At 40.9% G+C, this 71138-nt stretch overlaps 3 protein-coding genes and 3 non-coding genes across 13 annotated transcripts in view; all 6 read right to left on the bottom strand.

Moving 5' to 3' along the window:
- Window positions 1-2691: 2691 nt before the first annotated feature.
- LOC144984063 (uncharacterized) lies at window positions 2692-10855 on the bottom strand. Of its 2 annotated transcripts, XM_078931442.1 has the most exons (7): window positions 9782-10855; window positions 9472-9555; window positions 9081-9182; window positions 7444-7562; window positions 7236-7303; window positions 4386-4455; window positions 2692-3711 (listed from the first exon to the last, which is right to left on the bottom strand). In XM_078931442.1, the coding sequence occupies exons 1-6, from the start codon at window positions 9854-9856 to the stop codon at window positions 4424-4426; spliced, it is 480 nt and encodes a 159-aa protein (XP_078787568.1). In that variant the 5' UTR covers window positions 9857-10855; the 3' UTR covers window positions 2692-3711; window positions 4386-4423. The 2 variants fall into 2 exon arrangements, 1 of the variants encoding a protein (XP_078787568.1); XR_013647690.1 differs by lacking the exon at window positions 7444-7562 and having other exon boundaries at window positions 9782-10841.
- Window positions 10856-33299: 22444 nt separating this feature from the next.
- Window positions 33300-55073, bottom strand: LOC101160259 (TBC1 domain family member 12). Of its 4 annotated transcripts, none has more exons than XR_013647781.1 (14): window positions 53560-55073; window positions 44315-44450; window positions 39281-39393; window positions 39086-39168; window positions 38882-38999; window positions 38344-38450; window positions 37552-37635; window positions 37160-37254; window positions 37016-37087; window positions 36751-36879; window positions 36469-36578; window positions 35394-35652; window positions 35169-35309; window positions 33300-35052 (listed from the first exon to the last, which is right to left on the bottom strand). XR_013647781.1 is itself a non-coding variant. In XM_011484156.4 (13 exons), exons 1-13 carry the CDS (start codon window positions 54720-54722, stop codon window positions 35238-35240), a joined length of 2541 nt encoding a protein of 846 aa, XP_011482458.1. In that variant the 5' UTR covers window positions 54723-55073; the 3' UTR covers window positions 33300-35237. The 4 variants fall into 4 exon arrangements, 2 of the variants coding, with proteins under 2 accessions (XP_011482458.1, XP_011482457.1); XR_910095.4 differs by having other exon boundaries at window positions 39281-39396; XM_011484156.4 differs by having other exon boundaries at window positions 33300-35309.
- A 2579-nt stretch (window positions 55074-57652) lies between these two features.
- On the bottom strand, window positions 57653-57726 carry trnat-agu (transfer RNA threonine (anticodon AGU)). The gene has a single exon. It is a non-coding gene; the product is annotated as a tRNA-Thr (tRNA).
- A 430-nt stretch (window positions 57727-58156) lies between these two features.
- Window positions 58157-58230, bottom strand: trnat-cgu (transfer RNA threonine (anticodon CGU)). Its single transcript has one exon. It is a non-coding gene; the product is annotated as a tRNA-Thr (tRNA).
- Window positions 58231-58475: 245 nt separating this feature from the next.
- Window positions 58476-58549, bottom strand: trnat-cgu (transfer RNA threonine (anticodon CGU)). Its single transcript has one exon. It is a non-coding gene; the product is annotated as a tRNA-Thr (tRNA).
- An 812-nt stretch (window positions 58550-59361) lies between these two features.
- slc22a15 (solute carrier family 22 member 15) overlaps window positions 59362-71138 on the bottom strand; it is a 22983-nt gene continuing 11206 nt past the window's right edge. For 2 of the 4 annotated variants that reach the window (XM_011484160.3, XM_078931742.1), the window contains exons 7-13: window positions 65753-65919; window positions 64833-64973; window positions 64374-64459; window positions 63978-64086; window positions 63835-63907; window positions 62102-62260; window positions 59362-60558 (exon numbers count right to left, since the gene is read on the bottom strand). In XM_011484160.3, coding sequence (XP_011482462.1) covers window positions 60523-60558; window positions 62102-62260; window positions 63835-63907; window positions 63978-64086; window positions 64374-64459; window positions 64833-64973; window positions 65753-65919 — 771 coding nt within the window. In that variant the 3' untranslated portion in view covers window positions 59362-60522. Of the gene's footprint in view, window positions 60559-62101; window positions 62261-63834; window positions 63908-63977; window positions 64087-64343; window positions 64460-64832; window positions 64974-65752; window positions 65920-71138 lie in introns of all 4 variants that reach the window. The other 2 variants (XM_023963156.2, XM_023963157.2) reach the window with 1 other exon arrangement.

Below are 71138 nucleotides of genomic sequence, written 5' to 3' on the forward strand. Positions count from 1 at the left end.
CCTTGCCTTATGAATGTAGCATTAGACTATTTTAGGCCAACCTGTAAATTCTAATAAAACAGTAAATGTGATGTTACACAGAGTTACTTAAAAGGCCTGTCTCATGCTATTCTTAAACTATATCCATATTTATGAAAATATATTACCTTTGGCACACTAATAACCAAGGAAATATTAGTTATTTTCGCAGCTCAATTTCCTCCTGGAAGTAAGACGACTCATTTCCTGACATCAACCTAGAGTCGGCCTCGGCAGCGTGTCTGCATTTTGCCCACAAAATCCAACAACCTCCGATCTTTGACAAAGATGGATGTGCAGATTGTGGAGCCTTCCAAAAGCATTTGGCCGATCACCGCTAGCTCTTCAGAGAAAGTGTGTTTGCGTGTTAGCCTGGGGGCGGTGCTGGCACCGCAGACTCTTCCTGGAAGGGGCTGTTCTCACCGGTCTTCCTCACAATGTGAGAACCTGCTTCTTTTGGTGGATTGGGAGGGGCTGGTGCTCAGAGTGCAGGTTTTAGAGGAATACTCAGAATTGCATGAACAGATCGAAATACTGCTTTTGGTGTGTTTTTGTTGTTGTAAAGAATTAACATTATAATACACTTAAAAGCAGAAGAAAAGTTGATTTTGCATGATAAGGCCCTTTTATAATGTTTGTTTTTGTATCCAGATTACTATGCCCCCATCCCACCCCCCCCCCACACACACACACACACACACACACACACACTCACACACACTCACACACACACCAAAGTCCCCAGTACAGTTTCTTGTGCAGGAGCAAGTTCCTTTCCAGGTTCCAGATATTTTGTGGGAAGTGTTGAAGCTCTCATCCATTTGCTAGTGTTAGATCTTTTTTTTTTTTTTTACCCCCACTACCCCGTCGCTGCTGATGTTTTCTCCACCCCTCTCCTGTTTGTGGGCTCTCTGGTGGGGAGGGTGGATGTGAACTCCTGGCTGATTAGGCCATGTCCTGCTGCTGTCAATAGGACACAGTGGAGACACTCAGCTTAATGGGGGAGACACATCGGAGCTAATTGCCTCAATTTGGATGAAGCCCTGTGACAGCTCACTGGTGAGGAAGGGCACACACAAGGTCAATTGTCCTGCGCCTGAATGCTAAACTCATTTCTGATGTGCTTATGATTGACCGAGTAGACACTAATGAACAAGGAATGGTCATTATTTTAGGGTTCAGTGAGGACAGGAGCACACGGAGACCCTTTTCCACCTGAGTGCGCCGAGCCCAGCGGCCGAAATCATATCATTTCAACTTTCGTCATTCCGACGTCAGCCCTGGTCATTTGGAGAATGACGAGATTCCCAAGCCTCCCTCTCTGTGACTCTTTAGTGAATCAATCAGGAGGAGACGGAGCGGCTGCAGGATTCAAACCTGCACTCCGAAAACGAAACATATGTCAATATTTAATAAGAAAAATGTTCAAAACATTATTATAATGTTAACATGACAAACTGTAACTGAAATGTGTGTGAGTCAGTCAGCATAGTCAATGGAATATGTCTAAGTGTTTGATAGGTAATTAAGTTACTTACATATACTTTAATAATAAAAGAACAATTGATGACGGATGTTTTTTTAATGAAACCTATCCCTAATAACATTGTCACTAATATAGTCTTACTATAAAAATAAAAACAAATTTACTTTAAAAAACATGAATTTAATAACAAAAATAAAATTTTAGCATATTTTCACTAATAGTATCAATGTATCTTTATTTTTTAAAAATGATCAAGCTCATTTTATGTTTACAGATATATTTATAATTAAACATTTTTAATATGTTGTGGCTTTTTAAAATCTATCCAAATGAAAATTATCTCCTAAAAAAAGCTAAAACCAATTAATTTTATGTTCATTGGTTGCCGCAAAGTAAAAATATTTTCGATCTAAATGTCTTAAAGAAAAAAATAATAATATTTATGAAAATATTCAACATTTATTACAATCGTTTTACGTTTGATAGAAAATTAAACACTGACATTTTCACTTTGAAATCTTTTATTTTCATATTACAATTTGAAAAAGTAAATCATGTCACGGAGGTTTTTGATTCAATGTTTCACATTTATAGCAGGATTTATTTTACAGTACAATTTTTAAACATATTTTAAATAAAGAGAAGGGTGAATTGGAATATCCCATTCAGTTTAGTTTTAAAATGTCAACTTAATTTTTTGCATGAAAAAAAATCACCTGATATTGAATAGAAATACACACACACACCCACGCACCCACCCACCCACCCACCCACCCACCCACCCACCCACACACACACACACACACACACACACACACACACACATACCCGTATTTCTTACCCCGTGAGGTCCCATGACTAGGACCCTCCTGGTGGGATCCACCTTTTCTACAAGGTTTTCTGAGATGGTTTTAACTGCTAAAATAATGTAATTTTTTTTCAAGGAGTGTTGTCATTTCAAATACTGAAAACACTAACATGAAAAATAAACCTGAATTTTGGTTTCCCATGGGGACCACCCATACAACAGTAGTTACTCTAACTTTGGTTAACAGCTCTGTAACTAAGGCAATTGGGATTGTAGTACTCATTTCACACTTCCTGACTAATAAAGTCATTTACCAAACATGCAAGGCATCATTCACTGTCAAAATATGTTTGTTATGAAGGAAACTGCGAACAGCAAATAAGAGACATGGGCAATTTATTTATAGTTACCAATCTATAAAACTAAATATACTGCTGTTGGACAGAACAAGGTTCCCTTTGACCCGTTAAACGTTCTATCACACACTTACTGCAGGGCTGTTGAACTCCAGGTTTGGAGTGTTGACATCCTGCTTGTTTTCCAGATTTTCTTCTTCTACTTCCTGTTGATCTACTGGGCCAGGTGAGCTCAGTCAATCAAAAGCAGGAGTTGGTGGAAAACAAAAATTAGGGCTCCCCCTCGTTTTCCCTTTCCTACTTTTAACTGACTGGAATCACCGGGGCAGCGGATCGGAAGGGGGTAGAGCAAAAAGATCTGGAAAACTAAGACGACATCAGCCCTAAAGGCCTGGAGTTCCACAACGTAAACACAGATTTAACCAGAAAACAAAGACCTGTTGAACTCAAATTAAGTGCTTTATAAAAACAAAGTGACATTTGACCTGTCAAAAAATTACAAAATGAAATCAAGTGCTTCAGGAAAAAAAAGTCACCTTTGACCTATACAATTGTTTCAAATACAAATAAAATGCTTCAGAAATTAAAGGTCACCTTTGACCTATACATATGTTTTAAATACAAATTAAGTGCTTCAGAAATTAAAAGGTCACCTTTGACCGATACACGTGCTTCAAATGAAAATTAAGTGCTTCCGGAAAAAAAGGTCACTAAGATAAATAAGTGCATGTGTCTGAAGCTTAAATTTGGAACTTAGATCTACAAGCACTGGTTTAAATTAAAGAAAACAAAATAAAGTTGAATCACATCTTTCTAACTAACAAAAACCAACGTCTTTTTGAACTATACCACCTCAGTGCTGTGATTTTGTTCCTAACAAAAAACTTGACGTCCTGCCATGTTCGTCCTTCCAGCTCCCTCGGCGAAGCTTCTATGCAGGAAAGACATTTTTTCCTGGTACCCTCCCACCTTCAATGCAGGTTCCTAAAATTTTTTCCAATGCTCGGCACTCTGCTGAAGACCAGGTCCTTTTTTTTAAGCTCCTTAGAAAAAGAAAGGAAAAAATGTTATAAGTCACCAACGTACAAAACGTGATTAGACCAGATTCAAGGTAATGAGCATTTCTTATTTACAAAAACTAAGGAGATGCTACGATATATATCAAAAGCTCAGCAAAACGTCTGACTACTTGTAACAGTGTTAACTAAATGTCAGATGTTCATTAGAAAAGAAAGCCCACAGAAATAGATTTTCTTATCTTGTGTTGAAAGAAGGAAATAAAGTATCAGAGCCACGTTGCTGGTGTAGTTAGAAATGATTCTGTATTGTGCAAAGGTACCCGTCTCAGCAGTATCGATGCCTTAGTCTCTCTGCTGTGTAGAAACCATGGGCTCCATTTATGAAAACATTTTAATTAAAAACCCAACAAGAACCACACAACCTCACATTTTCATTGAAAGCTGACATAAGACAATTTCATGAAACTCAAGTCTTTCAATGTTGGCAGTGAGATGTTTCAAAGTCTGATTTAGACAGTTTTGATGACATGTACCTCTTGTGCACAATTATTAGTAACATTTTATCTTTGAACTACATATGCTATAAGCAAGAAATGTAATAATAAATAATACCCCCCTCCCTTAAAAATGGTTGTTAGAAAACATAGTTTGTGCCATTTTTAAGAAACTTTTAAAAGTGTAACATGTAGGAAGCATACCTGTTTGTAAGGGTCGCTTCTTAGACTTTTAGACTTTTTCACTGCCGTGTCCGTTCTTCAGTCTTGAGTCCTGTTAATTGTATGAACAATATGGTTATTTTAAAATGACAATCATACACTTTTTGTCTTCCCTGAATTGAGAAAATGTCAATATTAAAGACCCATGCCCTAATGGCACATACACAACAGCCATGGAAGCACTGTGAAGCAGCTCTTCAAGTCCAGCTTCAACTACAGTCAGGACCACAAATATTTGGACAGAGACACATTCTTTCTAATTTAGTTTCTGTCAATTACCACAGTGAATTTTAAATAAAACAACTCAGATGCCATGGAAGTGCAGACTTTCAGCTTTTATTCCATAGATTGAACAAAAAGATTGCATGAAAATGTGAAAAACGAAAGCATTTTTTAAACACAATCTCTTCCAGGTGAATGCAGCCAAACTGATTGGGCGGCGTTTCATAATACAGATGCACAATGACCTAAAACATACAGCCAAAGCAACTCAGGAGTTTATTAAAGCAAAGAAGTGGAATATTCTTGAATGGCCAAGTCAGTCACCTGATCTTAACCCCATTGAGCAGCATTTCACTTGTTGAAGACTAAACTTCAGACAGAAAGGCCCACAAACAAACAGCAACTGAAAGCCGCTGCAGTAAAGGCCTGGCAGAGCATTCAGAAGGAGAAAACCCAGCATCTGCTGATGTCCATGAGTTCGAGACTTCAGGCTGTCATTGACAACAAAGGCTTTTCCACCAAATATTAGTAATGACCATTTTGTTTTCAGTTATTTCATTTGTCCAATGACTAACGAGCCCATGAAATGATGGGGTGGTGTTTAAAAAAAAAAACTTTAGTTTTTCACATTTTTCTGCAATCTTTTTGTACAACCCATGGAATAAAAGCTGAAAGTCTGCACTTCAATGGCATCCGAGTTGTTTTATTGAAAATTCACTGTGGTAATGTACAGAAACTAAATTGGAAAAAAATGTGTCTCTGTCCAAATATTTATGGTCCTGACTGTACATTTATTTTCTTTCATAGTAGTAGGTTTAGCTTTCTGTCAGAATTGACAAAGCCTTTTGGATAAGAGGTGAAACGTTTTCTAACTTTAAAAACCAAGTCCAGATGACAGCCCCTAAACCTACTACTATGACAGGGGTGGGCAAACTACGGCCCGCGGGCTGGATACGGCCCGCCTCCATCTTTGGTCCGGCCCGCCGAACACACTTTTTTTTTAATCTGGCCACACGATCAAGATCTGACATTTTATTCCACCTTCTGCAGTCTGTGTTCTACCTGAAAACCTCTAAAATCACTGTCAAATAGAACAGAAGACAGTCTTCTCTTTCCACGTCGCATTTCATCTTTCCCGGTTTAGCTCATTATATCTGAGCGATCATGCTGCCTTTTTTAAACAGTGCGCTCTGTTCTGTGTCCTGATTGGCTGGAGACCTTGTCAATCAATCTCCCCAGTCCGTGCCTCAACTCCTGTACAGAAACGCGCAGCTCTCAGATCTATAGAAATCTTTGATCGTGATCAGATCTTTGTTTTCATTTTAAGATCCTGGACCTAATTTCTATGAAAGTTTAAGAATTTAAACAAGAGAAAATGGTGAAAATGTTCATGTCTGTCTGCGAAAAGTGTATTTAGGCAGTGAGGAGTTTTACTACCATAAATTTAAAACGTCTGTAATCATTCTCCGTGGATTTCACCGATTATTTTTACAACGAAACTCCTGCAATAAAGGAGGGAACTCTGTAGTGGTGAAAAGGTAACACAGATATATGTGTAGTTGCAGCAGAAGACAGATAAATTCGCTTTTTCTGTATTACTGGATGAAAACAGAAAGCGCAGCTGCCCAAACTGTGAGACGCAAGATGAGCTCAAAGTCTCTGAGGAATTATGACGAGAGAGGATCCATCATTTATTGTTTTTGTTTTTAAATGTCAGTATATTTTTCCTGAATTTTTGTCTTTGAAAATCATAGAGAGTGTTGTTTGGTCATTGTTTTATTTCATAAATAGTGTTATTTATTTTCTTAAAAGGATCATGAATGAATGAAACTTTATTCATACAACACTTTACAACTCCTTGAAGGTACCAAAGGGCTTTACAATAAAATAGAGATCTAAAATGGGAACAAAAGTTTTAAACTAAAAACTCTAGAATATTCTGTTTTAGAATATAATTTTCAATCCAAATGTTTTCATCTACATTCCATGTTAAATCATTTTCACTCCACGCATCTGCTCCTGGTCCGGCCCTTCTATCCAATTTTATAACCCAATGTGGCCCAATGCGACTTAAAATAATTGCCCGACCCTGTACTATGATGTGGAAATGGAATCAACCTGGATAAATGAGAGTCTTCATAGACATGCATTTTTTTTCTTTTGTCAAAATCGTTAAAAGTGATCTCCTAATTATGATTGTGCAGTTTTTAGCCAAGATCCAAAAGCTGTGTTGCTTTTTTAAGACATTTTTTAAGACCATAGGCAGTGGTTCATTAGAAATACAATACTGGGCTTACTTCCCCTCCCTGTCACAGATAGCCGTTTGTGCGAGCACGAGCTTATAGCCTCACGCTAATATTAGTGGGGCAAAAATAATGACAAGCAATATTGGATCAATCCTGCCAGACAGTTTTGAGCCAGATTTTAGCCATCAGGGCAAGATGGAACTCCCTGTGTGCGACATCACACTACTCTGTTAGGTTAAGTTTTTGTCTTTAAAGCAAAATAGGTTTAGTGATTTTGGCTAAAATAGTCGATTTCACGATTAAAACTCAACTGGGAACGCTTGTATAAAAAGATTAAATTTAGAAGGGGGGGGGGGTGTAATACCAGATTCACTGTCTTCACTCCTCGACTCCATTTGATGTTTTGTTGAAGATGTTGAAGTCCCGAAGTCCCTGTAAAAACAGAATAGAACAAGTGTTAAAATGGAGTGCTCATTAACGTAATGAGCAGGGTAGATTGCAGGCCATCAGAAAAATAAACAAAAGCTAAAAACACATTTAAAAAAACTCCGTCAGTAAATAATTATCCTCACAATCTGTCTGCTAGCCGAAAGTCTCTGCAGGCTACTGCTTTTTTAGTTTCTATGCAGCTTGAGGAGACGTCTGACAGATCTTGACCCATGGCATGCTTGGTAAAGTAGTCTTTAGTGAGCTGGAGAAAAGAAACAAGTTTTTCATTTTAAATTGTAATACACTACTTTGTAAATAATATTTTATAAAAGTTAAGAGTTCAGTCTAAAGCAGGGGTGGGCAAACTGCGGCCCGCTGGCTGGATCCGGCCCGCCTCCATGTTTGGTACGGCCCATTGAACAATATCAGAGACCCATGTTTTTTTTTATCTGCCCATTTTAGAAGTGACATTTTCTTCCCCCCTACTGCAGTCTGAGCTCCAACCTGAAACCCTCTAAAAATCTGTCAAATAGAGCAGAAGACAGTCTTCCCTTTCTACGTCACAGTTCATCTTTCCCAGTTTAGCTCATTCTTTTAGATCGATTATGCTGCTTTTTTTAAACACCCTGTTCTGTGTCCTGATTGGCTGAAGACCCTGTCAGTCAATCTCCATGTCTCCTGTACAGAAAGGCGGAGCGCTTTAGATCTACAGAAATTTTTGTTTTCATTCTAAGATCCTGGACCTAATTTCTATGAAGGTTTGAGAATTTAAACAAGAGAAAAGGTGAAAATGTTCATGTCTGTGTGAGAAAAGTGTATTAAGGCAGTGAGAAGTTTAACTACCATAAAAAAACGTCTGTAAGTAACCAAACTCCGTGGATTTCACAGATCACGGTTATTTTCAGAACATAACTCCTGCAAAAAACGAAGAACTCTGTACTGGTGAAAAGGTAACGCAGATATACGATTAGCTGCAGCAGAAGACAGATAAATTTGCTTTTTTCATTATTACTGGATAAGAAAACGACATGCAGGACACAGCTGCTCAGTATTAGAGCAAACTATGAGACGTGTGAGGAGCTGCAGCTTCAAAGTCTCAGCGGGACGAAGACGGGAGAGGATCCACTATTCATTGTTTTTTTCTTTTTAATGTATCAGCATATTGTTTCCTGACTTTTTGTCTTTGAAAATCACAGAGAGTAATTTGGTTATTTTTTATTTCATAAATAGTGTTATTTGTTGTATTAAAAGGATCATGAATTAATAAAACTTTATTATAGGGCTTCACAATAAAATAAAGAAGCTTAAAGTTTTAAAGAAAAAAGACTTATTGTGGCCCTCATAAGAAAAGGTTTGGGGGCTCCGCTTTATCATCCATGTGGTGTTTGAATATGTGTTTTTTTTTTCATTCTCATGATCATTCAAACACCACATGAATGGAGCATTTCTCTGAGTTTTCACAACATACATCAAGCTGTTAGTGTAATTGGCTCTAAAATGAAAACAAAAGTTTTAACCTAAAAACTCTAAAATGTTGTAAAATATAATTTTGCTTGAAAAGTGCTTTCATCCAGATTCCATATTATTTCATTCTCACTCCTGGCATCTGCTCCTGGTCCGGCTCTTCTATCAAACTTTAGAACCCAATGTGGCCCTCAAGTCAGAAAGTTTGCCCACCCCTGGTCTAAGGCAAAGTTTGATGATAAAGATTCTGAGCCCTATTGATAAAAACATTGACAAAAGTATTTGATATTGGCTGGATTCCATGATAAATACTTACAAATACACTGTCTGTTCTTGTCAGGGGAGGAACCTCTGGCTCATCTGTATCTGACTGTTCTCGTTGGACACAGGCAGTGGTGTTGGTGTCTGGTTCCAATTCCTTAAGAGATTATTTTTACTTTTTAAAATTAAAAAGGTACAAATTAAAACTGCACAAGTTTAATCACATGTTGGATTTAATTTTTCACTAAATTAAATATCTACATTTTAAGATATTTAACTGATTTATGAATTAAAACTCTACAAGTTAAATCTTTGCAGTTTTACTTTTAACCACATTTTTATTTTTCCCCCCACCCAAGGAATTTAGCAGGCTATTTATTTCTGGCAAGCAGGAATTTCATAACAGTTAACATAGGGTAAAAAACACCGTTCTTTTTGACACTTACCCAGCTATTGCCAACAGCATCTTCTCTTTCTGGGATGTCTGAAGATCCAACCAAGGAGCTGCAGCTTTCAGTGGATACAGAGGGCTATAAAGGGGACACAAATGACATTACTCGTTTACATCAGTTTAGCAGAAATGTGCTAACCAATGCTTTCACATCTAATAGATATTACATTATTAAAAAGGAGATGATAAATTATTTTGCAATGTGAATTTTTTTAAGAATCTTGTTACAAAGAAGAAATCTACTATAAATAAGTATTTTGATCCCAATAAATAGTATACTGAAAACGGTGGCAAAAAAACTTTACCTGCACAGGTGGATGTTTGGTCTTCAGGCCCTCTGTGTACCTCTTCTGGCACCTTTTCTTTTGCTCCCTAAGCATCTTCACACGCTTTTTAAATCTGAAGGTTCTTCTAAGAATCAAACACAGAAAGGTTGTTTAATTAAACACTCAGATGAAAGACAGACTCAGCTAAAAAAATGTCCTTACTGATAAACTATTATATAAACAAAGTTTACTTTACACAATTATCTTAATGATGACGCAGCAGTGGGTCTGTGCAGATGAGGTTCACAAAATGAACATTAGCTTTGGACCTTCCTGAGTTTTTGATTTAAAGTATTTAGATAAATGCTCAGTACTAAATGTGCTCAATTATTTACTACTGCACCATAAACCAACCAGGAAGCAAAAGTATAAAAACATGTAAGCGGGACTCGAGTTTTAAACAAAAGACATGATCAAAATATTACTAAATGTTGGAACCAGAAATACTTTTTAAAGTCACTTGATTACCGTACAACAGGGCACCATCATGGTGTCATACATTTTTTGTTTAGCTCTAAAGAACAAGACCACAAAATACTGAAGTGATCCTGGTTTTAAAACAAACAAACAAATTAACCAAAGTAAATCAAATTGGTAAGCATTTTCAAATGAAAAAAAAACATAAACACTACCAAGATGGTTACAGATTTTAAAAAGTTAAATTTAAGACTTTAAGACCTTTTAAAGATCATTTTAAAATATATAAATCATATTTACAAAGACCATGAACATCATGTTTATCTAAGCAAGCATACATACAAGCATTAAATGTAAGAACATGTCAAACTGATGAAGCATTAAATTTCGGTCGGGCCTCCTAAACTTTGATATTTTTCTTATTTTCATCAAGAGGAAAAAAATGAGATCCTCTAACTATTCTAGTTTTACCCTCTCGGGTTAATGCGGGACAGTGAGACTGGGTCACGTGACTCAGACGGAGCTCCTGCAGCGGGAGCTTTGATCCCGGTACGAAGAATATCTAAACGATGTAATGATCCCAGACATGCAGACGTGACTACGATGCTTTTGCTGGAGCATCAAAATTATCAACACTTTTGCACAAACGGCAAGCAGCACGATTGGCGCAGCGCGAAGGGGGGGGGGGGGTTAACTCACAGAATTTAAGACAAATTAATACATTTAAGGCCACACGTCAATAAATTACATTTAAAATGTATTTAGGATCTGTAACAGCCTGACCAAAATCATTTGGAAAGCTAGCTTCCCCACAAGCACATGCTGCGTTAGCTTCAAAGGACCGAGCTAGCTAGCATCGCCATGTGCTCGGCTCTCGAGCATTTCCACCGGAGAAAAGCATGCCTAGACGGACTAAATATGTCTCAAAGTCATTTACTGTCTGTTTTTAAAAAGTTTTGATGAGACTTACCTATATTCCATGAAAAATCCTTGCCGTTCTGAGACTCCAGTGGGTTAGCTGTCTGCACTGCTGCCTGAGCTGAGAGGGAGACGATGCACCTGTGGAGCTGAGCGGGTGTGGCTTTGCTCTGCTCACCCTTCTCTCAGTCTTGGTGGGGGAGGGGGATAGTCACGGTGGGAACCCGAAAAGTCAGGAACTGGCAACTATTTACTATATGGGTGCCTCAGCTTTACTACAGCACCTATATTCACTTGTGTAATCATTAAAAAGTTTGTTTTGTTTATAAATAAATGCAGAAATCAAACTTTAATAATCTCACAGGGAAGAATTTATGTGTTATGCCAGCTACTAAGGTGGGGGGTAAAATGAAAGAGTAATTAAGAACCCTAATTTACACAGCAAATCCTACGTAATCGCAAATAGAAAATAGGATATTATTATATTAAATAAGCAGATAAACAAGAGTAATACATCTTTCATTAGAATAAAAGTGTAAAATTCAATTTATTTGATTAGCACAATGTTAAGCCCTGCAACTGTATATAATATATAAGTTGCTTTTACCCAAGCAAATTCATAGTGCTTTTATTTTGGTAACTTAAAATATATAAAGGGCACAGTCAACATTGTTTGATTTCCAAAACAAAATATTCTTCTATAAGAAAGAATAAAAATGGTAAGAATAAAAATGGAATGGATGTGCTAAACCAATAAGGCCCTAAAAGGCTGATTGAGGAAATAAATGCTGTTTATTTTCAACATTGCTTAATTTAGTTTCTTACTTTTAAACGGTTCAGGAGCCTGAACGGTGCTTCAAAAATAAAGGAAAATAAAAACATAAATTCTTTCCAGAAAACAAAAAAAGTGTGATGATGAGGCATCATGACAGGATGAAGGAGAGTGCTTTAATGTGCCTAAGATGCTTTATTTACGTGACAGTCTGCACTTTGACAGGCTTTGCCAACAGCATTTTGGATTGATGCTCCATGCATTTGCTGGTCAGAGGCTCTGCTCCACCCGTTCTTATCCCCAATTTGTGTTTTTATTTGATACTGGCAGCAACATGGCACAGAGTTTCGGTTCGGTATGTATCCATCCATCCATCCATCAATCCATCCATCCATCCATCCTCCTCCTCTTTTCCGGGATCGGGTCACGAGGGCAGGAGTCTAAGCAAAGATAACCAGACAAAGAGCTCACTTCCTCCAGCTTCTCTGGGGGGACCCCGCGGCATTGAGATGTAGTCTCTCCAACGTGTCCTGGGTCTTCCCCGGGGCCTCTGCCCAGTGATTCAGTTCCAGAACACCTCCCCAGGGAGGCGTCCAGGAAGCATTCGGACTACACGCATGAGCTACCTCAACTGGCTTCCTTCAATGTGGAGGAGAAGTGGTTATACTCTTGGTCACCTGCTCTCCGCAGGTGACCAAGCTTCTCACCCCACAGTGTGAACCCACAGAGGAAGCTCATTTCAGCCACTTGTATTCGGGCCCTGGTTCTTTGGGTCATGACCCAGAGCTCATGACCATAAGTGAGTATTGGAATGAAGATCGACCAGTAAATTAAGAGCTTTGCTCTTTGGCTTAGCTCTCTTCAGACTGATACAGCGACCACATAACTACGGACGCTGCTCCGATCTGCCAATCAATCTTACACTCCGATCTTCCCTCACTCTTAAACAAGACCCCAAGATATTTAAACTCCTCCACCTGGGGCAGCAACACTCCACCCACCGAGAGATGGCAAACTACCTTTCTCCGGTCGAGATCTATGGATTTGGTTTGGCGGTGCTGACCCTCATCCCAGCCGCTTCACACTCGGCCACAAACCACCCCAATGCATGCTGTAGGTCCTGGCTCGATGAAGCCAACAGGACAATATCATGTGCACAGAGCAGAGAGGAAATCCTGTGGTCCCCAAACCACCCAACTGATGATGTGTTGTTGCAATGGTAGGATGGGTTTGGTGCCCATCCTAAGTAAAAATTAAAGCCGCAACCAGCGTTGTATAGCATGGTAAAGCAGACGCAATCTGCCTTCCACGCCCAACTTTAAGCACAACCGCCGCTCTTACCGCCCTCCCCAGCCTCACCGCCCTCATCACCCACCTTTGATCAAGGCTAGTCAAAGCTGCATATGCTAATTATGCTAACTATACTAGCTATGCCAATATGGCTAAAAGTGCTAGCATTGCGATCACCATCATCAATTCTCTAAGAAAAACACATTGCTCAAAATGCTAATTATGCTAACTAAGCTAGCTACGCTAATGTGGCAAAAAGTGCAAGCATAGCGATCAGCACCATCACCTCTGTCTGAAAAACACATTGCTCAAAATGTTAATTAGGCTAACAATGCCAGTTATGCTAATGTGGCTAAAAGTGCTAGCATTGAGATCAGCATCATCAACTCTCTCTGAAAAACACATTGCTCAAAATGCTAATAATGCTAACTATGCTAGTTATGCTAATGTGGCTAAAAGTGCTAGCTTAGGGATCAGTATCATCAACTGACTCAGAAAAAGACATTGCTGCATTGGTGAGAGCTATATGTCATCACATGATTCAAAAATTCCACGTTTTTCAAAATGGCGGCTTTTCTGTTGATTTTATCTCCATAGCAACCCTTTAATGATTTGGTTGCCTCGGGAAGACGAACATTTCGACTTCAGTTTCAGACTAATCTTTTTGTGTGTGAAATACACGATTTTCGGCCCATTAATTTGATGTCATCCTCTTCGGGGGGTGACGTTGACTGTGGTCAACGTGGTTCATGTCTCATAAAAACAAGTTGCTTCTCACTGAGATCTTTTCATTGGGGTGGGGTGTAGAGCCACACCATCACAGCTGCCCAAAGAGGCTCGGTGCCAACTAGCGGTCGGAGGCTTAACCCTTATGCTATTCTAAGATGACCCCACCCTTACATTGACCTCTTCTCCCTACCATGACAAAGGTTGATAAAGGTGGAAAGATTTCATGTAATCCATGGACACCAGTGAAGATCACAAATCATTGAAGAAAAAAGGTTCAGAGCACTATGTAGTGGGTCTAGATGACCCTAATCCCAATGTTAAAGTGCCTAGGATAGCACAAGGGTTACATGGAAAACAAGAGTTAAACGCTGCAGGGCGCTCATAAATAATTAAATAATTATCAGCCTGACAGCATTTAAAATCGATACAAATATCGCCGAATCTCCACCAGTCTTACTGCTTTTGGGAAGAAACTGTTCCTCAGTCTTGTGGTCCTGCTCTTAATGCTCTGTCACTACCTGCCTGAGAAGAGCAGCGAGAACAGAGGGTGCAAGGGCTGACTGGGGTCTTTCAGGATGCAGGAGGCTCGTTTCCTGCATCCAGTTTTGTAGATCTCAGTGGTGAACTGCAGGTGAAACCACAGTCCTCTGCACAGTTTTAGCCAGCCGTTGCAGAGCTTTTCTCTCTGCCACAGAACAGTTGCCGTGCCACACAGTGATGGAGGAGGTCAGGACACTCTCCACTATGCACATATTGGTGGTCAGGACTGAGATTCTAATCACAGCACGCTTGAGCCTAATAAGGAAATAGAGGCGCTGATGTGCCTTCTTCACCAGGCAGGATGGGTTGGTGCTCCAGGTGAGGTCGTTGGAGATGTGCACACCCAAATACCTGAGGCTAAAAACCACTTCCACCTCAGCCCCACCGATGTAAAGAGGAGGAGGAGGAGCATGACTGTCCTTCCTGAAGTCCACGATCATCTCCTTGGTCTTCTTCACATTGATGCAGAGGTTGTTGTCTCTGCACCAGCCCTCCTAATGCTCCACCTCCTCCCTGTAGTTGGACTCATCGTTGTTGGTGATTCGTCGAAGTATAGATGTGTTATCTACAAACTTCACAATCAGACTGCTGGAGTGACTTGCTGTGAAGTCATGCGTGAGCAAGGTGAACAGGACGGGGCTTAGCACAGAGCCCTGTGGGAGGCCCGTGCTGAGGGTGATTGGGGGGGGGGGGGGGGGGGGGGGTCACAGATCTTCACAGACTATGGTCTTTCAGGAAGTCCAAGACCTAGTTGCAAAGAGTGAAGCACAGTCCTATGTGTGCAGTTTATGGATGAGGGTATTTGGGATGATTATGTTGAAGGCTGATGTGAACTCCACAAAGGGCAGGCAAACACACGAGTTCTTATTCTCTAGGTGGGTGAGTGTTGTGTGGACCACTAGTGACATCTTGTGTGAATCGGTTTGACCTGTATGCATATTGGTGCAGGTCCTTGGTAACACCAATGGATTCTGTGATGTGGGTCATGAACAGTTTTTCAAAACATTTTATGACCATCGGAGCTAGGATCACTGGCCAATAGTCCGTCAGACCTGTCACTGAGGATGTTTTGGAGTTTGGGATGATCGTTACGGTCTTCAGGCAGGTAGGGAACACTGCCTGCTTCAGGGGGGTGTTGAAAATGTCTGTTAGCACCTCTGTGAGCTGGTGTCTGTCAGGACCCGTCCAGTGATGTTGTCAGGTCCAGAAGCTTTGTGAAGATTGATTCTCTGGATGGTCTTCCTCACTTCTCCACTCTTCAGGGTTGGAGTCCTCAAAGCTCAAAGCAGCGCTACAAAAGGTTGAGTGCGTCTTGTAGAAAGGGGTCTTCGGAACAACTCTGGTGTTGTAGTCTGTGATGCACTTAATGCCCTTCCACATACTACGGGGATTATTGGACGTAAAATGTTGCTGGATCCTCTGAGGGTATGCTTGGCCCTGTTCACCCCAGCGTGCAGATCCCTTCTCACTACTCTGAGTGCTACCTGGTCACCAGACTGGAAAGGAGCATTCCTGTTTTTCAGTAGAGACTACACTTCTGCGTTCAGCCAGGGTTTCTGGTTGGGATAGTACGTTACAGTCATGGTGCAGGTGAAGTTCTCCATGCACTTCCTGATGTACCTGAGGACACCTGATGTATAATCCTCCAGGTGCTCCTCCACCTAGTGCAAAGCTGCCTTCTGAAGACCTGCCAGTCTGTGTCTTGGTTAGCTGGGGCAGTCTCATTGGGCTACACTGTGATGGTCCTCTGTGTTGGTGCCTGGCGTCTGGGGAAAGGGCAGTAAACAGGAACCAGCACGATTGCGATGTGGTCGGAGAAGCCCAAATGAGGATGGGGACAGCTCTGTGTGCATCTTTTTTGTTGATGTGGACACAGTCCAGAGTGTTATTTCCCATGCTGGTGGAACTTGAACAAAGTTTCTGTCAGGTTTACATGGTTTAAGTCTCCTGCAACCACGTAAAATGCCTCCGGGTGCTTATGCTGGAGCGAGCTGATATTGTTGTGGAGCTCTGGCAGTGTATCGTTAGCATAAGCATTAGCATTATGCTAATGCTAATGCATTAGGAGGGATGGTGTTCTGTACCTTCACAAAAAACCCTTTTTGGATGGATATTAACAAAATGCCTTCTGTTAGGGGAAAAAAACAACTTTGGTGTTTAAGTTACATTCAAATTTTTAACCCAGGCTTTGGTCACTGGTTCAAATGGGCCTGTGGGGGAAAAATCCATCCAAAAACATTTTGAGAATTGCTGTTTTCTTTCAGAATGGGGTAACTGTGTACGTCTTCCTGATTTTTCTTCCAAGGAGTTTGGGGATGAAAAATATCTAGGGGTTTCTGTGCACCCACATTTTTAACATGTTGTACAGGGGTTTGCAAACTGGGAGACGTCTGTTTTGCCACAATCAGACATATATTTTTGAAACTGTGAACCCTGGAACTTCTGTTTTTCAGGTATTTGGAGCTGCCCACTTGGGCCAATATTGTTTAAAAACAGGAGAAAATTCACATGAGAGCCCCTCATGGGGTGCTTAATAAGTTCACCAAATTTTAGATTGCTTGTTTGCCTGGTTAGATAGTTAGCTTTAGCATCATGCTAGCAACAAACAACAAAGTTATTTTGCATCAGGGGGATGAATGATACAACATAGTCAAAGATGGGCTTTATTGGCCAAAGGGAAGCATTTTTAATCTTGATTTCACACTTGAATTGGAGTAGGCCGAAACAAGGGTACAGGGGGCTACAGGAACAATGCTTTGACCTGGGGGGCTGAAACTTCTTTCATTACATCAGGCTGTTACCCTAATGCACCATCCAGAGTTTGGAGTCTCTTGCGTAAACTGGGCCACCAAGGGAGACGCAAACATTTACAATAAGCTCATCCTAGATTTTCCTGATGAGGTGTTTTCTTTAATTTCTCAGATCTGCTTAGAGTGAGAACTACCAAACTTACCAGTAATGGTTAAAACCTTGTACTTAGCTACTGTACAAAGTGTGATGCTCCTACGATCACATTTCCCCTCACAAGACCCCAAAAGGTGTTGTTTCAGGACTAGGCCTCAAGCCTCACTTTTTTACCTTTGACATTTGAGTAGAAATTGCCAGGTTATCCTGGCTTTAAAAATGACATAATTTGTTTCAACTAAGTATATCTGTTTGACAATACAAATATTGTCACTTTCCAAAAGTAATTTCAATATTTGTAATCATAAAATATGATATTGAAAAAGTACACACTTTGTCAGGAAAATGTCCCCATTAGTCCAACGTCACACACTGCTATACCCACTCTGACCACTAGGATGTCATGGTGAAACACACCTTGTCATGAAAAGTCATCTCCAGGGGACCGATTTTACTTTGCAAAAAAAACAGCACTAGGCATATCAGGAGGCTTTTTTCTATTGATTCCAATGCTTGTGCCTGTGGGGACCGAGCTTCGGTCCCCACGGAAAAAATTGGTACCCACGAGGTGGGTGAAATTTCAGGTCCCGGATCCCACAAGGGTAGAAATACAAACGCACACACACACACACACACACACACACACACACACACACACACACACACACACACACACACACACACACACACACACACACACACACACACACACACACACACACACACACATACATACATACATACATACATACATATATATATATTGATGATTTCTATGAAATATGTATTTTTAATATAGCTATTTTTCTAATGAAAAATACAATTATTTTTTATACTTCATCTGATATGTTTTAATGATTTCAGAAATAATGTTTCCTTTGAATGTCTGTTTACACAGTCATTATGTACTTATTCTTTGTTGTGTGATTTCTTGATACTTGTGTATTTTTGATGACCTGAATCTTGGTTAATAAAATCTAAATAATTGATATAAGTTAAGAACCGGATAATAATAATTTAGATAAAGAAAATCCAAAATTAAAAACTTAAGTAATGAAAGCAGGGGTTGGATTTTATAAGTTAACTTCCTCTCAGTCCCTTTTGCGCGATCTACTGAACACTTGATGTTGAATAATTCCATGAACTGTGTGCAAAAGAGCTAATATGTTTATTTATGATTAAGAGTAGAGTATAAATTGAATTATATACTAGTGGATATATGTGTATTTTGCAATACATTTTCTTATGCTGTGTTTGATATATCTTTATTTAAATAGAAATTTCTGTTGTTCGTCTTATTTCTGCTTCAATTGCTTGAAATAAACGTTTTCCTAATCAAAGGTAAAATTTTTGTCTGAATTCGTGGTTCTGGTCCAAACCTGTCCTGGATGGGCTTGTTTGACCTTCCCATAAACCGTGATATAGATCCTGAGCTCACATTTGGATCAATGAGAGAAAACTGGACAAAAATCAAAATAATTTTTGAAACATTGTTTTATGGGTTTCGACAAACAAATAATTATCCTCCTCTGAAGAGAAATAAAGGCAACGAGTCGCCACACTGCAAAAAAAGAAACAAATAAAGACAGAGAACAGGGGGAGGAGCCTGCGTTTGCGTTGGCGCTGCCCTGTTTCACTCTGGAACACCACTGGTGCCGCTTTCAACCGCTGAAGCTGCCAGCCAATCGCCTTTCCCCGTCTGCCCTGTCACCCTGCATCATTGGGGTCAAAGGGCACTGCGCCTCCCAATTAATGAGCCAGCGAGCTCTTGGATGCCCCCCTCGTCCCCCTGTGCTCCCACAGTGGAGTGTGAGACAGGGGTGAAGGAGAGAAGAGATGGAGACGGGCTCCGTTCACCTGCAGGGTCCTTCAAACCTTTCAGGCCCCCCCAAAAAAGTCCCAGAGTTCTGCTGCCGCAACTTGCCGGTTCCCCGTTCCCTCAGCGGTAACTGTTCACCCTTGTAATCAGATCATGCCTGCTGAAGGGTCAGGAACAAAAACATGCAAATTCTAATTAAATGTGCAGCGTTGGGACAAGCCCTGTTTGATCGCTGAGCCCTTTTATGCCCCCTAATCGCTCCTGACAGCCCCTTCCAACAGATTCTGTGACAAACTTCTCAATTCAACTGAGGGGGATTTTTGAACTTTGCTTGTTCCTGCGGCCTTGGCTCTGGGTCTGTCAAACAATCCAAATCAATGACCCAATTGACCACTGGTCCCCTTCTTGATAACCTCAATGAGCTCTATGTTGCCATTCATCATGTCAGAGGGCCAAATGCCGACAGCATTTTATGGTAATTAAACACTCGTTCGGGTCCGGGCCTAAATACAAACACTGGAGGTCCAGAAAGCACGGGCCAGCGCTGGGGGCTGCAGGTGCAGGGAGAGGACAGAGAGATGCAGGGACGAGGTGGAGCGGGGGCCACCGAGCGCGGGACTTTCCCACCAACATGGCCCGGCGCCACCGGCACACTCATTAGGTCATTACAATAACGAAGGAGACATTTTTTTGTTTTATTAAAAACCTCATTAATCCCACAACAAAAGGCACGTACTGACCTCATTGGTGCCCCTGTTAACTGAATATGCCTTTATATAATGGAGCGTCTAATTGCAACTCTGCGCCTCGCAGCTTTCCCTCCGTTCGACCCGCCGGTCTTTGCTGAACGGGGAGTGAAAGGGGAGCTAAGGAGAATTGGCCTCCGGGAGCGACCACTGACCTAATGGGAATCCGGCTCGGACTTGAGTTCCTGTCGCTGCTGGAAGCCAGACATTTTCCACGGTTCCAACAGCCAAAGTGATAAACCTTTTCCTCGCTTAGAAACCTGATTGTTTTCACTTTGCTCACATTTTCAGTTAAACTCTGAAGACATAGAAAACTGATGTTTTTATTTTTTGCAGCATTAACCTTTAAAACCCTTTGAGACTCCATGCAAATATTTGATGAGAAGCTCCGGGTGGAGTTTGGATGTTCTCCCCATGCATGCATGGGTTTTCTCCAGGGGCTCCGGCTTCCTCCCACTGTCCAAAAAACACGCTCCATAGGTTAATTGGTTGATGTAAATTGTCCCTAGGTGTGAATGTGAGTGTGCATGGGTGTGTGATTGTGGCCCTGCGACAGACTGACGACCGGTCCTGGCTGTCCTCTGCCTTTGTGTGGCCGGGATAGGCTCTAGCAGCCCCGTGACCCCAAAACAGACACAACGGGTTTAGAAGATGAATGAATGAGCTAAAGGTTTCCATGGTCCTCAACATCTTTGAAGGCCCAACTTCATCTGAGCCTCATCATTTCATAAAATTGACAAAACTAACCATTCTGGCTGTTTTAAAACGTGTCTCTCTCACTTCCAAATATACTCAAAAGAGGTTGATATACTCATCTCGCCACTCTTAGGAAAAGAATCAGAGGCATCCATGACAACTCATGAAAACCTAAAATCAGATCTACTTGAAAAACAGGCATTTGACCTCAAACCAACAACAGCAGTTTGGAGTTCTCTCACTGCCAGCAGGTGACACACCTACAGAGACCTTCCACCGTCTCAAGAGACCGTACCTGTACTGACGATGGATCCAACCGGAGCAGCATTCCTAAGGAGGTGATTGGTGAGACGATGATCCTGGAGCAGCTTCTGCTGGGAATCTCTCTGGATAGTTCACTCTTTACCACCTGAATGCATGGGAAGAGAAACTCAAATAATCTAGTTTATCAGGCTGCCACTGAATCCGGAACCTTTTTTTTTTACTTGTCCAGCAGGTGAGCAAACAGAAAAGAGCTTTTGTGTGGGACAGAATTTACTGTTACAATAGGGGTTTATGAATCTTCAGACACTAGGTGTATATTTGTATAAACCCCTTTTGGATTTTGGGCTAAACTTTATCTATTTAATTATGTCTGTAAACATTTATGGGGATGTTGGAGATGGAGGATAAGGGACAAAAAGAAAAGGGAGAAATGGGGGGTTAAGGAAGTTGGAGGGTGTTTAACCCTTGTGCTATCCTAGGCACTTTAACGTTGGGAGTTGGGTCATCTAGACCCACTAGACAGTGCGCTGAACCTTTTTTCTTTAGTGATTTATGATCTTCACTGGTGTCCATGGATTACATCATGAAATCTTTCCACCTTTATCCACCTTTGTCATGGTAGGGAGAACACGTCAAAGTAAGGGTGGGGTCATCTAAGATAGCACAAGGGTTATAAAAGTAGAGGGGAGTGGAATCAATAGGCAACAAGTTTTTTAAGCTTTATTATTAAGACCGTCAGGTGTAGAGGTTAGTCAAAAGGGCGGGGCCTTTCTACAAACACTCAACTTGCAGACAAACAGATCCATGAATGATTTTGTTTTCCTCGTCTGAGGTGGAATCTGGATCAAAACTGTACGGCTGGATAGCTCTGATATTGCTCGCCACATTTATTCAGGAGTTGTGCTGCAGGAGTTCATGGAGACTGAATCCAAAAGGACTGCTATGATGGAGTGATGAGGAGGAGGGAGAGAGTGGAGGCAGGGATGAAAGGGAGCAGCAGTGGAGATGAGTGGATCTGTCATCCCAGCAGACAGGAAACACCATGTTGACCATTGGTCTGCAGTTCCTGCTCCTCTTGTTTCAACCGAAAAACAACCAAACACTGCTTTTAATGTCCAATGATTAGAAGACAGAGAGGAGAAAACGTTATCCTTTTTCATTTCTGTGCCTGATGGATGTTAACCTTCATGTAAATGAAATTTTTAAGGATAGATTAGGTTGTTGTGGAAACATTTGTTCTTCTTAGATTCAGTAAAAGAGTTTTGAACGTCTGCTTTCTGACAGCAGCATTGTGAGCTCAGTAAGGTTTCCACAGGATAAATGTTCTGGATCTCTATTTATACCATGGCACGGGTGAATACTCAATTCTGATAGGCTGCTGAGTGTGGATTAAGTAAGGGTTGATGGTAGACGAAGTATGCATTTTCAGAATTTAACGCACGCTGTGGAAGCCTGAACTGTCCAACACCAATCGGAGAACGGTTGTTTCCGTGAAGTGAGTCAATGCTGATGACGCACATTTTGTTAGCCGTTAACCCACTTATACCATGGTCACCCACAAAAGAAATAAACATTCACTTAGTTTTTAATACTTTATTCTTGTTATTTGTTTGGTTTAGATTTAGTTTTTTCACAACTATTTGTTATGTGTTGCAGCATGTTGTCATGGTAACAGCACCAACCTCAACTGCAGTGGCAAAGGAAAGCGATATATATGCTGATCGTCCCGATAGGTTGAATAAAGCGACAAGAGACAAAGTTCACCTCTTACCACTTGTTTTTGTCCAGATGATAAAGCAAAAGTTTGTTTTAAAGACGCCAGCGCAGTGATACAGAAGATTTGAGCTATGCGACCGGAACTACTTTTTTAGCCGTCCATTATCACTGTGTATTATCACTTTTTAATGCACACCCAGCAGCCAATCAGAATCGAGAATTCACCCGGATTTTGGTATGATCCACCTGACTTCTGGTACAATTTTCATAGTCATGAAAATAAAGAAAAGTCTTTGAATGAGAAGGTGTGTCCAAACTTTGGTCTGTACTGTGTGTGTGTGTATATATATATATATATATATATATATATATATACACACACACACAGTTTTCAATCAAGTGTTTTTCTGGAGGAGAAAAACACAGAGGTCAGGCGTCTCGGCTGATTTATCAGATTTAATCTTTTAGCTGCAAATCTCTGTCTCTGCTGGTGGCTTTCCTGCTTCTCCATCTTGCTCGGTGCACTCCTCCTTTCCTCTGACCTCCCCGCCTCCTGCTGTGGTATCCCAGAGGCCCTGAGGGGCACAGAGCTCCTTCTTCCCCTCCGGCCCCACCTCCACAGGAAAGCCCTCAGACTTTTGCCAAATACCTGCACAGATTCTTGCCCTCACTGGGATGCAGCGAGAGGCCCCTGGCAGCTTCGCAGCACCGCAGGCCTCGGAAATACCTGATTCTCTGCGTGGGGGCTTTGCTGAGCGGCGCTGCCAGAAGGATCTTCACACCCTGTTGGAGTCAGAGGTCAGATAAGAATCTGAAGATGTTGAAGCACAGCCACACAGGGGAAAGTGAAGTTAAACCTGAGAGACCTGCTCAAAGTACAGCTTTTCACAACAAACTCTTTGAAATGTGCAGCATTTTTATCAGCTTTTCCAAATCTTTTTGACTGAATTGAGAAAGGTGAATAAGTAAACAAGAGCTTGAGTACCTGTGAAAACAACCACAACATACAGATACACAAACAAACTGTGCAGATGACAGGACAATACTACATCAAACAAAACTGCAGCAGAAACGCTCACTCTGCATGGAGGCTGAGCAGCAGCAGAAACCATAACTGCTGTAGGTCAGTCAGAGCCACAACTACTGCTGCCACGCCACCCAGTGGATGCTCAGTTACACTGCAGCATGTTTTCACGGAGCAACACGGGCGGCCATGGTGCAGTGGTAGGGCGGTCGACCCATGATCGTAAGATTGCAGATTCAATTCCTGCCTTGCACGCCCATGTGTCGAAATGTCCTTGGGCAAGACACTTGAAGTGTTATTGTATCAATGAAGACCAACAATAACTTATAGAGGGACCTCGCACTTTATTCACTTCCAACTTCTTAGCCATACATGAAGAACTAAGGCTCAGGTGAAAAGGCAAACTCTGTATCACTCCGCGTAGGGAACTATATTCATAGTATGTGAGACATATCACAACATCCCCTCTGTTTAGCTCAAATCTATATCACAAACAAAATAAAGTGAATATGATAACCCTCAGATCACTGTAACAATAACAATAGCACATTCTGTGTCATGTTAATAGAAATTAGAAACATACATTCCCATTTGTCTTGAGCATCATTTTTTTTTTTTTTTTTTTTACATCCGTTAGGGTCTGGAAAACAGCATAATAACAATACGAAGTAAAGAATCAACAGTTTTGATTTTTCCTCTTGTTTATAGACCAAAGTCCTTGTACCGAGATGGTTTTTTTATAACTCTACCAGATCGTGTGCAGGTTGGTGGTGGACTGTTCTGTCTTTCATAGTTTGTGGTTGTTGTGCATGGGGTTTCAGTGATGGTCTCTGCAGAGTCATTGCAATCCTCTTGATGCTGGGTTTGTTGTGGTGCCTCTGCAATTTGGTTCCTCCTTTCGTTGATCTGTATATGTGGTTTAAAGAGTTCTCTTAGGTGACTCCTGCAGCGTCTGATTTGATTTCCGTTGGGTGTTTGGACAATGTAGCTTCTTGGCTCGGTGCTCTTTTCCACTACAGTTGCTGGGTGCCACGTTCCCCTTTCTTTATTTAACACAGTCACATGTTGTCCTGGTTGGAGAGGTGGTAGCTCCTTACGACTGTTTCTGTCGTGGTGTTCTTTCATATTTGCAGTTCGTTGTTCTAGGTGCAGTCTGTGTTCTTCTTTGCCAGGATCTGTTCGACTTGGTAGCAGGGTGGTGACAGGTCTCCCAAAAATCAGTTCTGCAGGTGATGGTAGTTTACTGTCGATTGGTGTTGCTCTGATCTGTAATAGTGCCATTTGTAGATTTCCACCATATTTCAGTGTCTTCTTGACGATGGATTTGATGTGTCGTACATGTCTCTCGATGAATCCGTTACTTTTCGGGTAGTGAGGAGAGCTGGTGATGTGTTTGACTCCCCACTCCTTTGTGAACCGTTTGAAAGCTTCTCCTGTGTATTGTGTCCCGTTGTCCGTCAGTATTTCATCTGGACGCCCAAATAATGACACATACGCTTGTATTTTTTGTGCAACTGCATGACTTGATGTTGTGTGCATCTCATCCACCATAGGGAACTTGGAGTATCTGTCCACAGTTAATAAGTAGTGGCGACCATTCACCTCAAACAGATCTGATGCGAGTGATTGCCACGGCTTAGTTGGTACCTTATGTGGTTGAAGAGGTTCCTCTGGGTTTGCATCCTGGTATTCAATACACACTGAGCAGGATCTGCACATCTTCTCAATGCCGTCGTTCATTTTGATCCAGTATACGCTTTCTCTTGCGAGGCGACGTGTTTTCTCAATTCCTTGATGACTGGAATGCAGTTGTTTTAGAATGCTCTCCGTCATAGAGTCAGGAATCGGCACTTGTCTGCCTTTGAATATGACTCCTGTTTCTATGCCAAGTTCATCTCTGAAGGCCCAGAAGGCACGAAGATGTTTTGGTAAGTCCTGTATTTTTTCTGGCCATCCTTGAAGAATCACCTCCTTTAGTGCACTGAGTTTGAGATCTTTGCTTGTTTCTGCTCGAAGGGTGTTCTGTTTGTCAGGTGAGAAGTTAATTAGTGCTATGGTGTACATTTCAGGGTCTTCCGGTTCAAAAATCAGTCCGTCTATACGTTCATCCAGCTCTATTTCACTGCTGTTCTCTGGGTTGGGTAATCGACTTAGGGTGTCTGCGAGGACCATCTGTGGTCCAGGACGGTACATGACCTCGAAATTGTACCCCTGAACTTGGACTAGCATTCGTTGTAACCTTGGTGGAGCCGCGTGTAGTGTTTTTCTGCATATGGTTACAAGTGGCTTGTGATCTGTGATCACTATGAATCCTTTTCCGTACAGATATGTGTGGTATCGTTGTATTCCATAAACAATAGCAAGCATTTCTCGCTCAATGTTGCTATATCTGGACTGAGTATCTGTTAGTGTTTTGGATCCAAAAGCTATAGGTTGGTTCTTTTGCACAAGGGCAACACCTAAGCCTTTCTGAGATGCATCCACTTCAAGTGTTATAGTCAAGCTGGGATCGTAGTATTTCAAACATGCGTCCTCAGTGATCATTGTTTTAAGGTCATCAAAGCAATTTTGGTAGTTTGTGTCCCATACCCATGGTGTGTCGTTCTTCAGTAGTCCTCTCAGGGTGTGAGCTTTGTCTGCGAACCTTGGTATGTAGGGGGACAGGTAGGATAGCATCCCAATGAATCTGTGTAACTCATCTTTGTTTTGTGGTGTTGGCATCTTTTGGATGTCTCTGACTTTGGCTGGGTCAGGTCGAATACCATTGGCGGTGTACTGGTTACCAAAAAATGAGATTTGGTTCTGTTTAATGTTACATTTTTCACTGTTGAACACCAAACCTGTGTTTGCAGCACGCTCCATCAGGTTGATTAGGTTCCTATCATGTTCCTCTTCATTTTTTCCATATACTGCAATGTCATCTGCGATGCTGACCACACCTTGCAATCCTTCCAGGATCTGGTCCATCTTTGCCTGAAAGATATCCTGAGACACACTGAGTCCAAATGGTAGACGCTTCCAGCAGTACCTGCCAAATGGAGTGCGAAATGTTGTTAACAGTTGTGAATCTTCATCCAAATGTATAGACCAGTATCCTGCCTTAGCGTCAAGCTTGCTAAATACTTTTGCATTTGCAAATTTTGGATTTAGTTCCTCAACTGTTGGAATCCTGTGCGGGCATCTTTTTAAACTGTCGTTTAGTTTTTTAGGGTCTAGACATATCCGTAGACTACCATCTTTCTTGGTACTGTATGCTAGACTGGAGCACCAATCTGTGTGCACTTCCACTTTGCAGATCACATCCTGTTCCACAAGATTATCGAGTTCTTTTTTGAGCTTGTCTTTTATGTGAATACTGCATTTGCGTGGTGGGTCTTGAAATGGTTCAGCACCCTCTTTTAGCAGGAGTTTTGCAGTCCCACTGAAGTTACCAAGCTTATCAAACTGGTTTGCATAAGCCTTCTTTAAATCTTCTATGGTGTTTATGTGGAGCAATGGATTGGCTTTTTTAGGTTTTGTTGTGGTCTGGCTCTTGTTTTCTTTGTTAGCTGCTTTGCTGACATTAGCAATAGAGTCCACGTTCACAGTTACCAGGTTGAGTGCTTCGCATGTGGGCAGTCCAACTATTGCTGGACCTGGTACATCCACAACATAAAACATGGCGTTAATCCACTCTGAGTGCTTCCATTGACATGGGATGTTTATTTTCCCATAGCATCGGATCCTGTGTCCGCTGTAGGCTGACAGTTTTGCATGGCTCTTTTGGAGTCTGTTCATCGCCTGTCTGTTTCTGCCGTACATTTGTCTGTATGTACGTAGTGGCAAGGTATTCCCTGATGCACCTGTGTCAATTTTTAAACGAAGTGTGTGTTTCTGGCCAGGTACGTCAGGTGATTTTATATTTAGGATTGTATAAGCCTCTTCTCTTGGCATTTTTGCATCAATGCTGTGCATACATTTTTCGCTGACCGTGACAGAGTGAAACTCTCTTTGATATGGGTCATCTTCACTTGAGTCTGTGGTTTGTATGGCATCTATTTTTCCTTTGTTTGGCTTTTTACGGTCATTCTTGTATGACTGGCTCAGATAACTTTTTTTGTGGTATCTGCCCATTGACTGTGGTTGAGATTTATCTCGCCAGTGTTGGTTGGTATATTCTGTTTTTTTCTGTTGCTTTCTGTTTCTGCAGCATTTAGCCCAGTGTCCTGTGTATCCACATAGGTGACATATATCATTAAAAGCAGGACATTGTCGTGGCTTATGATCTGATCCACATCTTTGGCACAGCCTTCCCCTTCCTTTAATAATAGCATCCACTCTTTCCTTTTGCTCTGTTTTGCATACCTCAAGTTGGTGAAGTTGGAGATTTCCTGCTGTGAGAGCTTCATGTTTTCGTCCTTCAGTCAGGACTTTGGCCAGAGAACAACCTTGAGGCTTGCTGTAAAGCTCATTTCTGAAAGCTTCATGCGGCGTGCTGGCTATGATCAGCTCAATCAGGCGTTCATGGAGTTCTTCATCTGTGAATTGACATTTTAGTGCAAGAGTTCTTGCTCTGTTTATAAAATCATCAATACTCTCGCCTGCTTTCTGTCTATATTGCATAAGATGCAGTCTGTGAATTCTGAAGTTGACATCCAACTTTAATTGTCCTTCAAAAAACTTCCACAGATTTGCCGGGACTTTTTTTTCAGCCGGACTTAGGCCGCTAGCATTTAGCCTCTTTAGCCCCTCATCTCCGATGCCTCGGCATATTTTCCTGGCTTGTTTTACTTCATCTGAGATCTCCTCATCCTCTAGGTACAGGCACATTTTTTGCTTGAACAATGAAATTGCCTCACCCAGATCCGGGTCGGACCAGTTCATAGTAGGAAGATGCGACGCCATCTCGAACCAACAGGCTACACGTGCAGTTAGCTAGCAGCAGCACGTCACTTATCCACGGACAAGTTGTCGCTTCGGTTCGCGTCGGGGAAATTCTTCTCCTCTCTCGTCTTTTTTTTTTCAATCTCTGTTTTCCGCTGCCACCATGAAGTGTTATTGTATCAATGAAGACCAACAATAACTTATAGAGGGACCTCGCACTTTATTCACTTCCAACTTCTTAGCCATACATGAAGAACTAAGGCTCAGGTGAAAAGGCAAACTCTGTATCACTCCGCGTAGGGAACTATATTCATAGTATGTGAGACATATCACAACAACACTGAACCCCACCTTGCCTCTGTTGGGAGGTTGGCGCCAGTGTTCGGCAGCAGAGCCACCATCAGTGTGTGAATGTGTGTGTGATTGGGTGAATGGGACTGTAAAGCGCTTTGGGCCTTCAAAAGAGGGCCGAAAGCGCTATATAAGTATACGCCATTTACCATTTAGAGCTGTAAAACACAAAGTTTGAAACATCTACATAGAGTTAAACATGAAAAAGGACAAAGTGAGTGTGTGATGCTAAATGAACTATTTCCCCTCCTGAGTTCAAATGTTTAGTCCATCTCCATCTCCTTTCAGGCGTCACCACAGCAAATCAGTCTTCACTGATTCACACAGGAGGTTTGACAGATACTTTTTTGCCAGATGCCTTTCCTGACATCCCTGTAGTTTTCCGCCAGCTGGCGACCCAGACTTGGCCCTTTGTGGCTACAGTGCGAAGGAGCTTGCCCGAGGACCCACACTATGAAGCTCATTGTGCCCCTTGGGGACCAAACTCTGGTTTAGCCTGTGCCAGTCCCGCACTTAACCAACTGAGTCATCCAGGCACCCGTTCATGAGGTCAATACGAGTAACCCTTGTGCTATCCTAGGCACTTTAACATTGGGAGTTGGGTCATCTAGACCCACTAGACAGTGCGCTGAACCTTTTTTCTTCAATGATTTGTGATCTTCACTGGTGTCCATGGATTAAATGAAATCTTTCCACCTTTATCCACCTTTGTCATGGTAGGGAGAACACGTCAATGTAAAGGTGGGGTCATTTAAGATAGCACAAGGGTTAACCAAATTAGGAAAAACATTGAATGCTTTGGTTGTCTTGGTTAAATAAAAGGAGAAACAAATTTAAAACGGGAAGATACTTTCATAAATCAGCATCTACAGAGATACTATTGTATCAAACTGCTGTCCTGAACTTTTAGTTTCTCACGGGAAACCTAGAGCTGTGAAGGTGTCGGATTTTTCATCACCGCGGTGATGAACCACCAGGGGGCGCGGTGTCGCGGTTTACCGCAGCCCCCCCCCCCCAAAAAAAAAAAGAAAATCCCCCGGCGGCCGCATCAGTAATAAATACAATTACAACGTAGTATTCTTTATTATAAAATAACAGTAACAACTAACTACTACCTAACTAATGAACTAACTATATATAAAACCCATATAGGTGTTGTGGATTGACTGTGACTGTGTGGGTCAGTGCTGCATGTACGTAGGAGGAAGGTGCGCACATGTTTGTTGGTGGTGCGTGTTGATCCCTCTGCAGCGGACCGTTCTCTAGCTGCACGCGAGCCTTCACCTGTGCTCTTTGGCACACACATCTTCTCAGAATATTAAATATTGCCCAGTAATAAACAGACTGCAGACACTTTGTCACTTTTCCGGTAGCCATGAAGAACACGGGACAGGAGGCTCCGCCTTTGTTTATACAGACACGTAACGTTACACTGCAAAAAATAGTTCCCAAACAAAACATGTAGTGATATTCATTGAAATCTACCAGTGCGCGTTCATGTTTGGAGTGAAGGTGAACCCTAATAACCCCCCCCCCCCTCCCTACACACACAAAATCCTCCGGCGGGCGGCCGTGTCGCGCGCCCTTAAGAACGCACGCAGCTTGAAACGGAAATGAATACAATGTAAATTAACAATTAGAACGCAGTAAATTTGTCATATTTCCTCGCGAGACGAAAACTTCTGTTGTAGAATGAGTTTGTGTGCTTCTGAAAGCGCGCTCCTGCATGGCCGGCCCTCCCTATACGCGAATTACGCAGCCGCGTAGGGCCCCCGTCATCACCAGGGCCCCGAAGTGGCGAAAAAAATGAAATAAAGAAAGACCCAAATCTGGCAACCCATTTCATAGAATTTCCGTACCAACGTGCGCCCTAAATCTTGTGCAAAAGAAACTTGCCTGCACTTTTGTGATCCCCCCTTCAACACACCTGAACCAATCTGGCAACCCAAATAAGGGCGTCACGCCCCTCTTAGCAACGATTGGTCAACATCATTCCATCTGAACCATACACAGCGTGCATTGACGAGCGCATTTTGTTTCAATAAAGTTGCGAAAAAGAAAAAAAACAAGCACATTTTATCACACTGATCAAAACGACAAGAGAACTTCATGCCAGAGAGACTTTATCCATCAGGAGCTGAAAAAAGATTAAGAACTTCAACATCAATCTTAAGGTAAGTTTGGAGGATGTTGGAGCCATATTATCCTGCCTTTCTGTGCAGATGCGCAATTTACGTAAATACTAATCGATCCGAGGTGAAGATTGCACATAAACGACCCCGTTTGTCGTCATTTCCAATGGAAAACTGGAAAATAATTCTGATATCCAAGTTTCCAAGATCATGAGGTCGGACATGACCTTACAAAACGGCTAATAGCAAAGAAAAGTAAATAATGATGATGGTACGGTGGCTGAAAAATGTTTTAACTCATGTCATAATCGTATTGTTTAATTGTTTTGCTAACACATTTAGTGCGTTCTGCATTTTCCGGTTTATGTCATTAAAAAACTGCTGTTTATTATAGCAGGTCAGGTAGTCTGACTTTTTCAACATTGAATGTGTCTTAAAATCTTGCATTGGCATAAAATATGGAGAATCAAAACTGCCAAATACAAATAGGAAATAAATGTTCTCATTTATAAATGATAAACAAAATAAATGTACTTATTTTAAAATCATGAACGTAAAATAATAGATAAAGACGTGTATAAATGCTTATATTTCCATTTATACTCAAATTAGTGTTCACATTTATTATTTATAAATAGGTACATTAATTTCTCATTTGTATTTTGCAGTTTTGATTCTACATAATGATGATGTTTTGCACAGTTCCGTCTCAGCCGACAGTTTCTTCTGCTCTCATAACGTATTGGAGGAGGTGCAGCGTCCACATCCCAAGATGTTCTTGTCATCACTAAGGATGGACTGTCAGGTAATTTTATAGCATGTAAAGTAGCTTGAAAAACAGTGTCTGCATAACCCCTTATATTTATAAACAGCAGCTGAAGAGAATGGAGTCCCAAGTTCTTCATAATTAAATTAATTAATATCACCTCATGCAAATAATCAAACAATAAATCTCTCATAAATGTATAAAAAGATCATGAAATTGTGAAAAACTGGCTTTTTATTGGCTTTATCAGTGATTATTCTATAATAATATTTCTTGTTTATTAGCTACAGAAGAAACTTCTGTCACCACATCTACTGTTGAAAGGGAAACATTTGACTGTTTTACTTTTCACTGTTTTCTTTTGTTGAAGTTCTGTATCTTATGTTCCAGAGGCTCCAAGAGAGACTATGGAAGAGGAGCAGACTGGATCCAAAATTCCACCAACCTCCAGTCCAGTTGGTCCAGCTGAATCACCAACCACACTCTCTGATCCAGTAAGAATGGATTTGGTGCAGAGAGGTCCTTTTCAGACTGAGAAAGACTATGACTTTCCAAAATCCCCCTCATTGAGCTGTTGTGTTCTTTATGTTGGATTTTTTTATCGTTATTTGATTTTCTGTTAAGTTGCTGTTTTAAATAAGTTGGAGTTTTGTGAATGTCATTTGTTGAGTGCCTAATGTTACATTAAAAAATATATATCTATATGCATTTGTCATTCATATTTATTTCTTTGCATTTAAAATTTGTTGTGCACCACTAAATGTGCATCCAACATGCAGGCAATATACTGTATTCAATTCTTCGGCAGCAACAATAATTCACAAATGTATTAATGGAGATATTTCATTTATATTACAACAACAGTTGCGCTTTGTTGGTGCTGCAGATCAGTTAGAGGGCCCACAAATAAAATTTCGCTTAGGACCCCCAGAAGACCAGGGCCGGCCCTGCGCTCCTGTGTGTAAAGGAGCCGCGTGGCACGTGCAGCGCGGAGGCACTGAGAGCGCGCGCCTATGAGAGAGAGCGGTGAGAGAGAAGGAGAAAACAGTCTGAAAAAAAGAAGGAAAGTCTGAACACAGGACTAGTGGAAAAAGTCAATGATCAGGAAAGATGAATGTGTTTAATGTTTTTATTATAGCTCCGTTCACGCGCCATATGCAAAACTTAACAAAAAAAAAACGTGCGGTGATGGGATCATCACCGATGCGGTGATGCGGTTATCGTCACAGCCCTAGGGAAACCCAGAGGCAGAAGTCCTGATCATCACGGAACTGCAGTGTTTTAGGGAAAATTTGTTTAGAGCAAAAACTTGGATCAGGTTCTTCTCCCTGGATTCCATCAGATCACTGTTCTTGATGAGTCCTCTCTCTGATTAGAGCGAAAGCAGGACGACTGCATTCAAGGCCCACTCCGATCATCTTTTGTTCTCTCGTAAAAGTCACCCATGCATTCATAAAAACACAGGTGACCCTTTTGCGACATCGACGGCGTCGTCTGCACAAAGTGACAGCGATCTTTTAGCCAGGGCTGCATTCAGTCAGAGACAGGAGTCGTTTGCAGAGACATTTATTTACACATCAAACTAGTGGCTGTTATATGAAAAGACAGAACATTTATGCAGTTATTTACATCAACTGTAAGGCATTATGAAAAGAACTGTACACTAAAGTTAGTCCAGAAAAATGAGACCAAAAAAATTAACTACACGGATTTACAGAAAGCAGTAACACGATTATAAATAAGAATTTTTGAAGCAAATTCTGGTGTTAATCTTGTCTGATCTCTACAGGTTAGTTGGCAATAGTTTTAGTGTAGAGGGAGTATTTTAGCAGAGGATTCTGGGTAATCATAAAGAGCTCTGGAGGCATCACCTGCCAATGACAATATTGCACTTAACCGCTGCAGACAGGAGTCCAACACTGACTGTTTTTGGAAAACGTCCGACTCTTTTCCTTCATGAAGTCTTTCTTTCAGACAGGGACACTAGGGGAAAAATGAAGTAACGGATCAGATTGTGCTCTGAAAACTCTTCAGAGGATTCTGTTGTGGCGTAGTGTCCTGTAGACTTGGACCAGTGGTTCTGAAGCTAAAGCCTCCAACCAAAGAAGAGCTCTCTCCTCCAGTTTGGGTTGTTTTTTTTTTAACACTGGAGATGAAATGCGACTTTGCTGCAGCGCCTTTAGCGTGCTCACACAGATGCTAAGCTCAATCTACTCCATGTTGATGTCTGTTGCAGAAGTCTGACCTGTGAGGCAACCAAACATTGTGGTGCAGTTTCATTTCAAAATAAAATGCCTCCTCTGTAAACTTCTGACTTAGCTTACAGACATTTGAACAAAAGTAGGGTTATGTTGAGACAAATAAGCAACTTTGAGGGAAAAATTTAGCCCCCCCTCAAAAAAAAAGTTGCTGGCCTTGTGGGTTCACATAAGAGTGGGTGGAGTCACAGGGAAAGCTCAGACACTTATGTTGTTAAAGCGAAGCTCCAACAAAAATACTCAAACTTATCTGCTCGGACACTTAGATGGAGGTGAATGTTTTTTTTAATTATTATTTCAAGTAATTATAAAACACTGTTAAAGTTTTCATTCTCTTAGAAGCTCCTTTTTTAAAGGCTCCTTCCTTTAAATTGGTATGAAAGAGTTTTTGTAAGTTTGAAAAGTTAATTAAAGTAAAAAATAAATGTTTAAAAAAAACATATAGTATGATGTGAAGTTATTGTTTTCTACCTGTGAAAAATCAGAAGTAACACTTTCAATAGTCCGGGGAAATGTAACAGCAGAGTGGAAACACAGTTCCTGTTTTGTCAGGGATTCAAACTAGGAACTTTATATTCTGTTGTTTCTTCAAGTTTGTCTGTGCACAAAAAAACCTGCTTTGTACCCTACAAGGTTGAGCTCCTTTTTGGAAACAAGCTTTTATTGTGAACACTCAAAACGCTCATGATCAGATAAGTGCAGCAGGCTTAGTCTGAAGACTCTGGGAAGGAAACATTTTTCCGTTTGCTCGTGATTCCTGGTGGAAAGAAGGAGGTGAACTGTGGAATGAACAGGAGTGTGAGATCTTAAATGGGGGAGAAGACTTCCGATTGGTGCTGGATCTTCTGTGGATCCATCTTTGGTGTTTCAGGCCTGAAGTTTGACGCTTCATTTGAGTTCACTTCCTTCTGACCGCAGACAGGGGGCGCCCGTCTGATTAAAGTGCTTGGAGTGGCGCTTCCTCGCTGTGATGAGATCCACCTCAGCTGGAACCACTTGAATGGAGCTCGCTGGTTAATCTAGTGGGTACTGGGGGAGCAGAGGACTAAACCAGAAAGTTGAAGCCATTAGAAAACTTTAGCACCTACAGTGAAGTCGGGGTTGGGAGGGGGGCAACATGGAAACAGAAGATTCAGACTTCATGTGTGGAAAAATACTGACAATCTGCTGGAGTTGAACCAACAACCGCCTCTAAAACGTTCCTGGTCAGAGCCATGGGAGGAGCTGGGGTTAGCTCCTCAAAGCCGGGCTGCCGCCTTTCTCCGCCTCCTTGTTTCCATCCTTCATCAGAGCAGAAAACACCTGAAACGAGACAGACACCGTCACTCAGGAGCGCCGTTAAAGCTCCCCCCCATCCTCACCCCGCAAGGTCAGAGCAAGGCAGACCTGCGCCCAGCGGCGATTCCTGCTGATCATGTGCGTGTTGGCCATGGCGCTGAAGAGCGTGTGCGCCTGCAGGTCGTCTGGCAGGCGACTGAGGAACTGCGCGATGTGGATGAAGTCCATCTGCAGCAGGACCTCCTCGTACAGACGCAGGATCCCCAGCCCCGTCCGAAACAGGCTCTCCTCGCCGTCCCGGCAAAAGACGTCCCACACCCGACACGCCACGTCCAGTGGGAGCGACTTACTGTACAGGGTGAAGATCCTAAAATAGACAGACACCCCGCTCTGCTCAGAATTTAAATTCTAAACGGCACACTTTAACAAAAAACTCAGATAAAAATTGTGGTGTTGTTTTTTTAACATGTTCTTGAGACATTTTTTTGATGAGGGGGATATTTTTGAAGAAAACTAAGCTTAAAATTGCATTTCTGAGCACTTCTTTATTTCAAATTATTGTGAATCAGGCAAAAGCAAAATGCAGTTTGAAAATGATGAAATTGTTTTGTAGAAAATATGCTGAGTGGACTACAAACTTCCTGCTCTGCTCCATTCTGATGCATCCACTTACATCCAAATAGATAGATGTACGTCTTTGTTTTCCCCGTCTGAGCTGGAATCTGGATTAAAACCTTATGACTGCATAGCTCCAATTTTGCTCGCCATTTTTTTTTTTTGCATGGGTAATGTTAGGTTGGGGGTGTGCGGAGCTGTAACCTAACGGGAGAGCATGTAAACAGCTCTCAGTTTTGGGCATCGGGAAGGGGGGTGGGGTTGCTCTGTGCCAGTGGTCCTCCCCAAAACTCAGAGGGGAATTTCTAATGAACTACTATAGCTCTACGGACACTGTGTTCTAGAAAATGACCATTTATTTTGGCCAAAAACGGCATAATCAGAACTAAAAGAACACTGAGAATGCTTTGAAAAAAGGATCAATAGATGATCGGAGTGGGTCTTAAAAAAAGGAAATGTAAGCGTGAGAAAACAATCAAGACTTTCCTTAAGCTGACAAGGCTGTAAGTCTTGAAGGACTGATAGAAATGTTCAGCTGGGGTCCTGCAGGGTTTGAGTCAGAACTCACCAGTCGATCAGATACAGGTCGGGTGTCAGGCTGCTGGTCTGGAAGTGACCGAAGAGACGAGGAAGATTCTCCTCAAAGAAAATCTCAAAGGCTGCGAAATACTTCAGCATCTAAAACACAGAAGAGCTTCTGTCACTTTTAACTGAAACATCTGAGACTGCAGGAGCGAAACAGAGCCGAGCCTTGGAGTCAAAGAGGCAGACTTCAGACGGACTGTCTGAGTTTTTGTTTGTAGGAAAGGAAAGATTTGAGGAGGAGGAGGGTGGAAGGAGTGTCTAGTACCAGGTCGTGGTCGACTCTGAAGAAGGCCATCTGACAGGGTTTGTTGAGTAGGTTGGCGAAGGTGATGAAGGCCTCGGCCTCCTCTAGGTTGAGGATGAGTACAGCAGCGATGAAGGACATGCCCTGAACCTGAAAGAGAACAAGGATTTTTTTTTATCTAACATTTGATTTCCTGAATGCTTCAAGTGTTGCCAGGTAACATTGCAAACATGTCTGCAGTCTTCCGACTTAAAGAACCACTCTGAAAAGAAAGAGACAGACTCACGTAGCCGATGTCCGGTCTGTAACAGGTGTACGCTCCCAGCACGCTGTGGAGGAGGTCGTGGTAGGGACCCCCCTACAGGAGGAAACAGTCAAAGGTCACATGACCTGCACTGATTTGTCAAACTCATCCATGCGGCGGAGGTACCTTCTGAAAGATGAAGAGGGAGGGGAATGTTCTGGAAATGTCCAGTTTGATAAGGTCCAGGCTGGACTCCCTGTCGGCCAGAGATGCTCCTCCGTCTGACCAAAGAGTTTTAGTTCAGTTATAAACAGAGTTCAGAGTTCATGCTTTACACATTTCAAGAAACTACAATAATACATTATGAAAACAATTTTAAAAAACACTTGTACAAATAAAAGTCAAGAGGTTTAAAATACCTCAGCATACGTTCAGCACCTTTTAGTTACTTTGCTTCTTTTTACCCATGATGCCCTTTCTTCAGTATATTTGACAAGTTAGCACTAAAGCTAGCATTAGGCCTCGTCTACCTTTATTTTATAAGACGTCAGTCAGTAAAAAGCAAAATGGTGGCGTACCGCTCTCGCCGTCGTTCACTGAACTGGTCTCACTGTAACTTCTCCACTTCTCTTTGGCTCTGGACAGGAAGATCTCATAGAGCTCTGCTCACAAACATAAAGACAGCCGGTCAATTAATGCAAACACAAGCAATCTAATTTCCTTACCTTAACAAAAGGCAACGGGCAAAATCATTGCATCAAATCTCTGGATCTAATTGCGTTTTTCTCAACAGTTTAGCCTCCAATTTTATACCTAAACAACTGGTGGATCCATTTTTCTTTTTTTTTAATGTGAGGGTTGTTTTTAAACAGGCATGTGATGTGAAGCCCTTAGAAACAACAATTTTCCAGAGGTGAGAACATTGGAACTCTTCATTCTGACGGGTGAGGAAATAAATCAGTTTCAAACAGGACCACAAAGTTACCATGAATTAATTTCATAAGATGTAGATCTGAGGGAAGAGGTCAAATTCAAGTTATTAATAAAAGATTTAATATTTAAAGCTGTGTTTTCACAGAATAGTGTGGTTCATGTATCTTTCTTTGAAGATAAAATCTAGGTTCTGTTAACTCCTCCTCCGTTTTTTGATTGGGGCACAACTTTAATAACAGCTAGTTTGATATGAGGGTCATTTATAAGAGTGCATGTGATTTGAATCATTTAGCACCCCCTGCTGGCCACATATATATTACACTACTGAAGAAAATTTCTCTGTATAAAATAAATGAATCTCTTGTCCTGATTCAAACTGCTTTTGTTCTGCAGACTGGTGTTTGTTTTATTTATTTAAATGGCAAACATTTGTGTACCTGGTGTGATGTTCAGCTCGTTGCCAATGGCGAGGCTCCACACTCTTCCTCTGACGCTGGGAGGAAGCCCCTGCCACCAAAGCTCCCGGACGCGCCGCGTTGCCTTCCTGCACCCAGACACACACAAGTGTGCAATGAGTCACACCAAAATCATAGCTGATTTTTTCTTTTTTAAAGTCTTCCTCAAACTAATTTTTTGTGACCATTTTGGTTTTTATATGTTTTAAGTTTGCATCGTTAAAATCCGAAACACTGATTGTATTGCTTGAAGCTCATTTTGAATTTTTTTTAAATTGTTTTGAGTTCTGTCATTGTGACGTCTGGATCCTGAACTTTTCAGCCTCTTAGAAGCTTCTATAGATTTGCAGTAATTTTGCAGAACTATTCTACTATTCTTTGATTCACTTCTGAAGTATTACTGATGAACCAAAATCTATTTTTTTTAGCACATAACACATTTTTACAAACATCTAAACTCTCCATTCCAACAGGCGAGGACATAAATCCGTTTCAAAAAGAGCAAAGCTTTGATGCTCACATGCTGTCCCAGTGCGGCAGGATCTCTGTGTTCCAGACCACCATGGCGTTGGAGATGCTGTCCTCTTGTCTGTGGCGCTCCTTCATCTGACGCTTCTTTCTCTGAGCTTCTTTCATCTCTGATGGACGGATTAGAAGCAGAGTTTAGTCCTAATGTCCTCGGAAGGCATCTTTCTGTTTTTTTGTGTGTCTTTTTCACATGTACCTCTCCTCTTAGCTCCTGCCACCATCTCCTCATACTCCAGCTTGTGTCTCTGAGTTTCCTCTGTGGACTTGGCTGGCAGGTTCCTGCAGGATACACAGACATTTAATACTCAACCAAAAACATCCCAAAACTGGATGTAAAGTCAAAGATTTTATTCCATTTAGCTTTAGGGCATAAAATGAAGGGTCCACTCACGAGGGCCGGTCCTCCAGGATGAGAGCTGTGGTGGACAGAGGCTCAAAGTCCAGATTCTTCCTCCTTCCTGCAGCCAGGGGGCGCTGAGAACCCGGAGAGTCGTCCTCTTCTTCCTGCTTTAAACACAAAACAAAGATTGGTGAGACAGCTAAGGAGCTTCGTCTCCGTTAGAGCATTTCCGATTGTGGTGGATTCTAGATGTTTTTTAATTGAATCTGAAGATGAGATTTGAGTATCACAGAGAAAAAACTGCTTTAGTTGTGCCTTTAATGAGAGAATGAAATTCAGCTCTGCGTCTGTTATAATTAGGTTTTCCTATTGGAGTTTTGGTCTTTATTCCACTGGAAATGAACTCTGAAGCTTCTCTCACTCTTATTTGTTTCTGGAAACAATTACTTCTGTATCTAAAACTCCCACTCCAATCATCCTCTGATCTATTGTAAAGGGTTCCCAGTGGTCCTTTAATGGTGATTTGAGCAGTGAGAGTTCATACTGTGTTTTACTGTTGTTTTTTCGTGTTGTACTGTGAAGCACTTTGTGATTTTTATCTGGAAAGGTGCTATACAAATAAAGTTTATTATTATTATTATTATTAGAAATTGAACTGCAAGTTGTGGACAGAACGGTTGTCATGGAGCTACCCCGCCCCCTGTACGGTCACCGTTAACCTAAGAGGTCTGTGTTTACTTGCTTTTCTGTTAGCTTACAGCCCCTCACACCCCCAACACCTTAAACCTTCGGTGTTAAAAATTAGGCCCAACCCAAATCTGAATTCTTCCCCTATCCCTACCCCTTCATTTGGCCCTCCAAACGGAGAGTTATGGAAAAATCTTCCCAATCAATGACGTCATCAATAGTCAAGCTAGGTTAGCCCAGAAATGCTAGCGCTCAGAAATACATAACATCAGTCTTAAAACTTTAAAAAGGTCATGCAAAAACAAGGTAATTACTTACATTTAAATATAAACATCTGTGCATCAGAGCACACCCACATGAAGATAAACGCTTCTCCTCAGGGGTTAGCCCTGAATTATTTTGGACAACCATACTCCTCCAAAAACCCCAACAATTGGAGAGAAGCAGTAGGGGTAGAGAAGAATTCGGATTTGACCTTAATGTTACCAGACATCCTCTTTACCAAAACTATTAGTAAATATTGAGTTCTTCACAGTAAATCGAAAGATTGCGATCTAAATGTAACATGAGGGACAACCAGTCTACACAGACTGATGAATGTTCATGTTTGGGTTCAGTTGCTGCTGAGGGCTATGTCTCTGCAACTTTATTGAGATCATTACTGAACACAGCCAGCAGGGGGAGACAGAGCTCCTCCCTTCGACCTGCCTTGCAGTGATGTTCGACATCACATGATTTTCTGCTATGTGACTATTAAAACAGACTGCTGAACATAAAGACTTTCAAATCCTATCCAGAAATACTGCGTGTTGTGTTATTTAGTGACAGGAAATGCAGCTTTTCTGCAAAAACATTTTGAAAAATGCTTCTTGAAGTAAAATTAATTCATAAAAAACTCAGATCAGTGTTCATCAAAATAGGGCCAGAAAATTCTCTAATGGAGGGTCCTTCAGATGCCAGAAAACAGCCAGAATGAGTCTAAGAAGACACCGGGACAAGCTTTTATTTACATCTTATGCTCCAACAGGAAACAGCCAACAGGAAGAGCATGACGAGCACAAGAACTTTACTTCCTGATCCTCACCTCTGCCAAAACTCTGAGGAAGCCGATCCAGACCCAGTTTGATGCATGAGGATGGCAGGAAATAATTGATTTCGGAGAACATTTAACAGAAAAACCTCCAGACCTGCTTCATTACGGAGGAAGACTAAAGTGATAAAGGTCCACTGAACCCAACATGACCCACAAGAGGCTCACCAGAGACTGAAAACAAGCTTCAAAGGCCTGATCCGACAAACACTGTGTGTGTATGTGGGTATGTATAGAGAGATATAGAGATATAGAGAGAGCGATAGATATATATATATATATATATAGATTCTATTAAAGACATTTTGATAAGAACGACTGTACCGCAATTTAGCCGCAGCTTCAGCTGTTTTCTGAAAAATTCCACCCCTTTAACCGTCTCCGTCAATCATTCTTGGAGTCTTAATCACATGTCATCAGGCCGACCAATCAGAAGTGGTTAAAGTCTTAACTTCCTTGTTCTTAATTCTGCTGATAAAGTCGCTCAGTTCTAACAAAAATACCAGCCAAAGCTCGTCTTTAGCGGTGTAGCTTTCCACAAAATCTGGTGTCAGACCGTGGAAAAAGTGAAAAAACCATGAAGCTCAGAGACGCTCGTCTTTCTGCGTTCGGCCATTTTTGCACTACATCTCCCATGATGCATTAGGTTAAAGTGTCAGTGTCTCTGCGCACAATGAGTCTCTCCTCTTAACGTCTTGAAACAACAATGAACACAAATCAAACAGTTTTTAAATCTTCTAACTTAACTTTTATTACATATTTTAGAAAAAACAGCTGCAGCTTCAAGCTTTTTCTGCCACAATTATCACAAAAATGCATCTGAGATTGCGGAGGGAATGTAGATCAAGACAGACTATGAGTTTCTCCTTTTTTTTAATTTTTGGATGCTGGTGTGCCTCGGGATTTTTGTCAAGGTTAAAGTGTGCCGTGGCTCAGAAAAGTTTGAAAAACACTGCTTTACAGTTGCATGGCTTCAATATTGTTCGCCATTTTTATTGCACCGGTAATGTTAGGTCGGGGGTCTGAGGGCTGTAAGCCAGCGGGAGAACACGTAAACAAAGAGCCTCAGCAGTGGGAGGGGTTGCTCCGCCTCAACAGTCTTGTCAACAACTCGGACGAGAATTTCTAATGAACTTTTGCTGTTCGGTAGAAATTATGTCTTAGAAAATGACACAGCTTTTTTTGTTTTTGGCTAAAAAAAAGGCCCAATCATAACTAAGGGTGTATTCAGCCTGACAGACAGATTTATTTGGTCTGGACTGAGTCCTGAACCTTGCAATCCTTGTCGGGATAGTTCAATTATATATCTCTAATTGATGTTTAACATCTGCTTCAACGAAAGGCAAAAACCTTATTGCTACTTTGGTCAGGTGGAGGCGTGCTGCAAGCCGGTCACTGAGAAAGTGTATAAGAAGGTACGCCGTTTATGTGTTTATGAATTACATATTGTCAGGAAAACAGTGAGAAGCAAACTGGATCAGGTCAAAAGTACTTTTAGTAAACCTGAATTCATCCAACCACATTTCAGTGAGTTACTGTGTCTCGTGGTTGCTTCAAGTTTCTTTGCGACCCTCTGTTTACGTCACAATGCCCGGCTCCTGTGGCCGTTTTGGTCTAGTTGTTCCACTCAGATAACGGACTACATTCTGACTCAGGAATCGCAGAGTGAACCAGAGCTCAGTCCGACTGGAAACAAACGGAGACCAGCTTGAAAGATGGGTCCAAGAGTGCGTGTATTCAGACTGAGAATTTGTTCTGGATTATCGGGGGAAACGAACTCTGGTTCACTTTAAGACAACCAAATGTGTCCTGTCTGAATACACCCTAAAAGACCACTGGGAATGCTTTGAAAATAGATCAATAGATGATCAGAGTGGGTCTATAAATGTGATGTTTACAAATGTCTCAACTAATTTTTAAGGAAAGTTTTTCAACATTTGAAGTATAAATTGTCTCATGCAGGAGGACCCAGTAGTTTCATGTAGGAGCCTCTTTGAGAGTTTTATTCTGAAACTTGAACTGATTTAAAGGAGCTCCATTAGCTGAAATTAGGATCCGTTCTGAGTTTCTGGCTCGAGATAACCACATGTGGACCCCCTCTGCTCAAAAGTAAAGTGACCCGACTGTTATCATGAGAGCAAAGCGAGCTGGGCGGGGCTGCCAGAGAACAGCTGACAGAGCTGGGGGGGGGGGGGGGGGGGTGCAGGTGGTTCCTGCCAGCTCCTGTTGAATGATGGATGTTAAAATGGATTTTAGCCCCGAGAGGAAAACAAACAGTCTGGTGACTTTAAGCGCCCACCCCCTGTGATGAGGGTGTCAAAGCCAACTCTTGTTGCAGTTTAAGCCTCAGGTTTGTTTGAGGATGGAGAAGTCCTCACAAAGACATGTAAATTAGCATCTGTGTGTGGCTGAGCAGCTGCTCTGCAGGACAGCAGCAGCTCTGTGTGAACCACATCCCCCTCCCTCCCTCCCTCCCTCCCTCCCTCCCTCCCTCCCTCCCTCCCTCCCTCCCTCCACAGCAGGCACTCAGTTCTGGTTGCTTAGCAACCACATCCTCTCAGTAAATCCTTTTAGGAGTCTCATCCCCTCCTATGTTCCAACAAACCAGATGCAGGCTAACGCTATTAGCATCATGCCAGAAAACGCTCCACAGAAGCTGTTAATCAGGTCAAAGGTCAACACTGAGGCCAGTTGCAGCACTTTACTGCAGCAGTCCAGTCTCTAATATAAACCCCCATCCACACAGATATCCCCTATTCTGACTGCATCTGACCCTAAAACTGTCAGTAAAGCAGCTGTGATGTTACACGTTTAAAAATGCAATAAAAGAAGGTTTGGGGATTTTGTTTGTTTCATATTTCAGTAAAGTTCTTTCCTGTCTGCATCATTGGAGACCTTCAAGTTTAGAGTGGATGAACTGCAGCAGCGCAGATGTCAGAGGAGCGACAGCACCGGCTCATCAGAGCTTCCTCATCCTCATCAAGAGGAAGACACCATCATAGGTCAAACTGTTTTGTTTGAGCGGCTTGGAGTCTGCAGCTTGCTGTTGCTGCTCTGAGACTCCCTGAAGCTGCTCTCAGGTCTGTCCCAACCCTCAGAGGATGTTTGCGTCAACACCTAAAGCTGAGCTCTAGGTCTGAGTTAACTCCTGCACTTTGCAGACGCAGCTGCCTCCACAACGCTTTGTGTAGAAACACACGTGAACTTGTGAGCAGGCTCTTTTTAGTCGAGTCATGCTTTTGTTTGGCTGTGAAGTTCCCCAAACGCCTCACGGACACAAAACAGAAGAAAGTCTGTAAAACACCAACCTGCTGCATCGTCGCTGTGGAGCACAGATCTTTGCTTTGATCGCCCTCTCTCGCTGCCGTCTTCCCAAAGAGTCGCCACCCTGATGCATTGTGGGATACTGCCTTAGGATCTTTGGATTTCTTAGAAAACAGGCTCCTGAATGAAAAAGAGACAATCATCAGACCTCATTGTTTTATATTCATTGATCATTCAAACCAATATTAAAATTAATCATTAGAAAAAGACAATGAACTCGTGTGCTTATCGATGATAGAACCAAAACCTTTGATTACTGAACGCGGAAATCTTTTCTCCACAAAAGTGCCTCTAACCATCTACCGTTAGATATAGCACTAAAGGCCTGGGGGGCTCTCCTCCCCTCTCCTGGTCTGGCTGGTCTGGCTGGGTAGGATCTGGCTCCCTTTATGAACACACGGTTCACGTCGGCAGCATGCATGTATCTCCACCCCCACGTGCACACTGCCACACTGCTCCCTGTCTGCTTCATCCCTCCTCCTTACCTACAGTGTATTGATGGACAGTTTTTTTTTTTTCGCTCATCTTAGTGTCAGATTTTCACCTTTGATGTAACATTCGTCTTTCCAGCAGATCTGGTATAAATGTTACAGCTTAAAATAATAACTTATTCAAATCAGTGCTTGTATCCCCCACCTTTTCACCTTTCTTCCTTTTACTCTCTTCCACCCTCCCCTCACATTCTTCCCCTCTCCCTCCCCACACACACTAAATGTAACAAATAAATAAAATAAAAAAAATACGACAAAAAGGGGTTTATACAAATCTACACTCTAGTTTCTTGAAACTATATAACCTCTTTTTGTGATAGTAAAACCTGTCCAATACAAAAAGCCTTCAGCTCTAATCTGTTTGCTCAGCTGTTGGACAGAACAAGTTAAAAAAAAAAAAAAAAAAAAGATATAGCACTAAAGTTAGGATTTAATTTAGGACAGGATTTAGCGCTAGAGTTGGAACTGGATTTAACATTGAATTTAGCACTAGATTAAGCACTTAATATATTCTTATAATTTAGCAGTTAATTGAATTTGCCACAATTCAGGCTTTCAAGTATTTGAGTTTTGTTGTTCATTTAGTTTAACATTTATTCAACAAATTACATTTTTAGATTTCTTTTGGAGCATGCAACTTGAATAATATTCAATTGATTGATTTAGCAACATTTCTTTGCATTATTTAACATTATTAGGTTTATTTTTTTTAAATCATACAACATTTTAAGCTATTTAGCAATCAAATTGAACATTTTAATGTGTTATTTAGCACCAACTGTTTACCATATTTTTAGCCACTTCCTAGTTTATAATATTTGTCATCAAACACATTTTCAGATGTTTCAGCATCTGAGTTTTCTTGTCCATTCATAACTTGTAGGCTTTTTTGCAAGTATTGTTTTCATTATTTTTACATTTTTTTGGCAGCTTTTCAGCAGTCATGCAGATACTGCTGCAATATAACCTGTAATATTTTATTTAGCCTTTGATAAAAGTTCAATACTGCAGCAAATATTCAGCCACACACCTCCAGACTGCGACCATTTGGTCGCATTTTGCGACCAAAATTTGAGAGTGTGCGACTGGATGTAAAATTCAGTCGCGATGGCGAATGGTGATGGCGAATCTGCAGCGAGACTGAAGGAGAACAGGAAGTTGGAGTTCAATTCAGTTCAATTTAGTTTTAATATTCCTCTCCCCCTTAGTATGATCTGTGTTATTATATATTTTATATTTATTTGAATGTTTTGTAATGGATGTAGCCTATTTTTAATCAATTGGTATTTTAAATTATTTCAATTTCTCACTTAACTACAAAAACCATCAGGACAGATGTCCCATAATGCATTGTTTGTAGTCATATGGCAGCTTTCAGTCAGTTCAGTACTAAATTTCCAGCTGCGTTCGGTAGGTTGGGGCCTTGCTGCTCCCGCCCCTTTCTCCTGATATTTTTGTGATGATTGACAGGTGATGTTGGAGCAAAAACAAAAATATATGTCACACACCAGGTGATCTGCGCAGCGTTGCGTCCACCTGGGTGATCTCAAACACGCTTATTGTGCGTCTTGGCTGCACTTATTTGGTGTCACCAAGATAAATTTCCATCAGTTTTTGAGCCTCTCTCTGATCTCAGGTATCTATATCGATTGTTCTGATCTCCAGTGAACATCGCCCGTTCTTTTACAGTTTACCTTCTTCTGTCAGTTTACCTTGTTGTTGCAGATTAAAATGTGACACTGAATTTGAAACAGCGCATCGTAATTTATGCATCTATTATTAAAGTATTTATTTATAATACAGTGGAAATTAGTAGATTTGGTTAGCATGTTGATTTACGGTATGCGCCCCTAAATTTTTTTTGATTGTGCCCCTAAAATTTTCAGTTGGGGGCCACTGTGCTCCTAGTGAAAAAAGTGAGTCTGGAGCCCTGCACATGGCAATTTTAACACCGTTTCTCATTATTTTTATTCTTAAAAGTGCTATTTAAAAGTAACACAGTTTACAACAAAAGTCATGCATGTAACTTTAACAAAATCAGAATTTTTTAAGCAACTTTACATTTTTCCTTCATTCCTTATTGTTTTTACTATAGAAGTCACTTAATTTTAAGCTAATTTAACATTTTTAACAGAATTCTGAGTTTTAAATTATGCAAATTAAAACAGAAAATTTGTATTAAAGAATTTCTACTCTTCTTCATCAACACTTGGTTTATTATTAGTAGTAATGCACTTTGCAGATTTCACATCTACCGGTATATGCAATTTGCATATAGATGAGACAAAAAAGATTAGGTTTTATGCATTTATCTTTTCTATAAAAGCACTTTTGTAGTTGTTTTTTGCTATTCATGCTATTGTTTTGGTTAAAAAGAATTATTATAGGTCAACTGCTCTAAAACAGCTCCAAGTTCACAGGAACAGATGCCGTTTCCCCAAAAGAAGATTTGTTTTGTCTGCAGAGCTGGGGCTAAGATAGAGCCAGGATGGATAGATGTGACAACCAACCTTTCTAACACAGAGAAGACCAATATTCTTAAAACAAAGACGCAAAGAGTGCAGCTGCACTGGGCAGCCCTCATTATTTTCATCCCAAACAAAAGATCTCTGTCTGCAGAGACAAAAGAACAACAGCACTGAAAAGTGGAAAAAAAAAGAAAAGAAAAGAAAAGAAAAACACAACTTGGAGCCTGCCACCTAGTGGCAGCAACATGACACATCTGAAAAGAAAAAACTATCCTTGCACGCTTAGTTATGACAGTTTAGGCAAAGCAAAAAGTATCACTTGTGCAAGAAACTTTTGCAAGAAAGTGGAAAATCTTTGCAGGACTAATAGGATCCAGAGGATTTACTCCTGCTGTCTGTTTTCTATAGAGCGCTCTACTTCACTACTGGTTTATAGGACTCTGGTGTCAATGAACGCCTCCCCCAAAATGTTTCTACCACACTAAGAGTTCCTCCTAAATGCAGCTAACGTGTAGCGGTGTTGGGCTTTTTTACATGTTACATGTTACATGAACTTTTTTACATGCTGCAAACAAGGTTGGGAGTTACAGGTATTGTGAATACGCTAAGGCTTCTACCATGGCTAACGTGTAGCGTGTTACAAACAGGTTACTGCAAACATGTTAATAAAGTCTGACTGACTGACTGATGTCTGACTCTTTTTTCTCGCTTAATACACCTATATAATCCTTATAGTCCGTAAAATACAGTGCATGAACATAGAGTTTACGATTTTGAAATTTCCTGTACAGGTTTGCCCATTTTTCACCCAAAGACAGCCCGTAGACCTACCTAATGGCAGTTCTGACAGACATAATGCTTCAGCTGTCTGGAGTAGAATCCGCTTGGTTTTCTGGGTTTCAAACATCCAAACATGTGGAACCCTGTGAGACGTGAGAGTCTGAAGCTCCAGCTGAGCAGAAGGAGCCTCCTTTAATCTCAAGGCTATGATTGTCCTGGCAGCAGCATCTTTGGTTTCTGGCTTCGTTTAAAACACTTGAAAAAAATGTCATTTTCAGACAGTTAGGAGTGTTTGTCATCTCTCTGCTCAGCTTCTAACTCAAAGGGATTTTTTCCCCACCTGGGATCAGATTCAGAGAGGTGTCTTTGTCTGTAAATAAGTAACAACAGTAAGGTAGGAGGCCTTCATTAATCCTTTAAATAATAAAACATCCTTCTGCTGTTCTACTTTAAAAGTTAACATTGACTTGAAGCCAGAGAGGATCACGTGACAAGCCCCCATGCAGCTTCCTCTGAGTTTCCTTTGAGACATCCACACCAGCTGTCAAGGCGCAGGTCCAAACCCAAACCAGAACTCGTGGAAACAGGAATGTCCCTGCAGCTGCAGAGAAACGGAGGAGACGTGGACCTGAGATGCTTCTGACATGCTAAAAGGAGCCCGCACAAAGCAGAAGCCTCTGCAGGACAAAAACAAAAGTGAACTGTGGGAGCTTTTCAGTCAATATTCACCAAGATGTAAATTAAGGTCTGTGTTCCTGCAGCAAGTTTAGGAGAAATCCACTCAGAAAAGACCTTAAATGAATCAAAACAATAATCCATTTACGAGGACATCCATGGATCTGGTCGTTTACAAGTGGATGCATCCATGGTTTGGGAGGGGCTGGTGCTCAGAGCGCAGGTTTTTAGAAGAATACTCAGACATATGGATCAAAATGCCACTTTAGGGTTTGTTTTTGTTAGGAATGAACATTATAATACACTTACAGCGTGATACAGGCCCTTTAAAAACACCACTCATTGAAATGTGGTTGGAGGAATTTAGACTCATTTAAGCATTTTCAATGCAACACACATTGCTTCTTACAGCTTTCCCGACAATCTATGTCATAAACATTTATTAGCGTACTTTCAAACCCAAAGTCTCCTCATCACTGCAGTTTCTAGCAACCTCCGAGTTAAAACACACGGCACGTATCCTTGCCAGTTACCGCCTTGCAGCATACAAGTACTTAAGTACTAAGTTTAAAGTGTTGGTCCCGACCTTCAAAACTGGTAAATGACATAAAGTTTTAATAAATTAACTATCCCTAAGGATTATGTTTCCGTCTTTTTCTTGTTGTTTTGACCCGTCCTTGTAGTTCCTGGCCAATGACTGAAGAAATCTTTGGTAACGTGGTTTTGTTTATAAGCTTTGGTCTGTAACTGAATGGTCCATTTGATGCCAGTCTGAATACAGACCAAACGCAAGGTTCAGGACTCGATCTGGACCAAATTAAGCGGACTCCATCCGGAACAAAAGATTTTCCCAGACTGAATACATCCTTAATTTATAAGGCTTTTAAAAGTCCACTACATTTATTAAAAACGTCAGATTAATTTAAAATAAGTTCATGTTCATTATCTGTTGTAAAATAGAAAATTGCCAGAAAACAGCACAAATGACAAGAACATCTTAGTATAACTGTCAAGCACAGAGGTGGAGGGTTGGTAATGTGGGTTTATTTGCAGCAAAGTTCTGCTGTATGATTCAGAACCTGGAAGAAAGAGTCAAGTAAAGCTGTGGTGATGATCAGAGAGCTGCAGGCCTCAGGATTAAACATTTACAAGACTGACAGCAGAAAGTTAAAGCTCCCCCAGGCCGACTGAATTATTCCTGCTTACATTTCCAGCTGGAACATAACTAAATGCAGGAAGTCCCCCTGCTGCTCGGTTCAGACTACAGCGTGGAGGAGACCCCAGACAGCGCAGTTACATGTGGACCCATGAAAACTACCCATGAATGCTTGTTCAGAACTTCTCTGTTCCTCTTTCCCTGAAAGACTCAGCAAAGCTGGATGTGGAACTGAAACTGGACATGAAGTATGAAGAAAGAACAGCCTCCTTCAAAGTGAGACGATAAACTCACATAATCCTTGAAATGAAGCTTCAGTTTACTGAGGTTCTCCTCAGCTTTTAGAAGGTCAAACTGTGGATCTTAAGAACACACAAGCAAGTTTAATTATTTTGAAGAGCTCTACAAAAACCTTGAATCCGTGTCTGGATTCATGAGATCAATAAGACTCCCCCAGTAAATGAATGATGTTGGTTTTAGGTGGTATTTCCGTGTCTATGGAACCCAGTTTGAAGACTTGCTGTCTGAGGCAGGAGAAAAACGCTGCTACACCTGTCCCCCACTGAGAGGGGGTTTTCTGGCACGCCTTGCTTGTCTTACTTTTTATATACATTTTATTTCTTTATCTTTTTTTTTCAAAATACACCAGAATGCACTTTTGTTTTATGGGCATCTTGAGTTTTTTTATATATAGGAATATCTTGAGTTCAGAGATGTTCTGAGTGTTTTTATACATAAGCCTCAATAAGCACATGTTTTGATGTGATCTGTGTGTTTTGAAGTACTTTATATGCTTTATTAAATATATTTGTTTCGCAGCTTTTCAAAACTAAATTTGTAAAATTGTATCTTGTTATATATTTTTTTTCCTAACTTTAAAACCGTGACACGATCTGAACCATGAGTTTTGTGATCCGTTGCACCTCTCCTCACTACACACTTTCTACACTTTTTCTCAGACAAACATGAACATTTTCACACTTTTCTCTCTTGTTTAAACTCTCAAAGTTCAATTTTTCATACAAAAATAAGTCCAGTATTATAGAAAGAAAAGATCTGATCATGATCAAAGATTTACTGGTATGTGGATTTATCAAGCTGAAAGTATTCTAAACAGGAGACTTGGCATGGATTCACTGACAAGGTCAACAGCCAATTGGGAAGCAGAACAAAGTGCACAATTAAGATAAAAAATAAAAAAATTGGAGAAACAGTATGAGCCCAAAAGGTGAATCTCAATATGATGAGAGAAAATTGCATCCTGAAAAAGATAGCACCAAGAATTAGTATTTTTTTCTTTAGATATGTTGCAGCAGCAGAAATATTCTCAGAAGTCAGTCTGCTTCACATTTGTTTGATATTTTTGGTTCAAACTAACAGACCTGTTCGTAATCCTCCTGCAAGTTCATCCATGAAGCTCACATCTAGAGTTTCCAGGAAAACTTGAATAAACGTTTACAGACTTTTCTCCTAAAGCTTCAAACCAAATCTCCTAGACTCTAAAACAGTCCCAAAGACTTGGTCCAAATAGACAGGATTGTTGGGTGATATCCCACCTGCCCTTTTTTTGGGTTTGCTTTCACACATGGCGCTCTCTGGAGAGAACCACCAACTGAAGTGGACCAAAGCACCGGAAGAATCACGCAGTTCCAACAGCTAAAACCAGCTCTGACCAGGACGGGGAAACACAGGAAGTAGAAACCCGGAAAGACCTCTTACATCTGGACGATCACTTCCCGACACCAACCAAAAATTTTCAACTTCTTCTTGATGGTCTTTTCTCCATTAGTTCTGCTCTGACCTTTATTCTCCTGGTCACAATAGCTGCATTTACACGGACAAAAGTAATCTGAATTAACGCCTGATCAGAATTTAAAACACATCATGTAAAAACGCCATGTGGAATACTCTGCCCCGATCAGACTCGTTCGGATCAAATTTTCCTTCCGATCAAGACTGGTTGGTTATGCCGATTGTTGATCCAATCGTGGTGCATGTAAACTATTTATACTAACTGGGGGGGGACTCCTGCTCTGGTTTTTTGTGATGTGAGAGCTCCGGAAGCGGCTTTTGAATGCGGAAATGCCACTCTGCACTCTCAAAATTACAAAACAAAGGCTGATGTCATCCGCACGTATTTACGTGGGGCCAAGATGCCCATTGCTGCGTTGCCCACACATTTTTTAAGTGCATCCAACCCTAACCCCTCCTCCGGGTCGGTCTGGCAAAGAAGGATTTAGAGCTGGCAACACGTATTTACAACATTATGTGCCAAACAGTCACTTTCAAATAATAAAAGTACACTTGCTACATGAATAGAGCATCCATGTTTGGTAACAACAGATCTACTACTTCGTCTGCGTCGGTTTCTGGTATTTTAAATAGTTCTGCGTATGCCAAAATGATTAATTTCCATCAATCGTGTGGCAAATGTAAGCGTTTGTTATAATGGGATACATTTTTTCAGCGCCCATGTACACACCTCAATTCTAATCCGATCTTTGATCAGATGAAAGACATTTGTGAGCACATGGACAAACTCATCAGAGTTCAGGTGAGCTTCCACACCTGCCGAACCCTGAGAGCCATCAGAGAAGGATAAGCCCGTGTTTATTTCCCTTTAAGACGCCAACTGAAGCTTGTTGAGTACGAGATCCGTTTGAGTCAGTTTTCCTGAGATGTTGTGACAACAGAAACAGTGAACGTGGACATTTTTACGCTGCTTCTGCATTTTAGCTTTGTTTCCCTTCTGAGAAATAGTGACGGTGTGCCACAAAAACCTCCGAATGAACGACAGCGCAAAAACACATCAAAAGAAAAACGTTTATTCATCAAAGTACCTTCATTACTCCAAAACACCGACTTCTTTGGGAGCCGGCTGCTGAACTTCTGACATATTTTCCTTCAACAAAGACTTAAATCTTTTTTCCTATGAAAGAAAGTTTTTCCATTTAGGTCAAGAAGTGACTCAGGAGTTTTTTCACTTTTACAGCCTGCTGCTTTCAGGGAATCTGCATTTTTTTAACAAACAAATGCAGAAGTGAAAGTCAATCAGCCACTAAAACTGGCTCCAAACAGGTTCTCCTGCAGAAACACGTCAGCTTAAGAGTCTGTAGCAATCCTAAGGACATGAATCCATCAGAAGAAGCAGATCAGAATCCAAATTAGAAGTTAGAAGCTCAACAAAGCGCTCCTTCTCAAACAAACAAAGAGTTAAAAACATCTGATCTGTCTGCCACGTCTGCAGATGGACTCCGGCTGCTCTGCAAATGCAGATCCACACTGCAGCTGCAGATTTAAGGACATCCGGACCAGACACTGTCTGTGTCCAAATGAGATGGGGGAATGCAGACTGGGCTCCCCGAAAAGCCCCCAAAACTTTTGAAGGTTTTGATCAGGCGTTTCAGCTTACCTTTACTGTGAAAAGGTTCAGCATTAAAAAAATATGTCAGCAGAATGTTTTATAATATTGTGTGGATGTGTGTGTAAGTGTGTGTGTGTGTGGGGGGGGGGGGGGGCAGCATAAATTCCCATCTTTTCCCCTTTGAATGAATGTTTTTCAGGCTTTAATCACGTGCTTCCGTTTGCCTTTATTGTGAAAAGGTTCAGCCATTAAAATAAAAGTCTGAGGAGTGTTTTATTGTGGTGGGTGGGGTTACCTGGTGAAGAAATCTGCGATTCCGAACCTCTTCGGCAGCAGCTTCTGCTCCGTGCCGGCGCCCTGCTCGCTCCGGTCCGGTAGATTGTCGGGGGCGCTCTGCCGCCGCCCCCCCTCCAGAACATTCCGCAGGTACTCCTCCGACACCTCATTTTCAAAATAAAAGCCCCCATCCTCCTCCGGGGACAGTGGGGTGGCGTCGCAGCTGAGGGACACCGCGAGGTTGAGGTTAGTCCTCAGACTCTGCGGCCTGATGGGGGCCCGGAGGTAAGCGGGCTCCCCATCTTCCTCCTCCTCTTCGCCCGGGATGGGGGGCTCAGACAGCGGGCTGTCACTGTATGGATCTGACAAGGTGGAGGGGCTGGGTGAGGGGATTTTGTCACAGGGTTCCAGGGAGAGGGGCGGCTTGCAGAGACCGAGGAGCTCTGACGCGAAAGGAGCGTCTTCTCCCGAGGCTGGAGGAAGCGGATGCCCGCTGAGACTCAGCCCGGACCCCGGCGAGTTTCCCAGAAGATGCAAACCGCCGTTGGCTACTCTCAGCTCCCACGGCTCCGAAGCGTGTCCGTGACCCAGAAACGGTTCACAATCCGCGCTGACCTCCCCGGGACAGTCAGCGACCCCGTTGGACATGTTGACCGCAATGCAGCCCGGGTGCATCCGCGCGCACGCGGGTCGATCGAGGGGAGCAAAAGCCCGGACGGAGCCCTCTTCCACCAGGCACTCGCCTCTGCTCTCTGCTGCGATGTGCTGGACCTGTTGGTCTTGGTCCAGGAGCGCAGCTGCGGGGGAAGTCTCTGTGCTCCCATCTCCTCTTTCTCCGTGACCCCCCTCCTCCAGCTGCTCCTCTAGACCGGTAGATTCACTAAACCCGTTCAGGCCTCCGCAAACCCCCGAAATCACGCAGGTGTCGATCAGCTGTCCCGGCAGCAGCCGCTCCGCCAGGTCCAGCATGATTTTAGCCGGCGGCAGGGAGGGGTCTCTGTTTACATTCCTCCCGTTCTCGGTCGCATAAGCTGGAGGCTTAGCAGTTTCCTGACCCCCGCTGACACGGGCGAGCAGCCCGGAGTGACACAGCCTCCTCGCTCCGCCTGGTCCTCCCGCCGTCTCCTCTACTACATTACAGTCGATCCCGAACGAACCTCCGTTCTTCCCCGTCACCTCCATGACCTCTCAGTCCGCCAAGCGTGCTTCGGGCCCCGCGAGAAATCCCTGCGACGAGTCGTCCGGCCCCAACGGCCGAGCTCCGCAGTGGCTGTTTGTGTCGTTCTCCGAGGACGTGGCTACCATCTTAGCCGGTGCTATTTCAGCGTTAGCTAACGTGCAGCACGGAAGTGAAGCATCTCCGGGTTGTGAATCTACAAATGTTTTCCCCGACCGTGGGAGCGAAGACGCCCGGAGGCGGAGGATAAACTAAACCCAGAAACGATCAGCTTTCTGCTGCAGCGGCATTCCTCTCACAGTCAGGCGCCATCTTGAAAATTCCCCAACAATGACGTCAGCGTTCTAACTCGCTCTGCTTGTTTTGATTCGCTGAAGGGTTTTTTACTGACACCTGTCGGTCATTCTATATAACTGCAAAATGTTTTTAGTTTGGGGGGTGGGCGGTTCCAACTTAAAATCTTACAAAATTATTTTCATTTATAAAAATTAAACAACGGGGGAAATATAATAATTATTATTGTATTATAACAGCCTGAATAGGTACAAAAACAAACATCAATAACAAAAATACAAAGCTATTTTGATTTTTTCAAACAATTTGAAGCAACATGTTAAATCAATATGGAGTTAAATCAAAATGGAGCAAATAGTTAAAACAACATTTATCAAGTAATATACTCAATGATACTATTTGCTTTTTTGCTGTATTTAGCATTTTCAAATGCTAAGAAATAAGATTTGAAGACATTCAGAAACAAGTAAATGACTTTTTGCCTTTTCACCATTTGCACCAAAGATTTTTAGTCATAACGAACATGTCCAGAACCGATACATACATGTATTTCTCATTTCATGTAATACATCACAAATATTAAAGTGATTAAGTCAAATACATTTAATTAATACCTACTTATATGTGTACAACAACAAATAAGTTAGTGTTAAAAATATAATTCCAACGTTTTACTGTTCCTATCACAAAAGCACTTTTACCCAACTCAATTTGTAAGAGTTCTTTAAAATGCTGACAATATATAGTGGCTTTGTACAATAAATCTTGCATTTTAGTTCTTCTTTTCTTTTTCTTTTTTTACTTGAAGTAATTTGATTTTGCCTTATAATTGAATAGAAGAGTAATTCTCTGAATTTGGTGTACTTTGAGTCTATTTGTGTATTTGAGCATTGGATCTGACAAGGGACTACTGAACCCCTCAGAATATGTTTTCCCACCTTATGCATGAAATACCCCAAATAATTAGAAATTAATTTGTGGCTTTGTTTTGGATTCAATGCTTTTGCTGCCCAATCTAACTTCTGTTCATTCTAAAAAAGGTTTTGAAACTTATTCTCCTAATTCCTTGGTAATCATCTGTTCCATGTGTTATACAACTTATAGTAAGTAAATCATATTTGATTCTAAGTCCAGCCTTCAGCCCTGTAACAGTGTTTTTTGTTACACAGATCAGTCGTCCTGGTCCCTTTGCTGAAAAACAGCCCAGAATCCTAATGTTTCCACCCCCATGCTTTACAGTAGGTATGGTGTTCTTTGGATGCAACTCAGCATTCTTTCTCCTCCAAACACGATGAGTAGAGTTCTTACCAAAAGTTCTATTTTGGTTTCTTCTGACCATAGGACATTCTCCCATCCTCTTCTGGATCATCCAAATGCTCTCTAGTAAACTTTAGACCTGCACATGTACTGGCTTTAGCAGGGGGACAAGTCTGGCACTGCAGGATTTGAGTCCCTGGCGGCGTAGTGTGTTACTGATGGTATCCTTTGTTACTTTGGTCCCAGCTCTCTGCATGTCATTCAGTAGATGTGGGATTTTGGCTCACCGTTTTTGTGATCGAACCCCAAATGGAGGGAGATTATCAGTGGACTTGTATGTCTTCTATTTCCTAATAATTGCGCCCACAGTTGATTTCTTCACACCAAGCTGCTAACCTATTGCAGATTCAGTCTTCCCCGCCTGCTGCAGGTCAACAATTTGGTTTCTGGTGTCCTTAGACAGTTCTTTGGTCTCTGCCATAGTGGAGTTTGGAGTGTGACTGTTTGAGGTTGTGGAAAGGTGTCTTTTATATAGAGAACCAGTTCAAACAGGAGCCATTAATACAGGTAACAAGTGGAGGAAAGAGGATCCTCTTACAGAAGACGTCACAGGTCTGTGAAAGCCAGAAATCTGGCTTGTTTGTTATTGATAAAATACTTATTTTCCACCATAATTTACAAATAAATTCTTTAAAAATCAGACAATGTGATTTTCTGGATTTCTTATCTCATTTTGTCACTCATAGTTGAGGTTTACCTATGATGAAAATCACAGACACCAAGTGGGAGAACCTGTACAATTGGTGGCTGAATAAAAACTTTTACCACTGTAAATGTGCACGTGCCATCCCCTGTATAGGCATGCATGTACAGTCAGGACCATGAATATTTGGACAGAGACACATTCTTTCTAATTTTGTTTCTGTACATTACCACAGTGAATTTGAAACAAAACAACTCAAATTCCATTGAAGTGCAGACTTTCAGCTTTTATTGAATGGGTTGAACAAAAAGATTGCATAAAAATGTGAAAAACCAAAGCATTTTTTAACCCAATCCCTTCATTTCATCTGAGTTGTTTTATTTCGAATTCACTGTGGTAATGTACAGAAACAAAATTAGAAAGAATGTGTCTCTGTCTAAATATTTATGGTCCTGATTGTACATACCTATATAGGCTTTATCTTACATGTGCACCCTTCTGTAGACATGTACATACATGTCCAATTGTGCAAATCTATATAGCAGTGTGCAGCCCTATACTGGCATGCACTTACAAGAATTTTTCTGTAATGGTATATTTTGATATTTTCTCCAGGAAAATTTTGTTTTTGGACGTCAGCATGGGCAGATATGCTGGTACACATGAGATGCTTTTCTTTAGAGGCACTGCTGGGATTTGGACCCAGGATCTCCTGTTTACTAGACAGGCACTTTAACCAACTAAGCCACAGTGCCTGACAACAATAAATTAAATGGTTTTTCACAATCGTTGAATACATCAAATGATTTTACATTTTTTTCTTTGGTACACATTCATTTTAAGCCAAAATTGTTGGGATTTTGGATTGGACCAAGGACCAAGTATCTTCTTTTTAATAGACAGGCGCTTTAACTAACTAAGCCACAGCGCCTGTTAACAATAAAGTAAATGGTTATTCATAAACTCTAAATAGATCAAATGATTTCAATGAATTTTGTTCGGTAGACACTGATTTTAAGGGAATGTTGCCTGCCTTCTAAGGATTTTTAGTTTTTCTAAATGTATTTGAAAATAATTAATAACCGTATTTACAATTTTTCCATTAAGAGAAATTGGTAAAGTGTATCAATATGGAACCTTTTTGCTTCAGTCTGAACATTTATTCAAAGTAGAAGCTTTTTGACAAGGCACTGCTGGGATTTGGACCCAGGATCTCCTGTTTACGAGACAGGCGCTTTAGCCAACTAAGCCACAGCGCCTGATAACAATAAAGAAAATGGTTGTTCATAAACGCTAAATATATCAAATGATTCCAATGATTTTGTTCGGTAGACACTGATTTTAAGGGAATGTTGCCTGCCTTCTAAGGATTTTTAGTTTTTCTAAATGTATTTGAAACATAATTATTTACAACTTTGGAATTAAAAGCAATTGGTAAAGTCTGTTAATGTGGAATATTTTTGCTTCAGTCTGAACATTTAATCAAAGGAGTAGCTTTATGACAAGGCACTGCTGGGATTTGGACCCAGGATCTCCTGTTTACGAGACAGGCGCTTTAACCAACTAAGCCACAGTGCCTGACAACTATGATGTAAATGGTCTTTGACATTCGTTGAATACATCAAATGACACCAAATTTCATATCTGGTATACATACATTTTAAGGCAAAATCGCCTGTCTTCTAAAGTTTTTTGTAATGCCATAAAGGTTTTTGAAAAAAATTAAAGTAAGAATTAGAAAAAAGAAAAGAAACTGATTAAAAAACATCAGTGATTATCCATTAATGGCAAATCTTAACACTTTTCTACTACGAGAGTTTTGATTTCAGCATGGACTAACGCTGACACATATGTGATGCTTTTCTTAAGAGGTACTGCTGGGATTGGAACCTAGGATTTCCTGTTTACGAGACAGGCGCTTTAACCATCTAAGCCACAGCGCCTGACGACAATAAATTAAATGGTTTTTCACAATCGTTGAATACATCAAATGATTTTACTTTTTCTTTTTTTGGTATACAATAATTTTAAGGTACATTTGCCTGTTCTCTAATGTTTTTTTGTAATGTCTTATAAATCGGGGAAAATGTGGGGAAAAAATTAAAGTAAGAATAAGCAAAAAAGTAAAAAAATTATGGTGGAAAATAAATATTTGATCAATAACAAGATTTCAGGCTCTCACAGACCTGGAACTTCTTCTGTAAGAGGATCCTGGTTTTTTGATTAAGTAGCCCCTTAAAAAGAAGATCCTGAGGGCAACGGGCCCTTATGTAGTTAAATAAAGATTACAAAAAGCAAAAACTAAATAAATAAAAAAATCTCACAGATGGCTTGAGTTCTTGGGTTTCCTTTTTTCTTCAAGTTTCTTGTCCATTAACACTAAAACAACATTTTAACATTCAAATAGTTCCCTTTATTTAAGCTCTGTTATTTACAAAAATAAATCTTTGAAAGTAAACAATCATTTGCAATAACAAGTTTTCTTTCAGTCTGTTAGACACAGACAATAATCGTAAACATAATTGACAAGTTTTCATTCACAAATAGAAATTTTACACAAAAGAAAACATAGCAAACAGCAGTCTCTTCTCAAAAACGACAATTTTCTTTCCATTACAAGACAGGAATGTTTTTTTTAAGTAAACAAAGTACAAATCCAAAAATATGATAGACAGTTTATTTATCTTTATTTATTTAGGAGAATTTGGTCCATTGAAATTTGAACTGAAATCTGCAGGAATGAAATAGATGTTTAAGTTATTAACAGGAAAACTTTTGGAATTTAAAAAGCTCGACAAACCTAGAATCTTAAATTCTCTACAGAAACTGAATCTGCTCAGTTTAACTTCATCCCCTAAATGCTACTTATCCAAAGTGCTTTGATGCCACAGGCACAGTTTTAATGCAGAAACTACTGTCATAGACTGACAGGTTTTCTCTCTGGAAACAATCCTTTTCCATGTAGTCTTGAGACAAACTAAATAAACAAAACTTAGAAAACATCTGAGTTTAGAACCCTCCAAAAGTGGAAACAGCTCCTCCTACAGGCCTCTAGGCGCCACTGCAACATACCCATAAGTGTCTTCAAAAATCTGAAAACAAATCAAAAAAACATTTTTTAATTCTAATTTTTTTCTGACACAATTATGGCAAACTTGAAGACTAGAGTAAAGCACTGACAGTGAATTTGGCCTTTTATGTCATCATGACAGAATGCTGTACCACTGGCACACGTGCAGTTCTATCTGAAAACAGCGAACATTTTTATATGGCGGAAACACCTGGCTGGCAAAATGCTCAATAGTCCTTTTCCCTTCAACTCTCCACTGTGGAATAACAGCTTGAACTCCTGTCATCTGCAGAATAAGCCACTGGCTCCATGAAGAAGTGAGGAAGGTACGACGGTTTCCCGTTCACCTGCCTCTGTCTGCAGGCAGGGCGCCTCCTCTCTGTCAGCTAGGAATGTCGCAGCTTTAAAAGACGACAGGATTCTTTCTGAGGTACTTTCAGGGGCAGTCCACGGCTCTGAGGCGGCATGGAGGAGGGAGAGGTCACAAGTGGTTTGATTCATTGTCGTAAAGAAGAGCCTGAAGGCAAAATAAATAAACATAAACAGACAAATGAATAAATAGTATGTCCTCCCCTCACATTCTACACTGTCTCATCTAGGGAAGAATAAATATGATGTAAAAAACAAATTGAATATATTTTTGTTAAAGTTTTAAACTGTTTTTGATTGTCATTTGGCCTTAAAGTCCCACTCCGATCATCTTTTGATCTACTGTCAAAGTGCTCCCCGTGGTCTTTTAATTAATAATGCCGTTTCTAGACAAAACAAAAAGAAAAACTGTCCTTTAGTAGTTTCTGCAGAGCAGCAGGAGTTCATCAGAAATTCACCTTTGAGTGGTGGGCGGGACTGTTGGCACAGGGCCACCCCTGAGAGTTGAGAGCAGGAGCTTGTCGCACACAGCATATTTTCTACATCACAAAAACGATCTTTTAAAAATGCATTTTTTTTCGCTTGTTATTCACAATGTGCATAAAGAAATACTCAGAAATGAAATTTTAAGCTTAATTTTCTTTATAAATGTCCTCCATCGTCAGAAAAATGCTACAGGACCTTGTTAAATACACCCATCACAGTGGGTCTTTAAAGAGTTTTTTAGCTATCGTATGCTGGCAAATGATGTCTCAGAGTGTTCAGGTATTTTTACTTTTTTAATCAACATCTGAAATTCTCCTGTTCTTCTCTTTTTTAGCTGATTTAGAATTTAAAGTATGTTTAAATACCTTTATTGTTCAAGTTGAGATTCCTTATTTATGACTTGTGTTAGCAATTTTGGAGCTAATTATCATATCATTTAGCATTTTCCAGCAACATCTGGAGTAATTCTACTTTTATAGGATACTTTTAGCAACTTTGTTTTGAATTTCAGCTATTTTTGCATCTCGTTCTTTTTGCACAGCTAGCTAGTTTATCTTTTTATTTTGCCTGACAATCTAGTCAAAGCACAGATCAGACGTTCAGCAACGCAGTGAAAATTGGGACTCGTGGCCAATATTTCAGCATATTCAAATATCTGAACTTTGGCCAAGAATTCACGTCAACCAATCAGTTGATGATGTAATCAGTGGGTGGAGTCCAAAACCATCTTGGAGGAACTCTATGATATTTTTCTTGTTTTTAATCGACACAATGATAATAAGATCGTCATATTTTATTCTTATTTTTTCCCTCCTAAGATTAATGCGGGAGAACCAGTCTTCAAAGTGGGTCACAGAGAGACAGAAGTTGTCGTTCTGGGAGAATCTCTGAATGATCTCATGAACCCAGATATGGATAAATGATTACAGATGCTTTTGTGGAACTGTTTAAAATAAATAACCCTGATGTTTAAACAACATCTGTGTCTTTCATGTGTTGGAAATGAGATATCCAGATACAGTCAATGCTTCCATGTAGCGATGAGGCTAAAAGCTTTTCACAGCAGCTCCTCCCACAGGCTTACAAGCACATGTTTAGACGAGTGTTGAGCAGGGAATTTGGTGCATGTCAAAAGAGAGGCAGCAGACAGGAATTTGAGGTGTGAATCGTGTTGGTGTAAATGCAGCATGAGAGTCTCGGGTCACCTTGGTCTCCAGAACCCGGGCCTGGTTCGGGCTGCTCAGATCCTCCAGGGTTTCTGCTGCAGGTCTGTGGAGGGTTTCAGGCAGCAGGAGGCCCAGACAGCCAGCAGACAGGCCGCTCAGACAGAACACGGTGAAGGGCATGGAGGTGTGCAGAGCCCGCTGCAACACACACACACACATACACACACACACACATCAGATCACTGCGGTGCTCTGCTAAACTGGCCTGGGCTCAAACTCCAACATCATTTGAACATTTCCCCAGTTCTCTTTCATGAGCAGGAGAAACTTCCACATTAGTTCACCTGAAGACTTGCTGAAGATGTGCTGGAGAAATACAGCAAAACAAGAGAGAAGTAAAAAACTATTGACACAAAACGCCACAAGGGGTCACTAAAACTCACCTTAAGAGACCAGCCAAGATCCCCTGTTTGAGTTCAGTAATTTAATCTCTAGACTAACATTCCCCCTCAAAATGTGGAAAACTGAGATTCACCTGCTTTTTTTGTTTCATGAAAACACACAGCCTGATAAAAGCAATGGGAGAACGTATATAATATTAGAAAAAAAATGATTAACTAAATAAATAAACAACAACAAAAAATCAGAATGTTTTAATTAAGATTCCCATTTTGTTCATTAGCTTCATCTTTGCTCATTTTGAGGCCAAAACAGCTCTTCTTTCTGCATGAATCAACTGCTGGAAACTCCCTTCACAGGATGACCCCGCCCGGACAAACATCTGCATGAACTTTTTTTCTGCTAGTGTGACTCACTGCTTTTAAACGCCCTGCCTTTGCAGCCTGATAACGGAGAATCCTGGAAGAAGAAAATATGAAAAAAAGGGGATTGCTCTGCTGAAGAGCACATATTTTTCAGCTGACTCAAACCGGCGATTTGGGAGGAAGTGAAGAAACACAAACTGCCAGAGAGGAGCTGACAAGTTTACTGTTGTAGAAAAAACGAAACTTCTGCAAGAATCATTTCACCTGCAGACACTGAGGGTGTTACTCTGAACCTATAAAGTGAAACCTCCTGAGGGAGGGAGTTTCTTCAAAGGTACACAATACAGTTAAACATAAAGACCCACTCTCATGAAAGTTTTGTTTTATGCTGTTTGTACCATTTTCTTGTGGCATTTTTCTGATGACGGAGGACATATATAAGGAACTTTAAGCATTAAATTGCATTTCTAATTATTTCTTTATTCAAATTGTTGTGAATCAGGGGCAGATGAAACAATGCAATGAGATATTTGTGACGTAAAAAATATCCTGGGCGGACCACAAGTCTCCCTGCTCTGCTCCATTCTGATCCATCCACTTGCAGACAAAAAGATCCATGAACGTCTATGTTTCTTCGCCTGAGCTGAAATCTGACTCAAAACTGTACGGCTGGATTGCTCAGATATTGCTCACCATTTTTGTTGCAGGGGTAATGTCAGGTTTGGGTTGTGAGGTGGTTGTAAGCTAGATGGAGAACGTGTAAACAGATGGGTAACAGGGAGGGGGGCACGCTTGCCTCGTGCCAAAGGTACAGCCCACAACTAACAGGCAAATTTCCAATGCAGAAACTATGTCCAGGAAAACTACACAGGGCTTTTTTTTGGCTAAAAACAGCATCATTCTAATTAAAATACCACTGAGAAGTCTTTAAAATAGATTTAACAATGATGGGAGTGGGACTTTAAAGAAGGATCTAACTTGCTGATGCAGGAAGTGTGGCAAACTCACCATAGAGGGAACGAATGGGGCCAGGATTCCTCCAACTCTGCAGGACATGGCGCAAACTCCCAAACCTGCATTCCTGGAGCACAGATGAGTCAAAGAGTATGTAAGTCGCATGGCTGCAAGTACGTGGGCGTCCAGCTACTTACCTGATGACCGTTGGGTAGAGCTCAGACGTGTAGACGTATGCGATGTTGAAGGCGGCGCTGACCATCAGTTTCCCCAAGAGAGCCAATGACGTGACGCTCAGGAAAAGTCCTGCAAACAACCAAAATATTACAAATATGCCACAGATCATCAAGAACAGCAGCTGCATTTCAATTATTCTGATGGTGAATTTTCATAAAGTCAGTTTTCTGATTGGAGGACCACTAAAAGTCATCTTCTCCTTTAAAAAAAGCTTTATTTCTGTTTCAGTGGGTGTGGAGCAGCAACAGCCCTTGACATAAGAATAAACTCATTGTGAAAGTCTTTCCCCCCCTTGTGCTGTCAATCGTGGTGTTTTTTGACTTCACCTCCGGCGCTTTTATATAGCAGAGTCTCACCGGAGGAATCAGGGACCAGCGTGGTGCAGAGGCACGCCACGCCTGCCAGACACAGGAAGGCGGCCATGCTCTTCCTCCTGCCAGCCCTGAGCAACACAAACACAGGCTGCATTAACTCAGCAACATGCAGGACAGCAGGCAAGGACAGGACAAACTTTAAAGAAAGAGAACGTTTTTCACAGCGGGACAGTTTTAGGGGTGCAAAGGGAGGTTAAATGGCAACATGCCAACATCCCAAAACATTCTTTTTCAACCGGTCCGAGGTCCAGGCAAATTTTGGTGAGTTTTTGAGGATGTGGTGGGTGTGAAATTTTCACTCAATGGCACAGTAAGAAAGTGGAATTGCAAAAACACAATGGTCCTTGCAGTCCAGGACTGCTGCATACCGTAACAGGAACAGACTGTCCCGAATCACAAAATGAGCGTTTGCTGTGAGTTTGTGTCGTTGTTTTTTCTTACCAGTGCTTGTTGATGAAGTAGATGCAGAGCGGGTAGGCAGGCAGCTCCACCACGCCGTACATGGCGACGTTCAGGTATCGGCTCCCGGACATGTCGCCGGCCCCCAGAGTCAGACCATAGTAGACCAAGCTGCACGCGTACCTGCAGCACAGCATTGGGAAAAGTCACTTTCTGACTCAGCTCTGTTTAGTCCAACCACTCCTGAAATGCCATGCAGTTGATGGCAGCTTGTTTACTGTAAATAACTTAAATAACAAGGACAACCAAGCAGTCAAATGTCAGAAGTGGGAGAAAATAATAATTAAGTGTTAACTGTAGAAATAATTACTAAATTTGCCAAAGAAAGTGTAAAATAGCTGTGAGCACAGCTGAAAAGTACTTTAAAAAAAGGGCTTTTAAGCATATGTTTGTAAATCTGACTCTGAAAGAGTCAAAGCCTCAGCAGCCATAAACCTCACTGATGTTAAAGTTATGATAAAACACATTGCAGTTAAGATTAGATGATTACATTTGGTTTATTGTGATTGTCCATTGTACAATGAGATTGAAGCCGAAGTACGGGGTCCGAGTTGGAGCGAGCATTTTACATGCGCTCGGGCAGAGTGACTCCAATTCAATCAGTTACAAAGACTCACGGCTGAATCATCCGTTTTTTCAGTGGAACACATTCTGAAAATGATTAACCTCCACTCCTTTTCTCTTTAACAAACCCTTTGAGATTGATGTTATGCAACAATCATATCTGCGGTCCTTCAGGACGCTATTAGGCATCAGAATCGAGGCGGCTCCCACTTTAAAAAACCCAGCAGAATATGAAAACAGCTGGAAGAGGAAGTAGAGTTTAATTTTTGGTTGTCTGCACTTCTGCTGTAATTTTAGGAAGCTCCGAGTTGCAAAAGCAGCCTGGTTGAGATACTCACCACACATACATGAGGACCACGGTCCGCAGGCGGAGCACGGGATGGACGATGAGCTGCAGGACTCCAGAGCGCCTGTTGTCATGGTAACCAGCCTTACCAGCACTGACACGTTGCAGGACGAGGTTGTTGGCCTTGTTGGAGTTCTTCTGAGCCATGTACCTCAGAACCTAAACACAACAAGAACAAAAAAACACGGTTGTTCTATCTTCTAAAAAAAAACCTTTCGATAAACACCAGGAGATCCAAATCTGTTCAAACAAAGGAAATGGGTAAAAAATAAAGCTAATGGACTTTAGAAACTCCTCACAGGTGCCCTGTTATCCAGAAAAAATACAAGTTTTGCTGCAGAGATTCTTTTAGTTGGTTTCAGATCCCCAAAAGAAAAGAAAAAAAGTTTTTAGGAAAAAAAGGGATTTCCAGAATCCAAATAAAATGTTAAAAAATGAAACAAAATAAGAATCCAGAAAAGGTAGATACTATGGAACATCACTGAATGATGACATTCGTTCACATTTTCAACTGGAATTACTTTGGCACTGCAATTTCTACTGACAGATGACATTTCTTTAAAAACCCACTCTGATGAAAATGGCCATTTTACTGTTTTTAACATTTTTCTGATTATGGAGAACATACATAAAGAAATTTAAACTGAAAATTGCATTTCTGAGTAATTCTTTATTCAAATAGTTTTGAATCAGGAGAAGATTTAAAAAATTCCTTTAGAAAAAGAGTTTATTTGTTACATAGAAAATACTTTGGGCAGGCCATTTCAGATGCACCGCTAATGTTAGGTTGAGGGTGTGAGGGGCTGTAAGCTAGCTGGGGAGTCTGTAAACAGAGAGCTCTTTGCAACAGGGAGGGGAAGGAGGGATGGGGGATCCACGCCAACAGTTCTGTCTACAACTCAGAGGTGAATTTCTATTGAACTAAAGACGCTCTATAGAAAATTGTTCTAGAAAACCAAATAGGATTTGGGATTTTGGCTAAAAGCAGAAAAATCATAAATGAAAGAACTGAGAATGCTTTGAAAATAGATCGGAGCGGGAATTTCAGCTTCTGGTCACAGTTACTGTTGTTCAGTGATTGCTCAATCAACGCTTCACCACCTGCTGGCAAAACATCATTGTGGTTCCCCTCTTTTTCAAAGCTCAAACGTCATCATTAAATCAGTGATGACCCATACTACCAACATTTTCCTGTGTCCTATTGTGTTTCATTTTTTAATATTTCATTTTGATTCCTGGAAATTATTTTAAATTTCTAAAATGTAATTTTGTTTTTTTATTATTTGTTTGGCTTTTTTAAATTGTCATTGTGATCGGTAAGATGTTTTTGTGTTGAGTGACTTCTTGATGTGGTTTGTACTTCAGGGCCACCGTAGTTGAGGCATTGTTAAACGCATCCTGTTATTGTGACAACAAACTGCAGCTTCCTCTATGGCTCTTTTTCCATTTTCTTCTCTTGTCTCTTTGGTTTACATATTAAGAACAAAAAATGAGGCAGATAAACATAGAAGATAATTCTGATTTATTTCAAATCTAAGACCCAGAAAACCTACAGAGTTAACGATCAGATGAATAAACCTTAAAGCAAAAGGATCCCAGCTCCTTTAATCTGTCTGAAATGTTAGCTAAAAGCATTTTGCACAACCACAACAGTTTCCCCCCCTGAGACACAGGGTTCATTTGAAGTTTCACTTTTGCTCTTTTGAGATGTTGAAAGTCAAAGCCAACTGCCTCTGACCAAAAGAGCTTTAGCAGAACTCGAAGTAACAGAAAACCTTCATAAAAAACATCATTTGATCCTGGGAAGGTTTTCAATCAAGCGGATGAAACAGAAAACTTTCTGAAAGGCGTTTTTATAGACATGCTACTTCTCTAAAAGGAGGACAAAGGAGAGGCCATTTCATCATAAAGTCACTTTATAAACTCTGACGGATAAACAAGTAAAAAGAAAAATACAAATTACATTTGACTGGAATTATGTGAACCTTATATTAATATTTAACTTTCTGTTTCAGTTCTGTTCTCCAGAATTCACTGAAGTTGAACACTTGATTCATTTAAAGACCCACTCCCATGAAAAAAGGGTTTTGGTGTGTTGAACATGTTCTTGTTCCATTTTTCTAAAAATGGAGGACATATATAAGGAAAAATAAACTCAAAATGCCATTTCTGAGTATTTCTTTATTCGAGTTGCAGTTTGAATAAGATATTGTGACGTTGGGTGGGCCACAGGCTCCCTGTTCCACTCCATTCCGATGCATCTGACTAGTAGACGACTAGATCCATGTTCGCCTTTGTTTTCCTCGTCAGAGCTGGAATCTGACTCAAAACTTTACGGCTGGGTGGCTCTGATACTGCTCCCCATTTTTGTTGGACCGCTAATCTCCGGTTGAGGGTGTGAGGGGCTGTAAGCTGGTGGGAGAGTGTGTAAACAGAGAGCTGATGGGTAGGATACTGCCACAAGTTCAAGTAGTTAAGGCTTAAAGTTTACTTCAGTTCAACTTAGTTACTAAAACTGGAGAAAAACTAATGAAAAGAAGAATCAGAGAAAGGTTTTTTGGTCCCTGAGCGTTTATTCTTTTGTCTATTTAATGGTGGAATTCAGGTTTTGGTTCTTGTTATTCATGGCGTAAAAGCGGTAGCAGATGAAGTAACAGGTGAAGTTTTCTTGAATTATTTCTTCTTCCCATTGAGTCAGATGAGTCTCGTTTTTACATGTTCCTCCTGTTCTCTATGACAACGGTTTACTCTGTCAGTTTTTGCAGTTTGCCAGGAGCATAATAGTGAAACAGATTGAGAGTACGCATCTTTTCCAGAGCCGTCACCGTGTGGTCGACATGTTGAAGCCTGAATCAGATGCCCTGATGCTCATCTAATCATCTAGAGAAAGCAGAAGCACAGCAGTACGTTTTCTCAGCTAACTCATTCTTTAGCTTTAAGCCAGGAACCAAAGCAAAAACTTAAAACCAAATATTCAGCGAACAGTTCTGTACTAAAGTACTTTCAAACAATAATCCATTACAGAGGATTTATGTCTGTCATAGTCAGTTCTCTACTTTAATATTTCACTCTCAGAAGATTGTTTATTACTTTTAGATTAGTTTTGTTTTTTGAAGTAAAACATACAAATTTAAACCCCCGCAGTATTTCACATGTGGGTGAAGGGCGAACACTGTTTCACATTGACTGTTAAGAACACAAACTGCAAATTAAAGTGTTTGGGTATAACTAATTCCAAAACGCTTAAAGTGCCTGATTATCAGCAGGAAATAGATTTATCTGAGACTGTTATTAATCTGTTAACCCCTCATGTCCTTATTGCTTTAAACAATTACTATTACAATAGTAATTAATCATGTAATGAGTAATAGATTACAAAAACTCCTTAGTCATGGTCTATACTACTGCAAAAAAGTAATTTACATATTTTGTATATAATCAATTACTCCCGCCAGGCTAATTTCAGAGTAACAGAAAACTAAATAAAAGGAGAAAAAATAAACAAAGTGTTAAATACTTCAGAGGCTAAATGATAATCTAATCTAGTTACCGCAGCAGCTAACCACCAAACTCCGGCTAACCGCCATAATGTTGTCATTCTGCAGCAGCAAACAGGACCAGCAGCAGACCACGGTAATAGTTAAAAATGCCACCCAAAAACGGCAACACAATGACAGAAGAAGAACTAAAAGACATTAAAAAATCCTTGAACTTCATGTATGGAGAAATTGCAAACATCTCAAAAAAACAACAGCTACTTGTGGACTCAGTCGAAGAATTAAAAATAAACAAAATGCAGAAAAAAATATGCTGGTTACACAACTCGAATGTCGTGTGTCGGATCGAGAAAACACTACCGGTAATTGCAATATCGGGGGCCCGGCTAAAGGCAGTAAGTGGCTCACACTTCCAGCCTAAGAACTGTAATTCTCACCCTGTGAACAGGAAAAAGGAAAAAGGGAAAAATAAGCCAGTTGGGGGGGGGGGGGGGGGGGGGGGCTCTTTATATACACAACAGTCTTAAACACTAAGCTGTGGAGACAATGTCTGGCTGTATTGATGATGTCATGGAATATATATCTATAGAGATCAGTATGGAGGAGCAGAGTAACGTCATTGTCAGTTGCGTGTATAGAGCCCCTTTATCAAACACGGAAACTTTCACAGGTGCTACTGAAAATATGTTTGCCAATATCTCCAAAGAAGGTCATATTTCTTTGTGGCGATTTTAACATACCGGTAGATTTCTTGAACCCAAACAATCACACCAAGACAGAAGATTTGACTCAACAATGTACAGTTTAAGCTTATATCCATTAATCAACAAACCGAGCAGACTAACAACAAATAGCGCAACCTTGATAGATAATATATTCACAAACTACCTAGAAAATGGAATAAAAAGTGGATTAATGATGACTGACATCAGTGACCACCTTCTAGTATTTGAAAACTATGTGTGTTTGTAGAGAAATGAAAGAAAAAAGCCAAATAGTTCACAGAAGAAAACCAACAGAGGAATCAATAATGTATTTAAGTCAGAACCACAAGCACAAACTTGGATAACCCTGTATGAAAGCAACGATGTTAACCCAGCTTATGACAAATATATGCAGGGGTTTCCATCAAAATACGACAAAAACAGCTCACAAAATCCTGTAGCAGACAACGATATAATAAAAATCCATGGATGACAACTGAACTGAGAAACGCATGCAAAAAAAGAACAATTTATACAAACAATTCCTAAAAAGTAGAACTGTTGAAGTGATACAAAAAATCTAAAAACAAATTAACCCGTATCAAGAGAACAGGAAAAAGGCTATTATACAGAAAATATTTAAAAATCAATAGAGATGTGGGAAGTAACAGTGTCATTAGAAAGCTAAACGAGAAAACAAATTATCCAGACTTTAGCTGGTAAAAATGAGATGTGCAACAATGTTCAGGGTATGACGAGGGAGTTTAATGAATATTTTGTAACGGAAATTAATATGATGGTGATAAAAGAGGTCATTGATTCTATTGTTGACCCGCTAACCTACATTTGCAATTGATCCTTTCAAACAGGAACATATCCACAGAAAATGAAAATAACTAAAGTAATTCAACTACACAAATCAGAGGACAAACATCACTTTTGGATGTATTTTCAATAAATTCTAGAAAAAGTATTCATCACAAGGCTGGAAAATTTTGCTGAGAAACACAAACTAATATCCGACGGCCAATATGGTTTCAGAAAAAAACAGATCAACATCCATGGCGATTACGCAACTAACTGAAGAAATAATAAATGGCACAGATAATAAAGAGTTTACAGTAGGGGTGTTAATCGATCTGACAAAGGCTTTTGACACAATTGATCATAACATCTT

The sequence above is a fragment of the Oryzias latipes genome, chromosome 15, assembly GCF_053564925.1.
Source record: "Oryzias latipes strain Hd-rR chromosome 15, Olatipes_Hd-rR_3.1".
Lineage (NCBI taxonomy): Eukaryota > Metazoa > Chordata > Actinopteri > Beloniformes > Adrianichthyidae > Oryzias > Oryzias latipes.

Coding starts and splice junctions, on each gene's coding strand:
- LOC144984063 (XM_078931442.1), bottom strand. CDS start 9,856: ATGCTTAGGGAGCAAAAGAAAAGGTGCCAGAAGAGGTACACAGAGGGC. Junction 9,183..9,471: donor ATGCTGTTGGCAATAGCTGG/GTAAGTGTCAAA, acceptor TAATCTCTTAAG/GAATTGGAACCAGACACCAA. Junction 7,563..9,080: donor CAAGAACAGACAGTGTATTT/GTAAGTATTTAT, acceptor TCTTTTCTCCAG/CTCACTAAAGACTACTTTAC.
- LOC101160259 (XM_011484155.4), bottom strand. CDS start 54,722: ATGGAGGTGACGGGGAAGAACGGAGGTTCGTTCGGGATCGACTGTAAT. Junction 37,088..37,159: donor CCCTCTTCATCTTTCAGAAG/GTACCTCCGCCG, acceptor TTCCTCCTGTAG/GGGGGTCCCTACCACGACCT. Junction 35,310..35,393: donor GGAATCGCCGCTGGGCGCAG/GTCTGCCTTGCT, acceptor GTCTCGTTTCAG/GTGTTTTCTGCTCTGATGAA.